Here is a 64,949-nt window from a genome sequence, read left to right as displayed (position 1 = left end):
GTCTTGTTGTGTTTGGCAGTCAGAGCGTGCAGTGAAACTGGGTCAGCAGGGCATGATCTGCCCACCCAGGCAATCATCGCATTGGCAACGGTGTCATCATCCCCATCCCTGCTCTCTCCAGGTCGCTGATGTGTGGCCAAAACCTGACACCTTGAGCTTCATTCAACCAAATAGTAATGCACCACTTCACATTCAGTAACGGTGTTGCAACGATGGGAAAAGTAATTCGATTACTCATTACTGGAAAAAAAAAAAAAAAAAAGCAAAGCCTAGTAACGCCATTATAGTCTAACGCCATTATTACCAACACTGAAAGAACCTCAGCAGATTTGCATTGGTTGAAACCAAGATCAAACAGCGTTGTGTTACATTCTGATCCAAAACAAAAATCCAGCCTTTTTTGGCTCATTTATTAAACACTTTTTCCAAACGGTCAAGACCACTGGCATCCTAGAGTCATTCCCCTAATGCTGGCCATCACTGCTCCTCACACCACAACAACAATCTTTTCTTCCACAACCACAAGCTACCCCAGCCTCTCACCAGTCATTGCGGGGTGGGGACACAAACCCTGGTTCGGGTAAACCCATAGATTAATGTTATAAGACTGCCAAGGTGAGTTAGATGGGGAAGTGACCCAAACAAACTAAAATATTCCTGAAAATATAGAGGGTGCCAGAAGTAGAGGCAGGACAAGACACACTAGCAGATAAACTCACCTAAAGAGTCCTAGAGTCACTAAAAATTGCCAGTAAATACAAGGCCATACAGGCCAACTCTGAAATGGCTGCCTGTGTCAACACGGGTTGGCGTGAAGGTAATTGGACCCAGATGTAGATATTTGTAAAGAAAAACTTGATTTATTTAAAAGGAACACAAGGCACAGCTGAGCCAGAAAACTAAACACATTAAACTGATTATAAAAAACTAACAAAACAAAACATGGTATGAAGCATGACTATAAACTAAACTATAGCAATGAACAAACCTGATGTGAGAACAATGCCGGTGAATCGCTGTGGCAAAGAACGGTGAGGATCTGGTAAAGTGCAAGGGGAGACCTGGAAACTAAATACTGAAGGGAGGTGATTGTTGATGGAGTGCAGCTGAGGGGGAAAGCAAAGGTGACTTGAGTGAACTGATGATCAAGAATGACTGACGGGAAACATGGCATAAAACTATTGACTAAATATAAACCTAAAACATGAAAACAAAAACTATAATCATGACAGAAAAAAATCAAGAAACAAAAACACAAGAAAACCCAAAGACGTGACAGCCTGGTTTCAAAAGGCTCACACGGGCCACACCCTCCACTTAAATACATCCTGGATTTCTTCCTTGCTTCTTCCAAGAGTCTGTTTACCCTAAGTACTCCCCCTGCTTGGCCTCCAGCTACTATTGCTTCTTCTAACCCGAATCCACTGACTGGACCTTACTGCCTCATCTGACACTTCCTTCACTATTTTCCTCACACTCTGTCCACTTACACCCAACTCCTTCAACAATGAGACAACAGACTTTGCAACAAATCCTCTACATCCTACTTCCACTGGAAAGATCCTAACTTTCCATCCTCGCTGCTCTGCTTCTGTCCCTAACTTCACATACCTAAGCTTTTTCCTTTCATAAGCTTCTGCCACTAATTCCTTCCAAGGGACAGTCAACTCTATGAAATTGACTATCATTCTACTCCTAGACCACAAGACTACAACAGGCCTTAGATTTTTAGAGGTTATTTCCTGGGGAACTACAAGCTTTCCTCCTAAATCTACCTGCATCTCCTAATCACAAGCATCCTCTGATCTGCCTTGCCTGCTTATTGTCTTATTAACTTTCTCCCCCTCTTGAATAAACGGAATTGCCACTCTCTTCACCTTAGACCTGCCTTCGTTTATCTTCAATACCTGCAACTAAGCTTCTTAATACTTGGTTATGTCGCCAGGCACTGTGACAGACTAAACTTACAACCTGACAAAATATGCCTTAGAGTTGCAGTACCTGAACATAACGAAGATAGTGGGTCTCAATTTACCCAGAGTTTTAGGTTCTGGGGAGCTGGCAATGCATCATATGTTGCCCCTATCAAAAATCTAATACTCCTTTCCTCCATACTCCACAGCTCTTTCAAACTAAGATTTTTCTTCTCTACACCTTCCCAATTCAACCACTGTCCCTGCTTAGCCTGAGCCACTGCCTTTGTACCCCTTAATATTTCCTCCTATCTACGAACCTGCTCAACAACTAGCTTTCTTTTCTCCTGCTCTACTCCACACCGGTTTGCCTGGGCCAAGCCTCAAGCTTCCCTGGCCTATTTGAACATTACCCACAATCTCTGTATGTCTAAGAGTTGCTTCTGCCTCCTGAGCTGCCATTCTTGGATTCCATTTCCTCCCCTTGGTTGGGTTTGGAACCACCTTACTAACTACCACAAAAAAGGACCACTAACCACTACCAAAAAGATAAGTGATCATCAAAAGCTTGACATGAGGAGAAGTTTGAGGCACAAACAAGTGGGTTCCTCATCGTTTCAGCCAAGGCTAATCATTTACTCCCAAACACCCAAGACATCACAAGAATACCCGAAACAACGGATCACTGCACTCCAGTTATCACAGCAACATCAATAACCCGTCACTGCAAATATTTCACACGTGAATGCGAACCAACCCATAGATTAATGTTATAAGACTACCAAGGCGAGTTAGATGGGGAAGTGACCCAAACAAACAAAAATATATAGAAAAAAAACACAAATAAAAAAATTAATTAGCCTTACAAACATGTTCCCAGATCTTTTATGCAGGATGTGCAAGTCGTGGCGGATTAACACAAACAAACAGCTGAACTAAACCAAAGAAGGACAGCACGGACAGTGCAAATGACTCTCAGCAACTGCTGCATCGACATTCCCCACATGCAGAAATTATATCATACAACACAGTAGCCCTTTTAAACACTTGTGTGGCTACACATCCTCACTCAAACACAACAAGGCTTTAGTCATAACCAGCCTCAGAGAAAACCAACTGGCACCACCCCAACTTCAGTCTTTTGTCCACTCTTCTCCCAATCAACCAACAACTATCAGGTGACACTATTTACATAGATTCCACTACTATCTTCTTCAATGATGTGTGCAAATGCTTGTTTTATGGTTGCCGTATTTCCGCCTGGCGCGCGCCATGAAAAGGTGGCGCGGCGCGTTGTCGCGCACCAGTCAAAATTTCTAACTTGGTTGTCACAGAGAATGACAAACCGGATGGACCAATTCGAAAACATTGGTTGCATATCAAGTCCACGCACTCTGTGCTACTATGACGCCCTGAAACCTGGGCGCTCACATCTCGTCACCTGCACACCAAAAGCAACTTGAGCAACCAAAGCGTCCAAAGCGACCGAAGGGGCGTACTTTCAAACAGCAGGCATATATGATAATCCATCTATACATGGTTCCCTCTTTCACCATGGATCGCACTCTGGTAGCCTTCTTTGTGTTGCATCTGCATATTTGCGATGGAAAAGCAGGGCCCGTCGGTCTGGGTCCATAACATCCTGTGAAAATGGTCTCTCCATGGAGAATTTCACCGGCTGATTCAGGAGCTCTGCTTTGATGATATTTTGTTCCAGCACTATTATCGACTGGATGAAAGCCAGTTCGATTATCTCCTCACCATGGTTGGTCCACGGATCAACAAGACACCAACTATAGATATTGTAGCAACGGACTGATCCGTAAAAGGGTCGGTGTGGCTGCAGGTTTCATTCAATACTGCTTCCGTGTGGTAGATGTCAGCAGTTATGGGAGGAGCAGTGATGGAGGGACACATCTTTGGTCAGGCACTCGTCGATCACACGCTCCAGCTCCCTGAAGATGCCCTGCTTCCAGGAGTGGAGTACTTGGGACCACAGCCCCATGTGTTTGTGGTGGATGAAGCCTTTCCCCTCCGCAGGGACCTCATTAGGCTTTTTCCGGGAGCCAACCTCCCTCTCAGAAACAGGGTTTTCAACTACAGGCTGTCGAGAGCGAGGATGATCGTTGAAAACACCTTCAGTATCAGTATCATAAGTCAGTGGCGCATGTACTGTCGGGTCATTGGTGTGAGCCCTGAAAATGTGAATGCATTTGTGAAGGCGACCTGTATCCTGCACAATTATATCAGGAGGAACACCAGGATCAGGAGGGAACCAGTGCCAGTGCCAGTGCCAGAGGGGAAGGTCTCGGTGCTGCAGGATCTGAGAAGAGTGGGGAGCAACAATGCTGCACAGGAGGCCATCCGTGTGAGAGAGATCTATGCTTCCTACTTCTCAGCTGAGGGTGCAGTGCCTTGGTAACCTAGGCTATAGTCACAAAACACATCAACAAAAAAGGTTATTTTAAGAACCATCCACATTAAATTAAAGAGCATGTTCTCCTCCTGTTGGTGATTTTTTGTCTTCATTGTCTCGTTCAGAAATAATAGTTTATCAGAATTATTACCAAACACAGAGTTACATTCCAAGCATCATTGTGATGATTTCAGTAACAAAAATTTAAAATGAAGTCATATTTTCAACCCTCTCTGCTTCTGGTAGTACGAGTACAACATTATTACCACCACACTTGGGTGCATATGCATGTATTACATTGTCTCATTCAATCATTCAGCATCTTCCACTACTAGGGTACTGTAGTGACTGAAGTCTCTCTTTCCAAAAAAAACAAAACATTTTGTCCAAATCTGACTAGTGATGATATGTTTAGCCGCATGTCCTCATTCAATCGCTGGTTGTGTAGATGGTGTCCAGCAAACAACGTGGGCTAGATAGATAATTGGCAATCTTTCTGGAGAAAACCTGGTCTGATGAGGAGAGACGGCATCCATCCCACTTTGGAAGGAGCCGCTCTCATTTCTAGAAATATGGATGAGTTTATTAGTCATCCAAAAACATGACAACCCAGGGTTGAGACCAGGATGCAGAGTTGTCGTCTTACACACTTCTCTGTGGCTTCCCACCTGATGCTGCCCCCCCCCTCAATCAAAAAACACAAAAGGAGCAAATCCTCTTGTGCAAAAAAAATTTAAAACAAAAACTTTAACTGAACAAAAACATCAAACCATTAAATGTGGTTTGCTGAATATTAGATCCCTCCTTTCGAAGTCTCTGTTATTGATATATTTATATATTTTGTCTTACAGAAACCTGTCTGCAGCAGGAGGATCATGTTAGCATTAATGAATCAACTCCCTCTGACTATTTAAATGTTCTCGTTCCTCGAACCACAGGCAGAGGAGGAGGAGTGCCAGCTATCCTCAGATCAGGGTTACTAATCAGTCCTAGACCCAAGATTAGTTTTTATCTCTTGTGAATCTCTGATTCTCAGTTTTTCCCAAAGTGGAAATCACAAAAACCTCTTGTGTTTGTTGTTGTGTATCGTCCACCTGGCCCTTATCTGAGTTTCTGTCTGAATTCTCAGAGTTTTTATCACAGTTAGTGCTGAGTACAGATAAAGTCATTGTAGTGGGTGACTTTAATATTCATGTAGATGTTGAAAATGACAGTAAATATTAACTTTAATTCTATATTAGACTCTATTGGATTTTCTCAAAGTGTTCACAGACCTACTCACTGCCTTAATCATACCCTTGACCTCGTGCTGACTTATGGCATTGAGAGTGAACAGTTAACAGTGTTCCCTCATAACCCTGTCTTGTCTGACCTGTCTTGTTCTAATAACATTTGAATTTACATTACTTGACTATACGCCTTCTGAGAAGAATTTTACATATAAAAGGTGTCTATCAGAGAATGCTGTAACCAGATTCAAAGAGTTGATTTCATCATCCTTTTCTTCACTGCCATGTGCAGATATGACAGAGGACGGCTACCTAAATTTTACACCAGTAGAACTTGACTCTCTTGTTGACAGCACTATAGCTTCAATGCGTACAACACTGGATGATGTTGCCCCTCTGAAAAGGAAGGTAATCAGTCAGAAGAGGTTGGCTCCTTGGTATAATTGCAGTATGCTTTAAAGCAGACTGCAAGAAAGCTGGAGAGACAGTGGTGTTCCTCTAATTTAGAAGAGTCTAAATTAGTCTGGAAAGATAGTTTAATAACGTATAAGAAAGCCCTTCGTAAAGCTAGAACTGCTTATTATTCATCATTGATAGAGAATAAGAATAATCCCAGGTTTCTTTTCAGCACTGTTGCCAGGCTGACAAAGAGTCCGAGCTCTGTTGAGCCATGTATTCCTTTAACTCTCAGCAGTGATGATTTCATGAGATTCTTTATCAATAAAATTATTTCTATCATAGAGAAGATTAATGGAATCCTTCCCACTATTATCACTGATGTATCATCAAGTAGAGCAGCTTTAGAAGTATCTTTAGAACCTGATTTCTATTTAGACGGCTTCTGCCCAGTTGATCTATCTGAGCTAACAACAGCAATAGTCTCTTCTAAACCATCAACTTGTATTTTAGACCCAATCCCAACCAGACTGTTCAAGGAGGTTTTCCCCTTAATTGACACTTCCATATTGGATTTGATCAATCGGTCTTTGTTGACAGGATATGTACCTCAGACTTTTAAGGTTGCTGTAATTAAACCTTTACTTAAAAAAAAACCTACTCTTGATTCAGATGTGTTGGCTAATTATCAACCTATATCCAATCTCCCTTTTTTGTCTAAAGTTCTTGAAAAAATAGTTGCAGTTCAACTTTGTGATCATTTACATAGAAATAATCTGTTTGAAGAGTTTCAGTCAGGATTCAGAGTGCATCATAGCACAGAAATAGCACTGGTGAAAGTTACCAATGATCTCCTGTTAGCTTCTGATAGCGGACTTGTTTCTGTGCTTGTCCTGTTGGATCTCAGTGCTGCATTTGATACGATCGATCCCAGCATTCTGTTACAGAGACTTGAACATGTTATTGGGATTAAAGAAACTGCATTAGGCTGGTTTAAGTCATATTTATCTGATAGATTCCAGTTTGTTCTTGTAAATGAAGAATCTTCCTCACACATTGGAGTAAGTCATGGAGTTCCTCAGGGTTCTATGCTTGGACCAATTATTTTTACTTTATCCATGCTTCCATTAGGTAACATTATCAGACAGCATGGCATACATTTCCATTGTTATGCTGATGATACTCAGCTGTACTTATATATGAAACCAGATTAAACCAATAGGTTGGTCAGACTACAAGCCTGTCTTAAAGACATAAAGACCTGGATGACTCAGAACTGTCTGCTTTTAAATTCAGACACAACTGAAGTTGTTCTCTTTGGACCTGAGCACTTTAGGGAGAAATTGTCAAGTTATATAATTACTCTATATGGTATTTCCTTGGCTTCTAGTTCTACAGTGAGGAACCTTGGAGTTATTTTTGACCAAAATTTATCATTTGAAGCACATATAAAACTGTTTTCAAGGACTGCCTTCTTTCAGCTTCGTAATATTGCTAAAATCAGGAACATCCTGTCTCAGGGTGATGCAGAGAAACTAGTTCATGCATTTGTTACTTCAAGATCGGACTACTGTAATTCCTTATTATTGGGCTGTCTCACATATTCTCTGAAAAGCCTCCAGCTGATCCAAAATGCTGCAGCCAGAGTTCTGATGAGAACTAACAGGAGTGATCATGTTTCTCCAGTTTTAGCTTCTCTTCATTGGCTCCCTGTTAAATTCAGAACTGAATTTAATATTCTTCTCCTCACATATAAAGCTCTTAATGACCGAGCTCCATCATATCTTAAAGATCTCAATATAAGATATTTTCCTAACAGAGCACTTCGCTCCCAAACTACAGGTTTACTTGTTGTTCCCAGAGTTTCTAAAAGTAGAATGGGAGGTACAGCCTTCAGTTATCAGGTCCCTCTCTTGTGGAATAAGCTGCCAGTAAATGTCCGGGAAGCAGACACCCTTTCCACTTTTAAGATTAGGCTTAAAACTTTCCTTTTTGATAAAGCTTATAGTTAGGGATGGCTCAGGTAATCCTGAAACATCCCATAGTTAAGCTGCTATAGGCTTAGACTGCTGGGGGACCTCATCTGTCACACCTTTCCTGCTGCATCTGCGAACTGACCTCAGATAAGAGAAAGGATGGATGGATGGATGGATGGATGGATGGATGGGGTACAGTGCATTACCAACGGACACTTCAACATGGGGTCCATAGAAGCCAGGGATCGAACCACCATTCTTCCAATTAGCAGACCAATCGTCCTCCCGAACCGAATGACCCATCATCTATTTGCTCCAGTGAGCCCACTTTCACCGAGATAAAACAGGACTGTAGCACTTTGTACATCATGTTTTTGATTACTCCAGTGTTTTTTTATACAATTCAGCCTGCACTGTTATACAAGAAGCTCCAGAAAATACAGGTAGATGCCTCCACAACCACCGGGATTGTTGATTACCTGACCACAGTTTGTGAGACTACAGGGTTGAGAAGGGGATCAGCAGCATAGGAGTACCAGAGTGAACTGAACTCACACCGTTTCACTTCACTCTGTACACCTCAACCTTCTAGTACCACTCAGAGTCCTGTCATTTTCAGAAATACTCAGATGATTCTGCAGTTGTTGGATATATCAGTGATGGACAAAAGGCTGAATACAGGGAACTGGTCAATCACTTTGTGGCATGGTGTGGGAACAATTGCATTTGTGGTTTTTAAGACACAGAAGAGATGGAGGTTAAGGACCACAGATTCATGGGTGTTCATCTGGACAACAGACTAGAGTGGAGATGCAATACTTACCAGGATTCAATTTTCTAGCAAAGCAATAGTTAAGTTTTCTTCTGAAAAGAATTAGGCTGTGTGTTGTGATATAGGCTACATTGCAGGTGGTTGTAACATGGTAGAAGAAGAATTTGTCCTTACCAGTTAAAAAGGTAATTATTAAGGTTTTTTTTGGTTAAAAAACTAAACCAACTTTGGTCAACATCCATAAGAGGAAAAAAAAAGAGCTCTTCTTCAGTAATTACTTTATTTCTTGGAATATCTATTGTATCATATTTAAATGGTAAATGGACTGTACTTGTATAGTGCTTTTCTATTCTAACTGACCACTCAAAGCGCTTCTAACACTATCTAGAAATGCCCATTAGTTAACTGCATGCTGGCTCATACCAGAATCAGATGGTAACTCATTGAAATGTAATTGAAACATTTTCCATGACGTTTTAAAAGATGTCTTGTTGAGAAAGAAGTTCTGATGAAAATACTTCATAATAGTGTCATCAGGAGAAATCAAAGAGTTAAGAGCTTGGCTCAGTGAGTAAGGGGCAGTCAGAGGGAAGCACAAGGTATCATGTAAATTTATCAGTTTCATTTAAGGTGACTCTAAAACATAAGAACCGTAGGGAAAAATTATCTAAAATAGTTATCTCTTGATACCACCTGCCTCGTTACATTGGGTGTTTCTCAACAAGCCATGGGCGTGCTTATACTGTTCAGGTATGTTTGATTCTATCTGCAAAGCAAACGCACGGGCGGGTTTAAAGTTTTTATCAGCAGGGTTATCATAAAAATATAGCTAATTAATCAATAAAGTACTGCTAGTGTATAATTTCACTTAATCTATTACTACATGATCTATATGCTTTTTTTTAAAAATGGCATAACAGTACAAACTCCGTCTTTCCGAACCACTTAAGTGTATACGCTCCTATGTGACGACACCTTGACGCAACAAAATCTATATCCACTAAATTCTCGAGCCTTTGTTTGAGCGATGGGATTGCAACCAATAGATTTGCGGTGATAGTTTGAGTGACAAACGTTGCAACTGTAGTGGGGGAAGGGGTCGTTGAAGTTGACGACACCGCCATCTTGGAAAGTGCCCTCCGATGATCTTCCTTTTCGCGCCTGTCACTATCAGTTTAAGACGTTTTATTTTCCTCAGTGGAGTTTGGTGTTATCTTTGTTTTCTTTTTGTCAAGGCATAGGGCTAATGGCGGGATAAGTTACATGCTCAAGACTCGCCTTTTACTGCTGTCAGTCGGTAGGTACACTTGCTAGCCGAAGCACTGCTGAAGAGACGACTAGCCAGGAGTGTACAGATAGCCGGCTAGCAAGGAACATAGTTAGCCATCTTATCGTTCTACGTTGTTAGACTGTATTAGCATACCTCTAGCTAATACACTGGTAACGCCACCATAACATGTTGATTTATGATAAGAATACATGGGGACATTAATGGCATTACTTTTTTATGTAATAATTCAGACAATGTAATTCTCATAGCTCACTTTTATAGTTTAACCGGACGTACGTACTAACATTAATTTACAGACCAGATTAGCTAACCGTTGTCAGTGTCGTTAGCATGCAAGTTAGCATGAACCGGTATGTTCCCCCTTACTGCTGTCTTCTTTATACCTGCAAAATGGACTGCTGTTACTGTTCCATGCTAGTTAGTCAGACCTTATGTAAGACCGGTATTGCATTTTAAAATGCTTGTCGTGTCCATCAACATATTGGAGAATAAATAGCTCAGTCCAACTTACTGCATCAAACGGTCTTTTTCTGAAATTTTGACTTGACGTGTGATTGATAGTTAACTAATGGTTTTAACTTGAGGCTGCTACTGTATTCATAGACCTAACAGCCTCTTCATGCCGCTGATTAGTCTGACTATTGATTGACAAGTGAAAGTTTGTTTTATAGTATAGGCAAATCACGTATTGCACATATCTAAGTGTAGTGCTGTTTTACAAGTCTTTTTCTGCTGTGATGTTCTACATTATAAATTGGGAAATTAGTCATAATCAGATTCACCCTAGTTTGTGTCTAGGGCGGCTTTTAATTGACCGTCCTGAACGTGGCTTTTTAATGTGGCATCCACTGGGCAACTGTCCTCTAACTTTTACCACTGTACTTCTTTTCGTTTGTTTATCTCACTAAATTTGGGGACAAGTTAAGTTGCATTTATGTACAATGGAAGGTTTTTGCTCTGTTGGTAGTCCACAGTTTGAATGCTCAACGTTATTTTAGTTAAAAGTTGTAGTTTCTAACATCTACAATGTTTTGTTCTCTCATTACCATCTGTCTCATGAATAGAAGTTTGTGATTATACAGCTTATCATGCATGTGAATGTGTTTCTAATGCTTTCTACAGTAAGTCAGGTAGTTATCAATTACATCAGAAAATAAGTTATTGACACATCTGTTTTGCTAGAACATGGCCAGGAAAGATTGTGTTTGAAACTTAATATGTGGCCAGGGCACACTAATATTCAGATGTAAACATATAGAAATGTGCTTGTTTTTACACCCATCAGTAAACTAAACTTCAGGGAGCTCTGATGCTAAAACCTTTTCAGTTCCAACCACAAACCAAAGCCATGCAGTTATTCAAGCACTACTGGTTGTATCCTTTGTTACAATGATTACAAGGTTAACAGTTGCACAGTTTTTATGTTGCAGTGTAATCCAGCTGGATCGCTTGCTGGTCATTGTGATGTTCTTACTTTGGTTGAGCTTTTTACTCAGTGATCCTGCATTGTTTTGCAAAGCCTCCCTGTCTTGGCACTAGTGCTGTGTTAATTGACTTTACATTACCATGAAATTTTGGACTTTGTTAAGCGCTTACATGGACATACATCTTTAGAGTTTTGAGGATTGTGTGTGCTGTGTTTGCAACATGGAAAGCTGTGCAACTTTTCTTTGAAATACGTGTTTCCAGTTGACTCTGTGTCTCTGATGCACAGGTGTGTTCTCTGAACTGCTGTATCTGTACTTTTTGTCAGTCTGTCCATCACCTGTCTGCCTGCCTGGCCATCTGGCTACCCTGGAATGGGCCACAACTCCCAAAGACTAGAGCACATCTTTTTTTAACCTGAGCTCCACTGTTTGGACTCCAGCATATTTACAGGTAAGCACAACAGTTGTACAGAGCAATCTGTTTGGTGAGTCTTTAGTTAATCATTACCACTTTAACAGAAACACTTACAGTCCCATTTCCAGAAAAGAAAACCAAAATACAATGTTCTGCAATTCATATGTTATTTAGAACCTCATCAGTCATTCCTATTCATGTTAAAGTACTGTTTTTGTATGAATATGAGCATGTGCATAGCAGTTTCCACACCTTGCACTTACATATATTATGCACTGTGGCCCTGAAATTTTGACAGAATTTATTTCTTGGCAAGGCAGATATACAGTTTGATTTTGATTACAAGAATCTCCCACTGTGAAGTGCACGAGAGAACAGTAACTGTAGAAAAGCAACTTGGACCAAAGTGTCCACATAAACAGTTTATGTATAATCTCATACATTCACAGGCTCTGTGTGTCTGTTCTTGTGATGTCAGAGCTTTAAATTCAGGTCAGGAATGTGAGTATTGTGCATAATTTCACAGAATCCTGCTAATTCCCACACATATGCGGCACATTCCCGTACAAATTTGAATCCACATCATTTAGTAATATGCAGCCAACGCAGGCAGCGCTACAGAACGCAGGGAGATGGCAAAGAGATGCCAGATGGAGTGACTCCATCCTGGAGAGCACTTGGTGAAGAGGTTATGATCTCTCACTACTGATGCTGCACCTAGATAAGGGAATAGAATATACTTGCTTGTAATTATGGATACTTGTTTTTATCATGGTTGCGTCGCATATGCCATGTTTGGAGCGTTGTTTGCACATCCTCAGAAATTAATGTTACACGTTCGCAAGCTGCAATGTGTAGGTGACCAGCAGGGGCAGTGTAGGGCCAGCTTTGACAAGATGTAGGGTCACAGCGCTTGCAGAAAGTTTAGAAGACAGCCTTAAAGAGAAAGTCCACAATGACCCTTATCTTTACAGTGTGTCTTTGCCACTGCACAGTGACACACATGACTGTAAAAAAAAATGGTGGAGACACTGAGTGGGGACAGCATCAATGGCATGTTTTTTCCAGTCTGACTCATCTAGTCTGCCCCCCAAGTGAATCCTTGTGTAACATACAGAGCAAGTTGCTTACGTGAATATGATAATCACATGAGCGAGTATGTTCCTGACCTGACACAGCAAGCTCTCTCTTTTTTTTTTTTGTCAGCTGATGCAACTTATAGAAAAAGGAGTAGGGTCTTATCAAAGCTGACATAACGTTGTTTTTAGTGTTCTGAGATGATGACTACTGATGGGAGGGTGAGGTGTGTCTGTGTGGCTTGGAAATGGGTCCCATGGCCTAAGCAGAGTTGTCACGGTAGTAACAACAAGTAACTACGATACTATACCAGACAAGGTATCACGGTTCTGGGTATTATCGCGATACTGCAGCATTATTTTATTATTATTATTTTTATGAACTGCCATGTATTTGTACAAGTTATAAATACTTATTAATTACTTATAATGTTGTTTGGTGCATGATAAACATAATAGTAATATAAATAATCAACTTAGGACAACAAAATCCACTCTTTTTAAAAAAAATCTATTTGACAATAATGCTTCTTCTCCAACATAATAAAACATAGAGGACAAAATACAGGAACTGATTCCCTGATTTCAAGAACTTATTCCCTGTGAAAACTGGCATTTTCTAGGTGCTTTATGCTTTAACATCTTCAGCCTGTACACGGAGCATATAGCCTAATATTAGCCAATGAGAAAATAAACAGGAAATACTAACCTGGTATTCCACATATAAATCTGGGTGACGATGCTGCAGGTGTTTTGAGGTTGTATGTGTTGGCTCCTATTGCTTGGTGGCAGCGCCTGCACAGTCTATTGCTTTATGTGTCTAGTTCCAAATGTGGCTTTTGGAGTTTTTTTTTTTTGTTTTTTTTTTATTAGTAGTGCCACTGATGAGCACGCTGTGGCAGACTTTCCTATTCATTTTAAAGTACTGTTTTTGTATGAATATGAGCGTCTATAGCCAATCGGCTAACAGACGGGCGGACTCAGCGTGCGGAAACGGCCTATCATATCCCGGAGGCCACCAGTAACAGGCAAACAGCAAATCAGTCAGCAGCTGTGTGGTTCAGTTGCAGTGGTTGCCGTGTGGGTTTATTTACAAGGGAATAGCAAGCGGTGAGAAGCCGGGAGGAGAGTAGAGACGACTGCTGTATTGCGAAAACTGGCACAGTTAGTGCAGTAATCCACAGTAGTACCGTTGTGTAGAATTTCTAGTATAGTAGGAACCGTAACGATTTGGCACCGCAGGGTACCATGGAACTCTAAGCCCAAGCATGGCCTTCACCATGTTAGGTATGGGCTGATTTCAGGGATTAGTATGGTTTTTAAAAGTCATCGTTTCAAAGCTATAAACATTCCTATCGCTGTGTCCTGCTCTATGAACTGACTCAACACAGAACGTGCAGGGGTCCAAGTTGTGTGCAGCGTACAGCAACACTCCCCCTATGACAGTGGATGCTGTCGGTCAGCTGTATACGACGGCTGTATTTTACCTCGATGGGGAAAAAAGATTAAGTCGGCTGTTTGGAAATTATTTCTTGGGAAATGCAGAAAGCTTTTGAGGAGAAGTTTTATCCAGTATGCACATGCTTGGGAAGAACACGGCTACCAAAGAAGGCAAAGCTTATGATTTATGTTTTATGCATTTAGCAGACGCTTTTATCCAAAGTGACTTACATTGGTAGGTAGTCAGGGTAAGGGGGTCTTGCCTGAGGACCCCTACTAGAGGTAGTACCTTTCATGCAGGGGATTTGAACCCACATGAAAGGTGGCAATCTTACCACTACACTATCCAGTCCCTGATAGTGATTTGACCGTTATGGCAGAACTTTGCATTACTCTTTATAAAATTGATCTCGTTAACTTTTTCTCTCAACAACACCCCCATTAGCACTTAGTACTTTCCTCTGTAGACTGTATGAAATTAACACGGCAAAAAATCGACAAATCAGAATTTTGGTCGACCCAGAACGTATCGACCAATAAGTCAACTCAGACTTTACAGCCCTAGTATTTAAACTGAACAACTTAAGTTTTAAAGACTATTCTGGTACATATTTTACTAATAATTTCTCATGTCTCAGGCAAACAAACAGACGAGCCACCTCACATGACGAGTATTTTTTTCTTTCCAGGTATTATACATTGAAAAGAAAACCGAAAGGCTGAGCTGCCAGTGTTTGCAGTAGTTAGTATTAGATGTTCTGTGAGCTGCTGTGCTCAGATGGTCTAATTAGACCCCTGAAGTGTACACCTTCTGTATACTACTTATTTTTTACCATGTGACAGAAATGTAAAGTGAAGGAGAAATTTCTGTTGCAGTTTTCTAACAACACTACAGACTGGCTGACTCACTATGCAGTGAACGAGTGGGTAATGTGAATAGAGCAGCTATCTTCAAATGAACACTAACCAGCTACTAGAATTAATGTTTCTAGAATTGGTGAAATTGAGAGCTGCTCATTGGCTAACTACTGAGGCAGATAACATTGCTAATTAACAAGCTAGCATCAGCTGCTTAAAGCAGCTAATGTTATCTCAGGGAGTGGAGAAGATGGTCATTTTCTGTGAAAGTGGTGCTTGTGTGTGTGAAATATGTCTAATTTCTGCTCAGCATTGAATACACAGACAGAGGCTTCTGTCTTAAAAAAAAAATAAAGAAATGAACAGACGAAGATGGCACTAAAGAAACTTTAGTGTCTAAGAGGAGTAGTTCTTCAGTTGTGCGGAATTATTTTGGTTTTAGAAAGGATGTTGCACAGCGCCAGGTATTGTGTAAAACATGTTTTGCTACCGTTGCTACCTCGCGAGGCAACATGAAAAACCTGTTTCAACATTTTTAAAAAACACCATAAAGCCTTATATGATATGTATTATATATGATAAGCCTTATATGGCTCAAATGTTGATTAGCAGTGTATGGCATCATCAACACAGCACCTGCCAGTATAGGTGCTGATTCCGTGGGTGCTTCGGGGCGGTTGATTTAGCCAACAAAAGGGACAAATCTGTCACACGGTCCAGTGAGAACTTTACTGTGTCAAAGACTGAGGACAGCAGCAGTGCAGATGTTAGGCAGAAAAAAGGTCGGACTTTTCAAACTAGCTGGAAAGGTAAATACCCATGGATAGTATTTTGTTTGGTTTGGATTGTGGATTTTGTTTTTCCTTTATCTTCATCGGAGCCTTTGTGTTAGGTTACATTGACATTAATTTTCCGTATGCATCACCAATGTGTAGACCGTGTGTGTTTGCGTGTGTGTTTGTGAAAGAGAGCGTGTGCGGTAGGGCTGGACGATTAATCGAAATTTGATCACGATTTCGATTTTGGCTTCCCACGATGTATGTAAATTACTGCGCTATAAAAGCACAGTGAATGCACCTGTGTCGCCTGCAGCTGCAGCAGTGAGTTTGTAGATCAGTTGTGGAAAGAGCAATTGACAACATGGCAGAAAAGCAGCCTGAGTCTTAAGTTGAAAAGAAAGGTAGGACAAGTTCGGTGATTTGGAGATATTTGGGCTTCAATCGGGTACACGTGTTTCAAAAATAGCAACGAGTCATGCCAGCACGGTGAGCAACAAACCAGCACAAACGGGACTTGTTAATCGAAATGTTTTAAAGCGTGACTCCATATTAAACTTCGTCAAAACGGCACAGCAATAACAGAGTTTTTGGCAAGGGGCATGATGCCCATCACCATGGTGACCAAGCCTGGGTTTACAGCCTTAATTAATACATTGGATAAGCGGTACAGTATGTCATCCTGAACATATTTTAGCCAGCTTGCTATATTGGAGCTGTATAAAAAAAATGCAAGCAAAGAGTGACTGCAGAGCTGAAAACAGCTGAGTTTGTCTACTACAACAGAAAGATCCCTATAATCCCTATATTTAATCCCTATATTTGTTGAAAAATACAAGGAACTTAAAAAATAATCTCTTATTAAATCGCATTATTTTAGAAAAAAATCACAATTAGATTGTTTTTCCATATCGTTCAGCCGTACTGCAAAGTAATTCATATTCATCTCCTTGGCAAGTACCAGGGCGTGGAGACTTAACTGCACTTTTGACAAGCCTCTCCCTGCAGTACGTTGTTCAAGCACCCACCTGTGGACTCTGGCCATCTCGCTTTCAGCCCGCGATTAGCTTCCTTTGTTTTCTTTATTGCAGTCAGATTAACCTCTGCTTTACGCCAGTCCCTCACAAGTTTCTCACTCACTCCAAACTTTCTTTCTGCTGCTCGATTACTGTTTTCGGCTGAATATTGTACCACCTACAGTTTGTAATCTGCAGAATAGGATTTTCTTCTTGGCAGCATTTTCTTTGTGTTCAGTCTTTCTCAGTTGTCTTCACGTTAATGTTTCAGTGGTACAGGAGCAGCATATAGTTGTCACAGGTCGAGAGTGTCTTCTCGGGGCTGTAGACAGAGGGTGGGGGTGACTTATAGTCCATAAAATGTGGTACGTGACATTAAAGCAAAGTGTGACTGATAGCTCTTGATTCATCAGTTGGTCTAAATCCCAGATGTTATGTGAATAAGAACTTTGGCTTGTGGTTGTAACTGAAAAGCGTGAGAAAAACAAGCAGCCAAAATACGTTTTCTCTGCAGGGAGGCTGGGTTTACTCTGAAATATGGTGAGAGGTTAAGAAATCCAAGGGAGGCTCAGTGTAGCTCTGCTGCTCCTCCACGTTAAGACAAGCCAGATGTGTTGGTTTAGTTACAAGAAGATCTCTTTAAAGGCTTAACTGCAGGGGCTGGATGATATTACAGAAATCTCCTTCTAGATAATGATATAGGTTATGTTTGTGTGTTCTGGCATGCTGTTTTTTTGTGTTGACAGTTGTATTCATGTTTAAATTACACACAGTCCCTTCACATTCCTGTTTTATATCCTTATCAGCTGCCTGGCTGCTGCACTCACTTAAAGCATTTCAATTACCGTATTTTGTGCACTATAAGGCTCACCTGATTATAAAGCGCACCCTCAATTATGGGGTCCATTTCTGTACTTAACCCATACATAAGGCGCACCTGATTATAAGGTGTACGTATTACGTAATGTTCTCTGATTGGTTTATCGCTGCCAGCACACGTAGTGTATGTATTACGTCCCTGTGTCAGCGGGAAATGGTCCGGTGGTCAAGGACAACATCATCGGTCGTTTTTACACTTATAAACTTATAAACTGCACATCGGTCTGCATCACCCATCTCAGACTGAAGAACAGGCCCTCAGTGGGACATGGGCAAAAGCATTAATGATGACACGATTCAGTCGCTAAGTACGAGCTCCATACAATCTTCGCCCCATTCAGAGTGAATGGTTGGGATCCACCTGACCCTGGATTCACACCGAACGCAAAGTGAGCGATGAAAGTGGCCAGTTGCCATTCATTTCCAATGTAGGAGAGCAAAGAACGGCAAAAGTGAACGTGGTGGTGAGCGGCTCAAAGGGAGAGCGGTGAGGGATGCAGAGGGGGTTAATGCCCCGATGAATGCTCCCCGCGGTAAATTCAAAATGGCCGTATCCGTGACAGATTTTGGAATCCGGTACATACATAAAGCGCACCGGATTACATGGCGCATGGCTGATTTTTGTGAAAATTTAAGGCTTTTAGGTGCGCCTTATGGTGCAGAAAATACGGTAAGTTTGTTGTGCTTGGTGGAATTATCTCCATATTTCTGATTTATTTATTTTTTTTATTAAAAAAAAAAAAAGATCATTACAGCAATGCACAAATATGCATCCCTCTCTGTATGCTCGACGCAGAAAGGAGCAGTGCTTGGGACTGAATACTTTCTGGTTATGACAAAGATTGCTCTAAAGGTTCCTTTGTATTTACTGTAAGAGGAAAAAGCTGGTTTACAGATCACTGCACACCATCTTCTGGGGGGGGGGGGCGTGGACTGCCCATGTGTTAATGGTGTATAGGATTTTGTTTTTTATTGATGCAACTCTTCTGATGGTTCCTAGCTGTTCTTAGTAGGTAAAGTGTTAATGTGTTTCATTTGTTTCTGGTAGAACCACCATGTTTTGGAAATTTGACCTCCACACCACATCCCACATTGACACGCTCCTAGAGAAGGAGGATGTGACACTCACAGAGGTAATGGATGAGGATGATGTCCTGCAGGAGTGCAAGGCTCAGAACCACAAGCTGGTTGACTTCCTGCTGAGACCACAGTGCATGGAGAGCCTGGTCACCTTCATCACACAGGAACCCAATGCAGATGTTGAGGAGAAGGTTAAATACAAGTAAGTGGAAAAATATGTTTGTTTTAATCCAGTGTTTCCCACAGGATTTTAGGAGACTTTTTATTGTGTGTGTACGTTTTTAAGCCTGATGTATCATTTTGAGACCATGGATGTAAATTGCTGTATATGAACATAAGCTGATAAATAAGAACTTACAAAGGCATATCAGAAGTATTTTAAATTTAATTCAGAATAAAACAATACCAAAAACTAACTCACTCACTCCCTCACTTGAACAAACAATCTTTTGAACAATGACCTAACACCATTTATGGACAGGCTGTTTACACACTTTGCACCCAGGTGCTGAACATTTTATTGTTCTGGGCTTTTCAAAGAACAGCACCAGAGCTCTGACATCATTAAAATCTCCAGGGCTGGGTCCATTAATGGAGATCCTCAAGCAGGCAGCGAGGTGTTCCCTCTGAAGTTGATTACGGAGGTTTGATTTCACCTAAAAATGAAGATAACTGCAATTAATCAAAAATTATGAAAGCAGGAGGTGCCTTTGGAACACACATTTTGTACCCTGGTCTGGTTATGTATACAGTTCCCTGTAAATGGATTAAATATTAGGCACACCACTCAGCAACTCGAGTCATTGTGGAGAAGTTTCTCTCACAGTTTACGCTGGAGATTTGTCCTCATTCATCACACTCACTTGCCAGGAGAGACAAAACTTTTGGTTCTTGTCCTAGAAAAAAATATTTTAGAGAGATGTTGATTATTTATATTGCACAAGTTTTGTCTTGATCTTGAATTCTATTTAAGTCTTTTAAAGTTGGAGTTGCATCAAAAAAGTGTTTATTTAAATCAGGAGAGGAGAATATAAATTAAAAAGCCACGTCAGCTCATTGGTACAGTAACAGGGCGCTCACAACCCGCCGCCTCTGCTGCCAAAGCGACCGAAGGGGCAGGGCTTTCAAATAGCAGGCATATTTGATAATCCATCTATACATCGGTTTCTGCAATAATAAGTTTCTCCTCCATGGTTTTTACTCTCACTCTGCCCTTTTCCGCCTTCGGAATCCAGATCGGCTGTGTCATGTCTCTGTTCATTTGCATAAAGTTGAGCCTCTCTCAACTTTCGAAGCTCACGCCGCTCATCGGCGCCGGCCACTCGTAAATGAATAGCAGCTGGCCACCTCGGCCGCTCAAGATGCTTTTGGTGTGAGCGCCCGGTTACAGGTGATTGTGCTGGTTGCCTCCCTGGACTCTGAATGAGCGGTGATAATGATGCAGCGTAGCCACCTACGTTACTGAAACTCTGAAACCGAGACGTGCGCGGTGCACCCGGTGGAAAGCAACCAACACCAGTGGCCGTGGAGTAGCCATTACGCAGCGTGGATGGATCCAGTAGAAATAGTCAGTCCCTGTGTTTTAATTCCCGACTCGGAAACTCTCAAACTGCTGAGTTGGTGTCTTTGACACACAAGCCACAGGAACCTCACGTCATAAGTTAGGAAATCAGTCAGTGGGTCTGGATCAAAAGTAGCTAACAGCACTGGCGTAGAGGGATGAGATAAATGGAGCGAGTGGCAGAGGGAGAAATAACGGGACATCAGCACCATGGAGGGCAGAAAGTTAGACTCGGTTTGGTATGTTAGAAGTTGACTGGTTTGATGTGATCAACAACATAGCCTCCTGCGCCATTATCCAACTTGATAGCGTTCTCTCTGCTATTGCCCAAAAAAGAAGTGGCGGCCCGCCACAGTCTCCTTCATTAATGGGAAACACTGGAATCACCATAAATGAAAACATTATACTGTGCAGTCTGATCTCATATGATAAAAGCCTGCCACTGAACTATGTTGCGTGTGTTTGGTTATCAAACATTTATTCCCAGCCCTGAAAAGTTGGTTTTCTTTGATCTCTTACGAATAAAACTGGAAAATGTAACTGCGCTACAGCCTCTACGTGGAAATTCAGCCATAGTGTTGACTGCATGTTTCACACCTGTCCTGTAGTTTGTAAAGGAAGTTTCACTGGAAGTGCTAAAAGAGAAAAAAGTTTACATTTTCAGAAGGATCAAGTCTAAAGTGAAGCTTACACTTCATGCAAGGAAAACCCACCAATATGTCAGAGTTGTGTCTGATGTGTACTGATGTGTACTGAGGAAAAGGCTACAGATCATCCAAGCTGATGTCCATGATTAATCAAAGTATTTACAGTTACTGATACCAAAAACAAAAGCTTTCACACCTTTTGCTGCGCTTTCATTTTCCTAATGACTAAGTTCTACTTTTTAAATTGAGTTCTCTTAATTCGTGTTTAGTATTTTTGAAAATCAGTCGTGGACAGAGCTCTGCCATTTCTGTTTTTGTCATCTTCTTGTTTGTTCCTTTCTCTGGTTGCACGTGAGCTATATTGTGCAACACTGCCCCTGTGATTTCCAGAGGTACTGCTCTGTTTGCTGCGTTTGAGTACGCATCCGCAAGGTGTCTGAAAACGTACCAAAGTATGAACAAAGTGAACACGGACAGAAGCCTCCGTCTGTGTATTCAATGCTGAGCAGAAATGAGACATTAGAGGTAGACTGATGTGAGGTTTTCAGTGGCCGACGCTGATCTTTAGAAATCAGGACAATGTGTAATGCAGATTATTTTGGGCCAATAAAATGTAAGTTTAGTAATGAGTCATTTTGATTATCATCTGTTAACTTCAGTAGAAATTTATTGAGCAGCATGGACATGCAAAACGCATGTGCCTGCTTGAAGTAGTGTTGGTCTACTTACTTATGGCATAAAAAGATTGTGGCGCTAATGCTAGGCTGGTTGCTAACTGCCAAGACAACCCAAAGGAAAGAAAAATAAAACCTACCAGCAGATTGAGGAAGGAAACTGAGCATAAACGTAGCAGAGTACGAGTGTAGAGGAAAAGAAAGCTATGAGCCTGAGAGATGAGATGAGATGAGCTGAGCTGAGCTGTCAAAGTAACTGACCAAAAAGGTCCCACTATGGCAGTGACATAGAGGGGGTTTGGGTTCAATGAAAAATAATGTGGAACAGATTAATGTTGGGGTGGCTGTAGCTCAGGAGGAAGAGCAGTCTTCTACCGATGCGTTCATCAGTGGTGAAGGTGAGTGGTCAGCTAGACCAGAAGAGCACTATACATGTACAGTCCATTTACCTCTGATACAAGGTGCATACTTTGTCGGTCGGTGAACGGCAAAAACCTGGAAAGGTATCACTCCTGTCAAACAGAAAAGCCTCAACTCACTTAACTTTGATTAATAAAGTTGTTTCATGTTGTGGGCAGCATTAACAAACTCTATGTTGGGGTGGAGGTTGATCAATATAAAATAATATTGCCATATCGCCCAGCCCTCGTTTAATGTTGTTGTGGGATTTTCTTATTTTGTGCAAATATGATCTTGTTTTCTGACTTGACTGTGTTGTCAGTTAAACCCTTTTTCCACATAAGTGTGAATGAATGGATGTTTGCGATATTTTAATGTTTAAGCCTAAAAGACAGCATCTTTTTTTTTTTCTTGCAGGTATCCCAACATATCATGTGAGCTGCTTACGTCAGATGTGAGCCAGATCAATGATAGACTGGGAGAAGATGAAAAGCTGCTGATGAAACTGTATAGTTTCCTCAAGAATGAGCCACCTCTCAACCCGCTCCTAGCCAGCTTCTTTTCCAAAGTTCTGTCTATTCTTATAGGACGCAAACCAGAACAGGTAAATCTGTAAGAAGAACTGAAGGATCTGATTATTCCAGATGCAACACAAACATCGAACCATCACTGTTAAGCGTAGTTTATGCTTCTCCATCATTTCGACGACGTAGCCTGACGTGCACCTCCAAAAAAAAAATTCTAACGAAATTTCCGACTGAACTGCAGAGCAACACGTTCCCTCGAGCAGAACTTTGAATGCTCAATGACAAAGTCACGTCGACACTATGTAGGAGTATAAACTAAGCGTTAGTCAGGTCAAATTCTCTGAGTGTTTGTCTTTCTCTGTTTAAACTGAATGTTAAATCTGTTGTACTGATTTTTAAGGTGTGTATTGTTTCTCTGTGTTAATAGATAGTACATTTTCTGAGGAAGAGAGATGACTTTGTAGATTTGATGATCAGACACATCGGAACATCTGCCATCATGGACCTGCTTCTGAGAATGCTCACATGCATCGAACCACAGCAGCTACGGCAAGACGTTCTCAATGTGGGTACAGCGCAGTGCGCTCTCAGCTTAGCTTTAAATGATGATCTCTGAGTTAACCCCATTATTACACTCTTAAACTTTAGCATTTGAATAAAGGCTTTTCAGAATGACTCTAAAACTAATCATTTGGCTTATATTGTATTTTATTGACTTCTCTATCACATCCATCACTCTGTGGAGATGGTGGTTTGTGTGTCTTGAAAATGAAAACCTGATGCATGTCACTTTACATTTAAAAGCAGACACATGTTGCATCAGGTCTGAAGAGGACACGTAACCATATGACTCAGATCTGAAATAGTGAAACTATGTAGAGTTTGTTGTCCAATAGATCGGCTGTTGTTAATTCACTGACACGCTTCAGTTTAGTTCTTCTATGTGGACATGAGAAGTCTGAAGAAACCTTAGCAACTACTTGGAAAATGTTGAAGGTATTTTTCAACTATTATCCACTTTAAATAAACCAACCACTGACATCTGTGAGGATGAATGAATGAATGAAAGAACTTTTTCTCCTCTAAGATTAATCTGATAATATCTCATACCTCTTTCAAATCCCCTCTAGTTCTCTTGCTTGGCTATTTTTCAGGATTTTAAGTTTGTTTCCATCTATTATATCCACCATCTATTACTCTTAATAATTAATAAAATAGCAGTTGTGTTCATGGAGCTGTTTCGTCCTGTTTTAAATATGCAACAATCCAACCTCTCATTAAAAAGCCTGATTTGGATAAATTTGATATGAATAGCTACAGACCAGTTTCAAAGCTTCCATTTCTGTCCAGCATTTTAGATTCCGTCTTTTTTATTTTTTTTAGAAAACATGTTTGATCTGTTTGAGTCAGGCTTCGGAGCTCCTCGCAGCACAAAATCTGCCCTGCTCAACATCTCCAACCCCTTGTCTTTAGACGGTGCTAAACCATCATATTCTTCTAAATCATGACACCTTGGATTCCACAACTTCTAGTGAACATGTTTGTAAAAAAAAAACGAAACAAATTGAAAGGCAAAGTGGAGTAACGGTTATAGAAACTGCTCTCAGAGTTAGAATAGCAAAATTAGTCGGATAATGTTTTCAGTAAGAAAAATAATGAAATAGAAATTTCTAGTAACATAGTTATGCAAAGTTAGTATAAACATGGATCATCAGACATGTCTCCTCATGCCATATATTAAAATGTCTTTCAAGGTAGCTCAGTGCTCTCTTTTAGGAGCACATCTGGATTTAAATCTGTAATTGCTTCTTATGTCCTAACAATATTAATTTGTTTTCTGCTGATCGTTCAGATATTTAAATGTCATGTCCTCTTTTAGTGGCTGAATGAGGAGAAGGTGATTCAGAGGCTGGTGGACATGGTACAGTCCTCTCAAGATGAAGATGTGAGTTTAAAATATGCTGACTCTCCAAGAATTGATGGTTATATTTTACTAAACCTCTGAAGACAGTAGCATCTATAAAAAGTAACTGTTAGTAGTTTATGGTTGGTTTCTTGTTCCAGTTTACCTGATTTATTTATGAAAACACTATTTTGAAACACTTTAATCTACATAAAGAAGTACAGTTTGTTCAAGGCTGAAAGTATGAATGTGCAGGATTTAAAGAGAGTCAGATTTAATAGCCCAAAGTTATGGATTGTTGTACTCTCTCTGACTGTTTGTGACACAGAGACACTCCAATGCCTCGCAGTCCCTGTGTGAAATCATCAGGCTGAGCAGAGACCAGATGTTTCAGGTGCAGGGATGCTCAGAGCCTGACCCACTTCTGGCCACACTTGAAAAGTATGCATTTGTGTATTTATAAGAACTTCTGTTGTTTGCTTTGCTTAAGCAGACCTAAACTTTCTTTTTAAAAGGTTGTACGATTCAAAAGCTTAATCACAAAAGACCACCAACTGGCCTTCACTCTGCAGTCTGGGTACAGACTCAGCTTTGTGTCCAACACTTCTGCAGTGCCACCAGTTGGGTTTCATGCTACTGAGTTGGTTGACATGGTGTGGGCACTTTAAGCTGTCAGGTGAGGTGGCCCCTTTGTGCATGTGTCAAAACAATGTTAATTAAAATAATATATAAAAATGGAAGAACCCAGCAAATAGTGGTACCGACAGTCTTACAGACACTATAGATTGTCAGGGTACTGTCTGCTGTGAAAAAGGAAGTAGAGAAGACCTTCTGACTCATCTACCTCCACATGAAGAAAATGTTATTGGTTTTGCCCTCCAGATGGAAATGATGGCCTAAAGATGGAAGACCATACGATTCATAAACTTTGGTAATGCAGAGATAGTTCTGTGCTGCCCAGTGGGTTCAGTACTCTGTCAAGCCTGATAGGTGGTGCATTGTTTGGATAAGCTTATGAAGTGTACAGCCTCAGCTCAGGGCCTTTATTCACATAACATCTTTCTCTGGCCTGGGAAGTGCTGCCTGCTGGTGTTTATTCAAGAAATCATTGTAGCCCCCCCATTTCTATGATAGCAATATCTCAACAGCACACAGTTATTTATGATAAACCAGGTTTACGTCTGTTAGTTTAACATTTGTTTATCATCATTTTTCTACCGTGTGCACCAAAAGGAGGAAGATAAGGGTTAATTTTAACTGCTGTGTAGCCTGTTGCTTGTCAATCTGACGGCTAGTGCAGGGAGTGTGATACAAACGGTGTCTGAATAAACACGCACAAGAAATATGTTTAAGGTTAAAGATGGGACAATTTTTTTTAAGAGTGTTCAGGGAGATGAGCAGAGCTCCTCTGTAATCTGTGTCTTGTTTTTGGACTTTTGTGCTAGTCATGGATTATTTTAATTACAGACACTATGTGTGTGCATAAGGTGATTTATAGGAGTACTTGGTACCAGGGCTAAAGGTCGATGATCATCTTTGTAGTTGTATGGTCAGATCTGTAGCTTAAACACTCTTGTAAAGACTCCTGGTCGCCTCCCTTTGGAGGTTATTCAGGCACATCCAACTGGGAGGAGACTCTGAGGCAGACTTAGGACCGGGAGGGATTACATATCACAATTGGCCTGGGAACGCCTCGGGATCCCCCAGGAGGAGCTGGAGACGGTTGCTGGGGAGAGAGATGTCTGGGTTTACCTCCTGAACCTGTTTCCTCTGCAACCTGACTTGTGATAAGCAGATGACATTAGTGATATTATTACAACCAACATTTAGTGTTCGTCAGATTGCCTCAACAGGTGCACTTTTCTGATCGCTTCTGTCCGGCAGGTCATCAGGATTGACAAATACAGTGAGTGAATAAGTTTTTGCCATTTTCCTGGTTACTAGGGTGACATTTTCTTCCCATATAATCTTTTTCCTGAGAGAAAAAAAAGCTGCCAACATGACAACACCCTTGCACAACAGAAGTGGAGTGCTCTGATGGAGATAAAGGGTGCCGTGTAATCTCTTACATACGCTTCCTATGCATTGTTAACACTTTTAAAAGGTATGAAAAAGCTAAAAAAGTGGACATCAGCACTAAGGTGTTGAGGGTTATTAAGAAATTATCGGGTTCTTAATATGTTAACCCGATTTTGATGTTGATCTGCTCACTAATTGATCTATTCTTTAGTTTATCCTGATGTATCAGACACTTTTACCATGTTGAAACTTTCCTTTTCATCTTCATTTCCTTCTTGCTCTTCCTCAGGCAGGAGACAGTTGAGCAGCTACTATCTAATATCTTTGAGAAGGAGAAGAATGAGTCTGCCATTGTCAGCGTGATCCAGATCCTGCTCACCTTGTTTGAGACCAGGAGACCTGCGTATGTGATGTTCTGTCCTGTTCTTGATATGTTCAAGTTGACATTGATATCCAGTAAGATGACATTATTTAGGAGAGAAGGTCTGTTATCAATACCTTTTTATTTTTTGTGTTACAATAGTTATTTGAAGTTTTCATTTAAAATGGCTTAAATTATGACCCAACTCCTTGTAAATATGTCACATGAAGGGTACCACCAGCAACTTGTGATGTTTTTTTTCACAGTTTGTGGCTGAAGACATTTGGTGCTTTCACACCAGGCTAGTTCCTCACCTTTATTTGGTTTGGTTTATTTTCACATTGCACTTTTAAAAGCGGACCAAACCACCTGGACAACGTCATGCAGTTAAAACAGCTGCTCGTTGGAAGTGGTACCTCGCACTGACCAAGTAGGAAAAAAGCACGAGGGTGAAGAAAACCCGGCTCATCGAAAGGCCAGGACAGAAAACAGAAATCCATCCCCTTCAGCCGGCTTGTTCACAACAAAAACAAAGTGGAGCAACACCAAATTTATGCAGTCTTGGGGTTTCTGTATTTACTTTGGTGTTCAAACCTAGTTTCTTTTTCATAAGAAGCTGCCCACATTGAGCAGCAGGCGAGACGGCTGTAAACTATCCCATTTCCTCTCTTTGGTTCGCTGGGTAGTCCATTTGCATTTCCCACTGCAAGCGAACTGAGACCCACGTTTTCAGGCAGATCAGAGGTCGCTTACTTGGTTCACACCAGATTTCAGATGAGCTTTCACACCTGTCCAGATGACGTGGGCTATCCAGGGAAACGACCTCTGGTCCATTTAAAGCGGAACAAACAGCTCTGGTGTGAAAGCACCCTTAGTCTAAAATGCCTAACACTTCTACGTAATGTTTGGTTCTCTAATCCATCAACTTTGTATATTTTAGATTTGAAGGTCATATGGAGTGCCCTCCTGGGATGTCCCACCCTTCATTCTCAGTCAACCACAGCATCCTGGAGGCTGTGAGACCTCGACTCAAAGACTTTCACCAGCTGCTCCTTGAACCCCCAAAGGTAAAATCTTCAGCTGTGAACTTTTACTAAAAATGACTTTGTCCCTATTTAGAGCCGAGTCTGAAGGTTTGAGTGAATTGTATTGTACGGTAAGTTTTGTATATGCTAAGCAGTATTTATTCTCCATCATCAGAAAAATGTGATGAAGACAACTTGGGGGGTGCTGGATCCACCAGTTGGCAACACTCGGCTCAATGTGGTCAGACTGGTTGCTAGTCTGTTGCAGTGCAACACTCACAGCATCAACACAGAGCTCATAAACCTCGACACACTGGGAGTCATACTAGTGAGTACTATCCCTTACTTTTTGCTTTCTAAATTTTATTTTTTTCAGTTTCGTGTGTGTGATTATTAAAATACACGGGTGTAAGAATTGGGCTCAATGTTTAATTTTAACTCGGTGCCATATGCGCGATGAGGTGAAAAGGAAAAATAAACATGACATCACCACTCTTACAGGAGTTTAATTCAGCTTTGTGTAGTAAGAAATACACACATCTGAGCATTCTGGCTTTGTAAATGTCTGCAAGCGTGGTCAGGTTGAAAAAATGTGTGAATCCCCTTGTAATTGAGATTTCTAAAACAAATACCATACAAGTTCTAGTGTGCTAATGAGTGTGCAGTTAAAAGAGAGAACTGCCTTTAAGGCAGGGAATGTGCCTTCAACTAGTGAGCTGTCACTCAGTGGGTCTACATGATGAGATTAACTCAATTATAGCTATAGTTGGGTTATGCTCCTTATCTGAGGGTAATTATCCTTTGTTACATGGCGGTGAATGTATCGATTCACTGGCACAAAGCATGCAATACCACAGTAGATAAGTGGCGCTGTACCCATTTCAACTATCGCTAAAAGAGCCACTTCCTGTTGACGTCTTCACCACCAACAACAACAAAACTAAGGCATTCGAGAAAGATGGCGAACGAAGAGCAAGATGAAGCTACGTCCCTCTACATTTGTGATGAGCTGGTTATGGCACAAACACGATGCACAACGGCACATTCTCCATCGCGTTGTTTGAACAAAGTGGGAAGGTTGTAAAAGGGAAACATACAGGTCGACCAAGGAGGACGTCAATGAGCCAGGAGAGAAAACACAAAGCAAGATGCCCAACAAAAGAAATGTAAAACAAATGGACAGAAACACGAGTCGATGTTTGGGAGAGAACTGTAAGAAAGCAGCCGAATGAAATGGGATTTCCATCCGGAGAAGCCAAAGTAAAGCATCAGTGACACCTAAAGAGAATAAAAGCAGCTCACAGTGGCTGAAGAGAAGCAGCCATGGAATGTGGATGGTTGGATGGATGGAAGTGAGACTCAGAGATGAATCACCAAGGAGACGATGCTGGCACTTTAGTTTGGTCCAGTGAAACATAGAAAGATGACACAGCACGTTTCCACCATCACTGATGATATGGGCTGATGTCAGCTAAAGGACCAGAAGAGATGGCAGCCATTACCTCTGCAGGAGATGTTCAGGTGGACACATTCATTCGTTTTCAGGATGATGATGCATCTCTCCACAGAGCAAAGAGGGTTCAAACTTTTCTTCAGGTCAGTTAGGGCTGAAGCTTTCATTCATTGGGTCTACATGATGAGATTAATTAGATTTTGGCTATAGTTGGGTTATGCTCCTTATTTGAGCAAGGATAAGTATCCAGTTATAAATGGATAAATTCCATAAATAAATGGAATCCTTGGCCTAAAGAATGTCATACCCGGTACGATATGTGGTGCTGTACCCATTTCAACTATCACTAAAAGAGCCACTTCCTGTTGACGTCTTCACCACCAACAACAACAAACTCAGGTATTCGAGAAAGATGGTGAACAAAAAGCAAGATGAAGCTACGTCCCGCTACATTTGTAAGGAGCTGGTTATGGCACAAACGTGATGCACAACGGCGCTCTTGGTTGCCATGATTATGGAGGAAAGACGCCGCCGCTGATCGCCTTCTTTGACTTCTGGATCACGACCCCGGGAAAAAAATCTGGAGCATGCACAGAATGCAAAGCCCCGTATACAAGCACGTTCAGTGCGACTATCAACTGAGTTATCTCAGGTTATCTCTCTTATTAAACATCCTCAATGCGACTGATTTGTTTTTATGCCGCATTGTGTCAGTGGTGACAATGTCTCATTCAGACGGTTACGATTGTTAACAGCACGCTTACACTATTGTAGTAGGCTTGATTTAATGGGGAGTGCAGGCCCAGCAAGCTTTCCCCCTCTGTTGCCAGCAACAAAGTGATCCTCACTGCTTCTCCTCAATTTCCCCAACTCATTAATTTATTTAAAAAGATCAATTAACATCTAATATGTTGGATAAACTTTGGCTAAATTCTACTGAAGTGTCATTAGAACAGCTCCATGAGTGTTTCTAAATGGTATTGCAAGCTTTCTCACCACCATTTTTTTCTCTAGCACTGCTGAAGGGCGAACAACACAGTGCTGTGGGTTGCCATGGAAATACAGCAGACTTCTGATTAGTCGGTGTCATTACCTGTTGGTGTAGGAAAGAAAAGAAGCATGCATACTGTGTGCATGACTTATGATTATTAAACGCCAATATAGATTTACAGATCAATCTTCTTTCACAGCACATGCTACATACAAACATGAACACATCTGTGATCAGTGTTGAATATGAAGCCTCAATAGCTCAGAATGAATAGCAGCTACTTGACTGTGCTAAAGTTATTGAGTACTTGCTTCTGTCAGGGAAGTTGCAGAAACTATCAGCGCCCGTTTAACAAACCAAAAGAAAAACTAAACACAAACCAAAACTGCCTTACCGAGATCCCAGCAGGGACAAGAAGTAGCTCCTGGAATCATTTGAGCACGTAAACCCCTCCAGCACAATGTGAAACAGAATGCACACATGTGCAGAGATATATAAAGAGAGAGACAGTGCTTGGGATTTTGGGAAATATGAATCTCACATGTTCATTTACAATGTTAAAGCTGTTGCTGGTGTTCCAGAAACATGGTGAATCTGTCATTTTGATTTTACAGTAAGTGTTGAGTTTGATGAGTACATTTGTGTACTGTTGTAAAGCTGCTTGTCTGATGATCTTTGTTTTACTCAACAGGATATGTATTTTAAATACATCTGGAACAACTTCCTCCATATTCAGGTGGAAATCTGCACAGCAATGATTCTGGCTATGCCCCCTGCTCCAACCGACATCCAGCCAGAGGCAGAGCAGGGACATGTCAGAGAGAGTGTCCTCATCAAACATGTGAGCTTAAAGTATTTAAAAGAAAAAATGATGATGATTAGATGATGTCATGGTTCTGTCTAAAGAGATTCATATTTTGTCTTTGGGTAGAACTAGCAGAACTTAAGTTGTTGTATAGGATGGAAGTAATACATGGATAATACAGTTCAGTACAGACGCTGTAAGGGATTTCCCTACAGCAATGAATCAAATGTTCAGCCACAGAAATATTGTACATCAGCAGTGAGTAAGGCCTCTGAATCGTGCAGCGTAGGATCTTATGTGTCGTGTTTTATGGCAGGCTATGTGAATATTTTGTGTTTCTCCACTAGCTCTTTCAAAAGTGCCAGTTTATACAGAAAATCGTTGATGCCTGGAGCTCCAATGAAAAAGAACAGTAAGTATTCATGTTTAAGTGCCTGATTGTAGCGCTTACTCTGATACCTTGAACCTCATCATTGTGTTGATCCTTGTTCGTTACAGGGTGGAAGGTGGCCGACGACGAGGCTACATGGGTCACCTCACTAGAATAGCCAACTCTATAGTTCATAACAGTGACAAAGGCCCCAATGGGCCGCAGATCCAGCAGCTCATCTCTGGTAAGGACTCATCTCTAAGTGCTCAGCTCACTCATTGTCATGTCCTTTTTTGAGCTTTAGCTTTATTGTCTTCTTTATATTTCAGACAGCTAAATAAGTATAAAATGTCTTTAGTGGTGATAGTTGTGTAGTAACATACTGCTATTCAGGATGACTTGTTGATGTGGTTATTTTACCAAAAAACACGATAAGCAAAGCTGTAGATATCACATTAAGTAGTAAAAATCTGATTTCTCGTGGCATCGTCATCTTAGATAAGGTAAGATAAATGTGTGTGTGTGTGTGTGTGTGTGTGTGACAGAGTTACCCACAGAGGACCAGGAGAAGTGGGAGGCATTTATTTCTGGGCAGCTTGCTGACACAAACAAAAGAAACACTGTCGACTTGGTGAGTAACTACATAATCAGAATGAATTCTATAATTATTTCTCTTACTGTTTGGTATCCGGTGCACTGAGACCATGAGACCTTTTTTTCTTGCATTGCTCCTGTTGTGGATTTGAACTAAAACAATGAATGAAATTCTTTTTTTCTTGCATTTTAAGTAGAAAGTTTGCAGCGGTTTTTGATATTTTGTCTGTATTTTGTGTTCTAGCTACAGGGGACTCACAATTTCATTGAAGTGTTGTGCGAAGACGATAATTAAATTGATTATGAATATTTCCTCAGGTGAATACTCATCACATCCATTCTTCCAGTGACGATGAGGTGGACTTTAAAGACAGTGGTTTTCACCAGGACTCCTCACTTCAACAGGTAAGGCCTAAACACACACAAATACGCTCACAGAGCAGACCCAAATACACAAATCTGCTTTTAATGATGGCGTTAAGCAGATGCTGTAAAGCAAGCTTATTGTTATCAGAGCATTCATTGGAACACAGATGTAGTCATTGTTTGCTTTAAGATGGCACATGTGGTACATCTCTTCCATAGTTAAGTCCCCCCGACGAAGTATGAAGTCACAGTTAGTTTTGTTTTGTTTCTTCCTAATTCCCCAGTATTGTATGTCAGTTCAATTTATTTAAACCAAGGCTGTGCTACAAAACTTTAAAAAGTTGTGGGCTCATTTGTGCTTTTAGCACAAACTATATTAAAATCTTTTCACCCACAAAAGAACATGCCCCAGCAGTGCACATGTAGACGGGCCTTGGATGCACGGGTCCTGCACAGTAACAATCCACCACCAAAACATCTTTCCACCATTGTTTCAAATGATGTACAGAACTGCTAATTATATTTAAGAAACTACAGCTATGGTTAATGGGATAGCCTCAGCTTCTCCTTAGAAGAATTAACAAATGAAATGCATGTTAGTTTTTTATTGAACATTGCTAATATACAGCCATGTTTTCTGAAAAGGTTGAGTCAGGGTTGGACGATGTCTGCCTCACTGGCAGCGACACAGCTTCCACACCAGCTGTCTGCTAAACAGATGCTCGTTTTTAACTGTGTGTATTCACTTCAAATCTAACTTACCATTAACTTCCGGCAGCTACAATGATCCCCTTTTCTTTCTATCCTCTGCTGTAGCTCTCATTTAAAGACTGTCACCATTGATGATGTATAATCGCATCATCTCTCGTCCACCCCTGGTTGGTGCACTGTGTGAAATTGAAATGAAAATAGAATGTGGTTATTTGCAAAGCTTTAAACACAGCACAGACGCAACATGGCTCAGTGATTAGTTAAATCTGACCTTTTTCTCTCCTTCTGTCCTTTTTTTTTTTTTTTATGAAAAATGTGTGTACATTTTGACTTCCAACAAGGTAATAAAAAGCTAAAGGGTCATGGGGGCTTCCAGGAAGAAAAGGTTGGGACAAGAGCCCTGAGCGGGATTGTTTTCTTCATCCTGCTCCCGCTAAATTTCTGCCCATTACCGCCCGCTCCCGCAATGTGTATGTCCACTCCCGCCCGCATCCACGAAACTTTGAGAATTTATGCCTGCACAAAAATAGAAATGCATTGATTTTGTCTTCTCCCGCAGGAGAAAACACGTCATTTTATAGGCTATTAATGAAGAGATTCTCGGACAATTGAGAAACTTCTGCAAATGTCAGACTTGCCTTGCTTTGTGCTGTAAAGACCTTCTTTGAACTTCCTTTCCACATCATTTATTGACATCCTGTCGCTAGGATACATCCCGACAGTGTTGCCAGCTGGGAAATGTAGTATTATTGTACCAGAGACATAAAATGATCGTATTTTGAGGGAAATGATGCGCTCTAGTGTCGAATAGCATCTAACAGGCACTCACAGCTTTGCATCAGCTGTTGCGTTAGGCTAAATGTCCCCGTAAACTATGACGAGTGGGAACTAATGAGCCAAATATTGAGGCCTGGAGGCCACCTACTGTTAGGAACTTCTGAGGCAAACGCATGCACGTCACTCGTAGCTCACATAGAAAAGCACGATTGGCTTGAAACTTGTCACATGGAAATGCCTTCAGGGTTCACAAAAAAATCGGACAGACAGTTGCGACAGGCTGATTACAACCACACATTCACAAAATGGTCAAATGATCATAATGATCAAATTTTGGAATTATTGATCGTACATCGTACACAGGGCAAAATTATCCTACAAATACGATGATTATCGATGACCTGGCAACACTGCATCCCGATCCTGCAGTGTTTTATTTATTTATTTTTTTTATCCGCCCGTGCCCACGAGATTTGAGCAGTCCTCAAGTTGGGCCACTGTTTCAGCAGGTTCTTTTAGGCCTGATGATGTTACTGACCAGTCATTCGAATGAGCTGCGAGATGTCCATCAAGTTTATTATTTTTTTTATCCATTTTCTTTTAGCTGTTACACATCATCAGTCTTTTGGTGGAGCTGTATGTTTCAGTTCAAAATTGGATTGAAATGCAAATCACTGCATATTATTTTTAAAATACATTTCACACAGTGTCCCGCCTTTTTGGAAATTAGTTTATTATACACTCTTTGTAGTGACAACAGTATATATGTATATATGCATTTGCTGCTTTTTGTACTGCAAGTAATGACCAGCTTTTTGTAGAGCCAAGACTATATCATTATCGTTGGCCCTGGGTCTTGCCAGGCCTTTTCTGATTATCAGATGCAACAAATGACGTCCAATTTTATTGAGCAGTTCGGCTTCAATGACGAAGAGTTTGCTGATCAGGACGATGTTGTGGAGTGAGTACTCATCCTGCATGACTGTTCCTGTATTACTGTGTAACACTGAGGAGACATGACACTTAAGACATTGCAAAGTTGGTGGGTAAGGTGTATTCATTTGTTGACTGAATAATGATTTGTTTGCATATTACTTTATCTTTAATGAAACCTTTTTATGTGGCTTGATTTTGGGGGAAAAAACCTTTACCATTCCTCCATACACTTTATTTCTGTTTTGCTAGAGGAAAATATCAGTTACGGTGATAATAGAATGGTTATTACCTGCTTTAATATCTGATGTGGCTACAGTATTTAAGATTAATCTTGAGCAAAGGAAACCTTATCCACAGTTTGTGCTGTCTTCCGCTGTCTGTTTCTGCCTTGATCAGGGTGAGCTGGTTTGGGTCGTATTTAATCCTCTGCAGCTGTGGGCTGTTGGTGATAGCTGGCAGCTGATCAGTGTTTCAGGTCGGGGGCCTCACTTCAAAATTCTAAAGCCTGTTCCTTTCCACCTTTTCCCTTAAATTTTGGATTTGGGTCCAACATAGACTAGTTAAAGAAAAAAGTAATCTGTGTGAAATAAGCAGTAAAGAAGAACAAATGTCAAAATCAGAATTTATTTGTCTTTGTTGTAAAAAGTTGAGCCTCAGGCAGCAGATCTCCTACATATTAAAATTGTATTTCTGCTTTTAAGGTGGGAATTTCTATTGCCTGTCTGAAATGTGAACTATTGTTCAACATACTTTTGAGTGATTAAAGGATATGGGTTATTATTCCATCAGTTCCCAAGGCTGATTACCAAGAGCCATGGTAACCCACCTCCAGCTGGAAGGTTGTTACTGTGGTGCAACAGTCTAATGAACTAACTGGTTCATAGGACTGGGTAAGGCTACTAAAATGAAATCTCACCCAGACACCAAGAAGCCTCCTGCTTTGTCTCTTCACATCAGCTGCACATCTGGGCTGAAATATCAAATTTTACTCGCACAAGGAGGCATGAATCAGGCTGCTATTGTAGAATTCAAGTATTTAGTTGTGATGATTTCTCTGTGCTTAACAAGACTGAATGTGTAAATGGGTAAGCTGCTCAAAGCTTTGCATCACAGATTACTGGATATGAACCCAAAGCTTGTCTGAAAATGGTGAAGGTTTGAATTATTGTGTGAAACACTAAGATGCCAGGAAAGGATTTGAGATGTTAGTCTTCCCTGTAATTTCCAATAATCTGCCAAAAGTCTTTATCAGTAACTACTTTGATTATGAATTCATTGCATTTTCCACCATTAGTTATTTCCTCTCATTTCTATACAGCCTTAGTGTGTATGACAGCCATTACGTTTCACCTTTGACAGAAGCTGGCAAAAAAGCTAATTCCCTGTTTGTTATTCTGAGCTGCCAAAGAACAAGTTGAGAAAGTGTTGTTGTGCTCTGCTCTGCTCTGTACTGTGTTGTGTATGTGGATGCCTAACGACCCTAACTGAACTAAACTCTGTTCTTTTTAACCTTGCAGTATTCCCTTTGATAGAATATCAGAGATCAATTTTTCACTGAATACAAATGAAAGTGTAAGTACTCTAAATGTTGATCTTAAATTTGTATGTAGGCCAGGAGTGAGAGGGGAAAGCAAACTTCTCATGGAAAACATAGAAATGTCTTTTTTATTTCTATGTCCTGATGTCACAGTTTAAGTCACTGTAATTCACATTTGTACAACATGCTAAAGCCTTCCTCACTCCTCAATAGTTTACAGCCTTAATTTGTAATTGTAAGTGCTCCAACAGGACAGTGTTTTTGTGACTATGTGGTGTATGTTTTCTCAGGCAAATATAGCTTTGTTTGAGGCTCGCTGTAAGGAGAAAATCCAGCAGTTTGAAGATGCTGGTTCAGATGAGGAGGATATCTGGGATGAAAAAGATGTCACCTTCGCTCCAGAGGCGCAGAGACGGCCAAGGTCAGCTGAGCAAACGCATTTAGACATATGGCTACAGTATTACTTTTTCAGCCAGCAGCACTGGTGCCTCTGACTGAGGACCACCACTTAAACACTGTTTGCTGATTATATCACATGTTTGTAATCATGGTCTGCTCTACCAGAACATTAAAGCTACATTTTTTTATTTTTTTTTATTTTACCCTTGTCCTGTTCAGCATTATGGCAGCAGAATTGTAGTCCGAATACCTTTGATGCCAAACAGATTTGCTTTGCCAAGGGAAGTTTTATAAATGTAAAGCTCCCCTTGATGCCCATTTTATTTATTTCTGTTGACAATATATGACATGTAATAGAACTGAACCGGACCGGGGGACAAGGAAAGAAGAGGAAACAGAACAAAAATAGAAACAAAAACCAGACAACCAGCTGCTACACCTGTAAAAAAACAAAACAGACAACAATCCATGGCCTCTGAGGGGAATCCAGCCTTAGCGCCACCAGGAGCACCTGAAAGCAGACAAGCAGAGAAAAAACAAACAAACAAAAACAAGCACAAGAAGCGGCAATCGCATACAACACAGCTGTGGATATAGATGACCTGAGACGACATGATAATACATCAACTGCTTAGCGAGCATGCTACTGGGCTAATAAATGTGTGTGTGTGCATGAACATGCAACACCCATGGCACAGGACCTACATGATAACCGTGCTTAGTTATGAGTGTATAAGTGTACAGAGCCACAATCCACAGCTCCCCCAAGCAACCAGAAGCAGGCAGAGAGGGCCACAAGACCCAGGCCACCAGCAGCCCCCACAGAACCCAGGAAGCCCACCACAGGGACAACCACGCATCCACCCAGAAGACTGCAGAGGAAGCCCCCGGACAGAGCCCCCCGAGAGCCAGGGGCAACAGCCCACCAACCCCGCCAGGCCCCAGCCGCCCAGACACGGGCCGTGCACTGGACCCGGGCCCCAGGAGCCCGAGTGCCCCCAAACCCCCCGGCAGAGGCCCCACTCAATACCCAGGAGGGCCAAGCGCCCCAGACAGCCACACAGTGGGTCAGCGCATGCCCCAGTGCCCCTGGCCAAGTGCCCTGGGAGTCAAGACGTGCCCACAGGTGGGTGAAGTCGCGAGCAGCGGGGAGAGGCAACGCCGCCCCCCCCCCCCATCGGGAGAAGCACAGGCAGGCCAGGCGACAGCAAGTCCCAGATCCAGGCCCAATCATTACCACACACACTTTCACGTCCCATACATCCACACGTCCTCCCTCCCTCGACTCCGCTGGGGTGTAGTGCAGCGGGCACACCAGGGGGCCAGCAGCCCCCCAGCCACCACAGACCCCGAACCAGCAGAACAATTCATTAATCCTCTCGGCCCCTCCCGCCCCGAGCAGCAACCAGGAAGCAGGGGTGTAGGAAGAAGACCCCTCCCCTCACCCTTCTGGCTCTTCAATATTTTCTAATAGTGAGCGATTAAAATTGAGGGGCAGCCAAACTTGTAGAACTGGGAGCGCGGCCCTCTGGGCAGCCTACATACCCAAAGAGCCCCGCCCACCAGATGCCACTCAGTGTAACCACCCCCCAAGACCTAATGTGTGTGTGTGTGTGTGAGTGTGTTTGATAAGTAGTAATGTCTAAGGTGTAATTAAAACAGGGGCGGGGAACTGCAGAGTGCAATCAAAGGGGACCACCTACATGGCCCCATCCACTACACCCCACCGAACACACACGCCCCCAAAACCCTTCATGTGTGAGTGTGTACTGTGTACAGGAGCCAGAAGGGAGAGGGGTATGGGGATATACACCGGGGAGCTACTCTCCCCCGGAGAGGGCAGCCAGGGACTGGCTGCAATAGGCATCCCCGCTACCTGGGAGCCAACCCAGGGCAGGATGGGCTGATGTCCACCAGGCTCGGGGCCTGCAGCGACCATATTCCGGGAGCTACTGTACCCCCAGAAGGTACCCATCCCGCCCCACCCCACCCCGGAGGACCTCTACAAAAAACAAACAAACAACAACAAAAAACAAACGAACAAACCACCCGGTCACACCAGTCGCAGCAGCCCGGGCCTGAGACCCACCATCACCCAGGCCCCCCCAACAGGGGAAAAGCACCCCCCCTCTCCCTCCACCGCACGCCCCAACACCCTGAAAAAAAAAAAAACCATCTGTGGACACCTTGGAGATCCCAGAGCAACAAGCCCGGCACCAGGACCTGCACCAACCCACCCATACTGTGGCGCGTCCAGGGCAACCCAGCCCAAGCTACATTTTTAATATTTGTATCTCATCAAAAAGATGGACAAGTGATAGATTATGCCGGCTTTAACTGACAGCTTGCAGACACACAGCAGTTCATCTGTCCTTGTGTCTTCACACAATTATTTTATCATGTTTATTCCACTTTTATGGGTTTTTCGTCTTTAGAGTTCCACTCCAGCACTTGCCGATCCCCTAAAACCTGGTCTGTGTTCTTGAAAGTTGTATATTTTGACGTTTTGGCAACAAATAAAGTTGAGAACCATGGCTGACTTTCATCCTGGCTGCTTCACACTTGGCTGCAGGTTTGATTTGATCGGAGGCTTCTTTCCAACACCCTGGAGTAAACTTTCCCATGGAGGCTGAATAGTGTCAGCCAAGACTATACAACAATGTCCAGATCCTTTAGCATCATGGGGCAAATTGTGTTCATTCCCTGCACCTTTTAACTGTTTAGTCAACCTTTGCTGTTCCTCCAGGTCCTCAGACTGCCTCCTCAATGCTAGCTAGATTAAGGTTGGAAATATACTTGCTTTCAACTATGCATGTGTTTATCATGGCTGTCAAGAGTATCCTGCGTTTGTTTGGTGTGTCAGTTGTGCACGTCCTCAGAAATTAACATTCCACATGTCCAACCTATGAATATGCTAATATGGCCCCACCCGAATCTCCGCCTGACAGGTTAGCAGTTCTACAAAGTCTCCTCCGACTAATAAAAACTCCCTCTGCTGCGCTTATGTTATGAAGACCCAAACGGCAATGAAATTAACTTACTCTCACCCACTCAGTGCAAGGATCGTGGGCTTTTCACAGCAGCACCTGCTTGTTCTCACCAGCAGAGGGGCAGATTCAGTGTGAGCGGGGAGTCTATGGGCGTCCTCAGGACTCGGGCCTTCCACACTCTGCTGGCCTCTCACTCTTTGCAGATTGCGGGGCGCGGCTGGTTGGTGGCAAGGCTGCTTGTGGGGCTCCACGGCTTGAGTTCAGGAATTGCTGATGAGAACGGGACAGCATTTCAGTTTATCACCTCCTCACAGTGCATGAAAATTAGCTCCACCCAACAAGTAGTCAGGATTGGTTCCTCCACATCATCTACATGGAATGTGAAGTCTGTCTGACCTTTCTGAGACTGTAGGTGGTGCTCCACAGATTCAAAGCAGGTTACATGTCTGTAACCCATAAAAAGATCTTAAGGACATTTTAATAAAGGGACACACTTATCTTTATAGTATGGGGGGGCTTTAAAGCAAACTAGTTTTCCAACCAATGTTGGCACACCAAACTGGGTACATTAGAAAATACCAGACTTCGGCAGATTTTACCGATCAAAGTCTGGTAATTACCGGACAACAGAAACCCAGCTTTAACCTTTAGTGTCTTTTCCTCTTTTAAACTAACATCGAACTAAGATTTCACTTCTAATCTTCATCAGATATTTGGGATTGTCATGTTACGGAATAGTCTGGATGGTCCGAGCAAAGAGAGTGTCACTCGGCTGCGTGCTGACCAACACGTGGAAATAATGATGTTGTTCCAAACCTGCGTTAATACTGCGATCGTGTTAGATACGATAAAGAAACGCCATCTCTTTTACAACCAAGCGCACCAGTTGCATCACATTGGTGCAGCTGGTTATAAAATGTGACTCTAAAAGGTTGGACAAAGGCACACTATGAAGCTTTTATTTATTTATTTCAATGTGCTGATGGAGGTTAATGATTGTCATTATATGTTTAACTAAATGCATTAATCACTGTTTTGTTTCCCTTTAAAATTTCCTTTTTTGTGATGGCGTTAAAAACCACCCTTTGATCTGTTAATCAGTTAGCATGAGATACTTCCACAGCTATAGATGCTCATTGTAAGCCATTAAAAAATTTAAAAAGTATTAATAAACTCGAAGGCAGAGCCTACAATTTACAGTAAAAGCTAAAGGTTTAACCCCTCGGATAGTTTTTATGTAACTTCAGAGGCTGAGAAATGAAGTTTCCAGAAAATCCTCAGGTTTTTTAAGGCTCCTGTAAATGAAACCTTTGGTCTTAATGCATTGATAATTAAGCCGTGTGGCTACACATTGTTATTGCACTCCACATCTTGAGCAGGATGACCTCCCTAATTTGAAGTAACACTTACTTTGTGTGTCCATCCCAGGAGTTCAGGCAGCACAGACAGCGAAGAGAGCACAGACTCAGAAGAAGAGGACAGTAAGAGAGATCCTTTTGAAGTGTCCAACCCCAGCACAGATGACAGAATGGAAGTTGACACAGGTTGGTGAAATGGGAGAATACTTTATTTTAATTTTTCCCTGCAGTGGGAATTATGACTGTTTTTTCTTGAAGTTGGTCTTGAGTGAGAACTATCAGTCAATTTTCATTTTTGAAACATAGATATAAGTATATTAGTTTTCTGGAGTAGCAAGTAACATTGAAAATGATACCTACATGAGCAGATGTGAGTCAGTGGCTGATCAATGCTTTGTTAATGCCCGAAGGACCCGTGTGGACAGCCAGTTTTGATGACGTCCCCATGGACACGGGTACATCCACAGCTTCAGCCTCCAGCCCCAGCAACCCTGCTGCAGCGTCTCCTTTGTCCTCCTCAGCAAAAGTCCTTCCTGAGGTGGCATGGAGCTCCTCCCCTCCTGCTACATCCAACACTGAAACTGGCTGGGCTGATTTCTCTAACTTCTCACCTGTCAGGTAGGTACCCTGACAGTTTGCTCTATTGAGGCTGCAACACAAAAGTAAAACTACAGTGTCCACTTTTTACTGATTGTCTTAAGATTTAAAGAATCTGATCTCTTTCAGTCCCAAAGACCCTTTGAGGTGCAACTCTCCCGTTGCTATGGAAACCAGCATAGAGACAATTGACCCTCTGGGGGTCAATGCACCAATGGCACCTGAGGGTTAGTTTTGTACACATTCATGTCCATGTTGACGGAGGCTTTATGTACACTCATGTGATCTCATGAGTAAGACACATTCCAACGTTTAAATTCCTGCGGGTGTCCCAGTTGCCGGGTTTCTGTTCACTAGTGAAACAAAATACAGTAAAAAGTTGTAATAAGCTGGTACTGTTTGTTTTTTAGTAGAGGAAGTTGCTGTCCTGATCCAAAATGGGCATCCCCTAGAAGACCACGGAGAGAGCTCTTTTCAGGAATTGCTTTCATCTCTGTGATATTATCTCATGATGATCAGGGAAGATGCTAGCTTACATTATTTAAATGTTTGCGGGTCAGATGAGATTCACAAAGTTGTTTCTGCTCCGCCCTAACGTGCATCAAGGTGTCAGAACTGGAGGGAAAAAAAAATTTCAAATAAAGTTTTGCTGTCATGCACTTTGTGGGGGCTTTTTTTCCCCTTTCACATCTTCCAAATGAAAATCAAAAACATCAAAGGAAACCCGACAACCGTGACAGCCTTGATTTACTTGGATAAGAAATTTGACACTTGCCAATGTGCACGACTTCTTTTGATATCTTTCCTCAAACCTTCAGAGGGCGATGGCTGGTTGGGCGCCAGTGTGGTTTCTCCCTCATCCATCTCACCTAAAGACTGCGGGATATCAAACGCAGAGGAGGAAACGGTCTGTTCTGAGCAGCGAAGCATCACTGAGACGGTCATCAACGGCTCCATGAAAGAAACTGTCAGTCTCACTGTCGACGCCAAGACAGAGACTGCTGTTTTCAAAAGGTTCGCCAAGCACATCCACACAAAAATACCATTATCCACCTGTGATAACTGACTGAATGTCATGAACAGCATTTTCAAAACCCACCACAGAACACTGGAATACTTTATTTGACTCTGGTGTATTAACCAGTCAGTCCTAATGTGTCATTAGTGTTCTCTTTTGGTTTGGTTTGTTTAGGGTTCGGTCTTTTTCTTCTCAATCGATTGCTTGCTGTAAATCTGTCCAAACCACTAACGTGTGACATGCTGTGCTGAACAGCCAATCGGAGTAAGCTCTATCACCAACAGCCACAGTGCTATAAACTACAGGTTGAATTAGTAGTGATGGATCGCAGAGACGTTCACAAACACTCTAGATGCCCCCGACAGCTAGTTGTCTTTAGCCTGTGCAGGTCATTGCACTGCTGGAAAAGGTTCATCTTTGGACAGGCAGATATAGCTTCCCAAGGAGCAGTCACTTATTGTGTAATTACATTTGAAGACCCGATCATCACAGTCCTCAAAAATCTGAACCAATGTGTACAGCACAGACCCCTCACACACTTACTAATAACCAAAAAGGTGGTTGTGGTGCAGGTGTACTTTGAAAAGTATTTTTTCTCCCTGGCAACCTGTAGTAACTGAAGTAAATGACATTGAAAGAAGAAGAACTTCTCTAAACCACAAACATCAGTTCATCACCCTTCAGTCCTACAGTTCAGTAGCCAAACATCCTGGCAGAAACAAAGCCTCTGCCTGGCAGTGGCCATCTTTTTGAAGTTGCTTGTCCTCCGTTCCACCGTCCTCTTGTTGATGCTGCATTATGTCTTTTTGTGTGTGTGTGTGTGTAAGTGTGTGTGTAAATAACAGTGTATTGAAATGAACGACACTCACAGTCTGAGCTTCCCCTCTCTCTCTTGCTGTGCGTTTTGGGTGTGGTCTTCTTCAGAGTGTTGAAATCTTATCGGTATGTACAGCCAATCAGAGATGAGCCTGCAGCCGTGATGTAGTCTTGTTGTCACGTCAACCACCAACTTTTCTTTCCCAATTTATATCTTTGGTTTCAGCTCTTGTCTGTTTATTTCATTTTATTCCATTCTGCATGTGTTTCTACCAAAGCTATTGTTCAAGTGCACTTTTTGTTTCTTCAGTTTTGACTCAACTTTATTCAGTCGACTTTTCTGTAACAGGAGCAAACCATAATTATGTGACAATGGCCACCAGTGGCACGTTTCCAAAGGGCTTTCAACCTCTCAACAACTGGATTTTTAATGCTTCCTTACGACTTAATGAATGATTGAATTGATATGTTATCATACATGCCTTCTTTTGGGTTTAGCACTTTGGCTTTTAAAGGTGAAAATGCACATTAAAGGATGTAGTGTATAACAGTCTAATGTTCAGACATATGTGAGTGTACAAAGATATAATGTGTATACCGGTACATATATATGTATCTTTTTAGATAAGTTATTTTTGTCAGTATTCACAGAGACTCTCTGAGCCAAGCATGATGACCTGTTTTTAAATGTGTTTTTCAAAGAAAACTACAACCATAAGTTCCAGTCCTTCCAGAATCAACTCTGTAATTGTTCAGATCATCAGCTCAGACGTTACACTATATTCTGATGTGTGAAGGTGTTTTGCTTTGATTGAGTCCTCATCAAGATTATTGGTGGTTCTCTGAGACAAAGCAAGACTGACGGCTGGTACAATCAATTTTGGTCTAATCCGAATCAGTTTCCAGTTTAAAAAGTGACATAGCTAAACATTCAAAACAGTTGACTTTCTCCATTTGCTGTACATTTAGATGATTTTTCCTACATAGTTCCCAGACTCCTTCCATTTACACACAACCATCCTTTGTTTTACCGTGTTCTGTCGACACAGCATGCATCCACTGTCACCTCTCACTGTGTTGTGTGTTTCTGTGGTGAGAGTGTGCACCTCTTATTAATGTGTGTGTGTGTATACCTGTCTGTTCCAGTGATGAAGACAAGCTTGCCTCCTCAGAGAAATACTTAGTGTTGGAGTGTGTGGATTCAGACGTCAACAGCTCGGCTGCTGCCTGCTGTCCCAAAACAGGGTCAGACACAAGTCCTCTCACATGGTCACATGCACACACACACACACACTCACACACACACACACACACCACTTGCGTTTGCTGTAAAGAGAGCAAGTGTGCCTGTCCAGGCTCTCTGTGATATAGCAGTGATCAACTAAAAATGGGTTATTTTGTTACTATCAAATACCGTTTATACCGTCAGCCCAAATTCTTTTTGCATCAGAATGGCTATGCCTCCTTTGCATTTAATTTCGTTACAATTGCTTTTGTTGTCTCATTAAATACATTAGAGGTACACTCAGAATCTCCTTCAGGCAGAATGAAGGCTTGTAATGAAAGCCTGAGGAAGTTAAAGGGACATCTGTTACTGAAGCTCAGACCGCTCACTTATCTGGCCACATGAGTGCTGACCAGTCACAGCTTAGATGCTTGTTCTGTTGGCCTGAGTTGATTTTACTGTACGGTTGCATTCTGTGTGTGTGCTGCTGGCAGTAATGGAGAGGACCTAATCTGCATGTTTTAGTGAGAGTACTTCATGTTAAAAGAAAACCTGTTCAAAGGCATTCAAACTCTGCAAGCCTGTCAGCTGTCAGTCACTTTAAACCTGTTGCCATGAGCTTCCACTGTTTGGCTCTAACATGGTACTGATGTCTCTCTTGTCCTGGTAAACAGTGAGAAGTGTCGGCCCACGGAAGAGCTTCCTAATGGACCGCTAAAGGAAACGTCCACTATAGAGGAGGCCAAGTAAGTCTTCTTGATTCTGTGAACGGTGCCATTTTGATCTTATTTGAATTTATTTTGAGACCTCCCTGCAACGAAAACTCCTCAAAATGTATAACTTGTAACTAGGTAATGCACTTTAAAAGAAATCTACTTCTGTGTCTCCTGTCTCTTCTAGGCTGGACAGGAGTTCTGTTTCCTCAGAGCAAGCAATAAACGGGCCGGCATGAGGGTCTCATATTGCCCACCAGCGGCCAGCTTGTTCTGCCATGCAGGGCTCTGTTCCTGGCCACCCAGCAGAGGCCCCATGCTCAAAGCTGTACCAATACCATGCCCCTCCAGGACCAGCAATACTTCCATTGGCTCATCACAGACAGACAAGGTGTACAGACACAGGATGAACTGGGACACAAAATAAGAGACAGTCTCACTCAAATGCATACAGAATCAGTTTTTTCTGCATTTGTTTATATACTGTTGTTCCTATGAGGTGATGTGCGACGGATATCTTGACATTCAAAATTAAATAGTAATGTTGCTATAGTAAAAGAAATGATTGTATGAATAAAATATTTTGTAAAAAGACGCATGTATACAGGAGAATAAGATGAATTAGCAGAGAAACGGGGAGATGTGAGTGACCCAAGCAGGCGTGGAGCTGTTTGTCCTGAGCAACATGCTGACCCTTCATAGCAGAGTCACAGCTGTCAGTGTTGGCCTGAGTCTGAGCCGTGCTGCTCCCACATGAAACATATTTTAAAAACCACACTTGGTTTTATTTTTCTGCAAATTTTTGTAAATGTTCTTTCTCTTGTATTCTCCTGCGCTGAGTAAGATTTGGCGAGCTTTTTGACTTTCTTTTTTTTAATTTATTATAAAGCTAAGATGATGCTGATGTGTTGTTACTAAAGAATCGTACCGACACAGCTTTTTCAGGCTGGCTGCATTCACGCTAACAGGGTTTCTGTCTAGCAGCTATTGAGCTAAAGAGTAGGGATGCCTTTTCTTATCTTGCGTTTTTAGGGCCAACGAAACTGATTTTGACCCATAGTTCTCTTGTTTGTTTTTTTTTTTACCCAGATCTTAAGTGCTTTACAGACCAGTTCTCAGACTTTCCCTTTGATTTGAGTTCACATTCAACTAATTTGAGACTACAACTTCACTTTGTGCAGTTGTTTTCTTTTTCTTTCTTTTTTTTTAAGAAATTAAAGACGTATTGGGACAAAAATACATGCAGGAACCTGAAGTAGATGTTCCCCTCCAATGACCCAGATCTCACCCGTTCTCACCCAGCTCGCTACTTTGATAAAGTTCAATTTGTAGGAAATTGGTGAGGATCGCTACGGCTGCGTTCCTGCAGGGAATTCGGCCAAAATGCTTTGCAGAGTTCAACAGTGCGCTACATTGCTCAATCAAGTCACTAAGAGCAAAGGTTCCTGAGATTTTTCTGTTCATCTGCAAATTTGAACTTGGTTAGTATAAGAATTTACTCATCAGGTTTTTGTCTGATTTGACTGTATTTTCGCCGTGTTTCCCAGTGTTGTATCTGAATTCTCTGCTGTAACCAAAATGCCACCACCAGACAGCGCAGACTTACAAGCTCAATGAGAGTAACACACTTGATCGTACAGCAGTTCTGCTGCTTTTTGTTTTTTCCTCCCTTTCCTTTAAAAAACAAGTTTTAACTTTGTTCACTTCCTCATGGTGTTTGATTTCTATATCTGAGGACATGAGTGAAAAAAGCACTCAGGGCCATGGCTGAGCATTTCCACATTTATTATCTTTAATGCATGATGGTTGGAAATGTTGTCTGATCATACAATTTTTTTATGTCAGATCACATTAAACTCTTGCAGGAGTGAGGTGGCTGCCCTGCTCTCCACATGGGAACAACAAAGACAGCATGTTCTAAATTTTTGTCCACAGATCAGTTGTCTTCTGTGGTTCTCTACCGAAAAGAGAACGATATATCCAGTTTCTGTTTTTCACAGCTCAGTTTCAGCATATAGACACCAAACAGTGCAGTTACAGATCTCCAGCAGGAAAGCTTTCAACAGTTCCTCTGCTGTTACCGGAGAACAACGAATGACTTTGAGGGTCTGATCGTTATCCTTTGGACTGACTTTTCATTCACCCTCCTGGAGATGTGCTTTGATTGTAATCCGAAGAAAATTTGAAGTGATGATCTTGCCATTGATCCCACCAGATCAGTTGCTGCTGTGAACTTTCTCTCATTAGTAAACTGTGGCCAACTTGAGTGTTTCCTTTATACTTACACCACTTAAATCAGCAGCTTTCATTAACCATAAAGTTGCATTCACTTAGTGGCAGTCTCAATCATGGTTTAAGTCGGTCAGACATTCATACATTATAAACCTTAGTAACCAATCCCAGTAATGTGTGGGGTGGGACTGGTGAAAAGCTGTCACCTCAAATCAGAAAAGACTGGGATCGTAAGGAAACTGAAGTTTTAAAAAAAAAGGGGGGGGGGGGGGGGGGTTGCTTTGCCTGTTAATTCATTGCAGATGGCATAAACGCAAGAAATTTCCTGGTTCGTGATCTCGCAGATCTGAAGAATTCAGCTGCATTGAAAGGTAAGGATCTTCTGAATAGACTTTTATGCAGCTTGTGATCTTTTGTGGTTGGGAAGTCGAGCTTCTGAGTAGAGGTTTTTGGGTATCTATACAGGAGTAATTATTTTTCAGCTGACTTTTTATTTCTACTCCTTACATCTTCAAAACAACCTCATTATTTCACTTCGGTCTGGGTTTTTTCATCGTTCAAAAGCATAGTGAATTTAATGGCGATTGGATGAGAAATATAAACATAAACCATTCCGACAGACTATTGGTCTGTACGCGATGCATCGCCCCTGCACGTCTGAAGCACGTATTGAAGCTTCAGTGTTGCACTCCGCTGCCATCACTGCTGCTTCATCCTCTGACAGGCTCACCTGCTCCATTTCGGATATGTCCCAACCAATCGTGTAGTGCGCTATATAACATTTGATGGCTTTTTTTTTTCTTTACATTACTTTTACTTTTATACTTTAAGTAGTTTTGAAGCCAGTACTTTTATACTTCTACTTGAGTAAAAAGCTTAAGTTGATACTTCCAACTTCTACATATGTTTTTTTTTTAAACTCTAGTATCTATACTTCTACTTGGGTAATGAATGTGAATACTTTTGACGCTTCTGCTTCTGAGTAAAACTATGTTTTACACGTCAAATTACCTTCTGTGTTGCTTTGACTCAAGTGAACATGCAGTTTCTCCAGTGGAGAATGTGATTTTCTCATATTTAAATGCATCGAAATGATAGAAATAAGGCTTTGGTGTCCTCTCATCTCATTTCAGAGCTGCAGTCAGTTAGATACAGTGCGTGCTGTTGACAGCTGGCTCCATCAGTGGCTCAGTGCTCACATTTGATTATCAACAAAAACAAAGTGTTAATTGTGAATCCTGTGGGATTTTTTAACATTTTGAATGTTCCTCTGAAACCCTCTAACCGATTGCACCAAACCTGGTTTGTACATGCAGCTCTAACACAAACGGCAGATGTGAAAGTATCTTGAATCCATTTTTGATCTGCAACAATCTTTTTTGAAAAATCATAAACATCAAGGCTTTTACACTTCTTCCCTTGAGGAACACACCTGTGCCAAATGTATGTATTGTTTTCCAGGTTTAGAGCATGATTAATGTGTCTACATCTAGTTGTAAGGTGCGAGAGTTTGGCATTTAGCTCACATTAGAACATATATACCACAGTTTGGTTATCAGAGAACTGCCACTGAAGTAACAATTTGATGTTAATACTACTACTACTAATAATAATAATGATGATGATGACGACTAAATACATGAATAGATAAATTTGAGAAACATGTCAGCAGTTAAAAAGCCTTCTGGCTGTGGGGACAAAGGACCTCCTGAATCTCTCAGTCCTGCAGCTGCTCCTCTGTCCTGCCAGGATGCTGTGGAGAGGATGTTTCTTGTTCTCCAAAACAGAATATGATTTCCTCCTCATCCGTTGCTCCACCACAACACTGAGAGGGTCCAGTCTTCTGCCTACTACAGAACTGGCCTTTTTTTACCAGTTCGTCCAGGCGCCTACAGTTTTTGTCTGTAGTGCAACTCCCCCAGCAGACAACCGAATAGAACAGTGCACTCTCAATGATAGTGTGATAAAACATGCATATCATGTCACTGCAGACATTGAAGGACCTGAGCCGTCTCAGGGAGAAGAGACGTCTCTGGCCCCTCCTGTACTCTGCTTCTATGTTGGCAGACCACTCCAGTTTATTATCCAGCACCACACACAGTTATTTGCAGGTCTGAACAGTCTCTATCTCCCCTCCATCAATGCAGACTGACTGGTATGGAGTTTTAGATCTCCTGAAGTGCACCACCAGCTCTTTGGTCTTGGTGGTGTTCAGGAGCAAAAAGTTATTTGCTCTGTTATTTGCTGTGCTGGCCTCGGTGGAATGTGAACAACGATGACGACTGTATATGGGAACTCTCTGGGGGCATAGAACGCACAGAAACCAACTGACAGCAGTTCAATGTCTGGACAACATATCCTCTCCTTAACGGTCACATTGTGGGGGTTAACCCATCTTTCATTTAAAAAAACGATAATGCCCCCGCCTTTCTGCTTACCGCTCGTACTCCAGTCACAATCCGCTCGTAATTTCATTTGAGAAATTAAACGGGGGAAAAAGTGAGCAAAGTGAGGAAAGGTGTGACAGATGAGGTCCCCCAGCAGTCTAAGCCTATAGCAGCTTAACTATGGGATGTTTCAGGATTACCTGAGCCATCCCTAACTATAAGCTTTATCAAAAAGGAAAGTTTTAAGCCTAATCTTAAAAGTGGAAAGGGTGTCTGCTTCCCGAACATTTACTGGCAGCTTATTCCACAAGAGAGGGGCCTGATAACTGGAGGCTCAGCCTCCCATTCTACTTTTAGAAACTCTGGGAACAACAAGTAAACCTGTAGTTTGGAGCGAAGTGCTCTGTTAGGAAAATATCTTACAATGAGATCTTTAAGATATGATGGAGCTCGGTCATTAAGAGCTTTATATGTGAGGAGAAGAATCTTAAATTCTATTCTGAATTTAAAAGGGAGCCAATGAAGAGAAGCTAAAACTGGAGAAACATGATCTCTCCTGTTAGTTCTCATCAGAACTTCAGAGAATATGTGGGACAGCCCAATAATAAAGAACTACAGTAGTCCAGTCTTGAAGTAACAAATGCATGGAGTAGTTTCCTCCTGAGACAGGATGTTCCTGATTTTGACAATATTATGAAGGTGAAAGAAGGCAGTCCTAGAAACCTGTTTTATATGTGCGTCAAATGATAAATTTTTGGACAAAAATAACTCCAAGGTTCCTCACTGTAGAACTAGAAGCCAAGGAAATACCATATAGAGTAACTATAAGTAACTAGAGTAACAAGACAATTTCTCCCTGAAGCGCTCAGGTCCAAAGAGAACAACTTCAGTTGTGTCTGAATTTAGAAGCAGACAGTTCTGAGTCATCCAGGTCTTTATGTTTAAGACAGGCTTGTAGTCTGACCAACCTAAAAATGGAAATGTATGCCATGCTGTCTAATAATGTTACCTAATGGAAGCATGTACAAAGTAAAAAGAATTGGTCCAAGCACAGAACCCTGAGGAACTCCATGACTTACTCCAATATGTGAGGAAAATTCTTCATTTACAAGAACAAACTGGAATCTATCAGATAAATATGACTTAAACCAGCCTAATGCAGTTCCTTTAATCCCAATAACATGTTCAAGTGTCTGTAACAGAATGCTGTGATCGACAGCGGTAAGCTGTTTCTGTGCTATGATGCACTCTGAATCCTAACTGAAACTCTTCAAACAGATTATTTCTATGTAAATGATCACAAAGTTGAGCTGCAACCATTTTTTCAAGAACTTTAGACAAAAAAGGGAGATTGAATATAGGTCAATAATTAGCCAACATGTCTGAATCAAGAGTAGGTTTTTTAAGTAAATGTTTAATTGCAGCAACCTTAAAAGTCTGAGGTACATATCCTGTCAACAAAGACAGATTGATCAAATCCAATATGGAAGTGTCAATTAAGGGGAAAACCTTGAACAGTCTGGTTGGGATTGTGTCTAAAATACAAGTTGATGGTTAAGAAGAGACTATTGCTGTTGTTAGCTCAGAGAGATCAACTGGGCAGAAGCCGACTGAATACAAATCAGGTTCTAAAGATACTTCTAAAGCTGCTCTAGTTGATGATACATCAGTGATAATAGTGGGAATGATTCCATTAATCTTCTCTCTGATAGAAACAATTTTATTGATAAAGAAGCTCATGAAATCATCACTGCTGAGAGTTAAAGGAATACATGGCTCAACAGAGCTCGGACTCTTTGTCAGCCTGGCAACAGTGCTGAAAAGAAACCTGGGATTATTCTTATTCTCTATCAATGATGAATAATAAGCAGTTCTAGCTTTACAAAGGGCTTTCTTATACGTTATTAAACTATCTTTCCAGACTAATTTAGACTCTTCTAAATGAGAAATTTAGAAGATTTAGACTCTTCTAAATTAGAGGAACACCACTGTCTCTCCAGCTTTCTTGCAGTCTGCTTTAACGCACGCAGCTGTGAATTATACCAAGGAGCCAACCTCTTCTGACTGATTACCTTCCTTTTCAGAAGGGCAACATTGTCCAGCATTGAAGCTATAGTGCTGTCAACAAGAGAGTCAAGTTCTACTGGAGTTAAATGTAGGTAGCCGTCCTCTGTCATATCAGCACATGGCAGTGAAGAAAAGGATGATGAAATCAACTCTTTAAATCTGGTTACAGCATTCTCTGATAGACACCTTCTATAATTAAAATTCTTCTCCGTATAGTCAAGTAATGTAAATTTAAAAGTTATTAAAAAATGGTCAGACAAGACAGGGTTATGAGGGAACACTGTTAACTGTTCACTCTCTGCCATAAGTCAGCACGAGGTCAAGGGTGTGATTAAGGCAGTGAGTAGGTCTGTGAACACTTTGAGAAAATCCAATAGAGTCTAACATAGAATTTAAAGTACGAACAAAATTGAGAGCTACACAGACTTGCTGCCGAAAATATATAAATATATTTATAAATAATCAAATAAAAAATATATTTTTTTACATTCTCCATTGTATAATTATTATACTAGTCCCTGATATTTTACTCTATTATATTGATTTATATATTTTTTTATTTTGTAGAAAAAAAATTGAACGGGTCCGGTGAAATTGTGCTGGGATGTGATAAAAGTACGTCAGCCTGTCATCCAATCAGAATTTTCACGGCTTTGTGTTGCTAGGATAACTATGGTATGTTTTCAGCTCTCTGATTGTTCATCGCAAATTTGAAATGACACTGAAACTGACTAATCATATATTTTCTCTGTGAATGGGTTGATTGTTAAATCACAAAACATAAGAGAGAGACAGATCCGCCTGGGGAGTCACTGTAAAACATGTCCCGTTACACCTTTACATATTCTTTAAAAATTGTATTAATTAATTATTGTGAAATTGAAGGAATGTGAATTAAGTTTAACCGGATGTTTGCCTTTATTTTGACGTCAGCTTTCACGGCGGTGGCGATGGGGCGTTTCCATGTCAGTTACGCCAACGTCGATCCTGAGAAAGGTCTACATGGACTCTTAAGGTTAAATACGTCTGTTGATCAGTTTCTAATATCTGTGTGAAACATGCAAAACAAGTACAACGAGATAGGTTTTGTCCAGCAAATCCTCGGTTTGAATTTAGTGCCGAGAAAAAATGCGACCATGCGAGGAAACGACACGTCTCTCAGCGACTTCTCAGGTAGGCTTATGTGTGGTAGCTGGTTAGCTTTGCTCACGAATAAGTGTTATAATATTTGACTTGGGTGCCATTCGGGTCACAGGACAAACAGGTGAAGTGTCTGAATTATAACCAGCGAGGTAAACGTTAAAATTCGCGCCTGTCGTTGCATGCTATCAGTAGGACGTTAGCATTGTTTTGGTAGCCTACTTTAATCAAGCTAGCTGACTTTTTGTTTCTTCTAGATGGCTTTTATGTGGTTTGATGTTTAACAGTTGTGGTGGTGGAATCATATGATTGAAGATCCTAACAGTATGTTGTTGTGGGCTATTGAGGTGTTACTTCTGTGGTGTGGGACTGCTTAAGTGTAGTGGGCTCATTTCGGTTCTTATAAAGTTGATCACCGCCTTGAGTTGTAGTCGGAGTGCTCCGAGGACGCACATTTCGCTGTATGTGAGAGTCTGACGGGCCACAGACTGCTTTCCTCTGGCCGGAGAGCTTGCATTCTGTTTTTCATCTGTCTTCTGGGACAGCTGTGTGTGGCCGTTTCCAGCTGTTGCACCACCTGCCTCTGCATTCTCCAAGTGTGTATACCTCAGTTGTTCCTGATGGTAGGGCTGGAGAGCACCGTCTTAACATCACTCCCTCTGTTTCCACAAGGATCAGCTGGGTTGAGATCTGTAGAAATGAAACCAAGGCATATGCTCACTCCACTTCACACTTGTACATGGAAGCCTTGCCACATGTGTGGAAACAAATTATTCTTTTTTTACATACACTATGTTGTTAATCGATTTTATTTTTTTAAGCTTCTCATTTAACAATCATTGTAGCTGAAAACATCTTCTCTGCTAAGAAGAGCTGCAGGGAGACGGTACAACCCCATTAATCACTTCCTGTGACTGAGTCTCTGCAGTGGACTGATGAGCTGTATGTGGGTGGAACTGGGACATTATGAGAAGTGTAACTGCGTATTGTGTGTTTTCCAGAGATGTGGTATGGGGTGTTTCTGTGGGCAGCGGTCTCCTCTCTGATCTTCCACCTCCCTGCAGCCTTGCTCTCCCTCGCCACACTGCGCCAGCACAAGATGGCCCGGTTCATGCCCATAGCCATCATCCTCATGGGCATCGTGGGACCAATTTGTGGGGGAGTCCTCACCAGTAAGGATACATTTTTTGTATTATGAGTGTCACAGTCCAGTGTTTCGTCTCACATCCTGATCTCAGCCTGGCCAGAACAGAGTTATTCTTCCCACCTGTCACCACATGCTTCTCCCTGAGGGGAATCCTGGGCGTTGTATTTGTATCACTGTGAGGTCTTATCATTATGTCTTTGATATAGGTCAGGATTTGGCACCAGCCAAAAGTTTGGACTCACTTACTCATTCATTTTCTGTGAGTAGGTGTGTCCAGACTTTGGACTGTTTCAATAAATCAGTTTAAAACAATCAAGGTCATAAATTGCTATGAATTCTAAATGTGCATCTCCACAGCCATAACATTAAAACCACTGACAACACTTCTCATCTTGATCCAGTGCAGTGTTCTGTTCTGTTCTGCATCCTGGGACTCACTTTGACGCCTACTTGAACGTTTCTGCAGACACTGAGCCCATTTACAAATGTTCAGAGGTGAAACAGAACCTTCTCCCTGTGAAAAGAACAGGACAGCCCAATAATAAAGAATTACAGTAGTCCAATCCTGAAGTAACAAATGCATGGAGCAGTTTTATCGTATCAGAATTAGCAGAAAGCAATAAAATGTCATGTTTTCCTTGTTCTACTGTGAATTAATAATGGGCTTCAAAACATTTGAAAGGGGACTGTTTAGATTGAAGTGGTGAAAGTAACTTCCATCAAGCAGACTAATGAAAGCTGTGAAATGTTTGTGTTGTTTCTCATTGCAGGTGCAGCCATAGCAGGAGTGTACAAGGCAGCAGGGAAGACGATGATCTCTCTGGAAGCTCTTGTTTTTGGTGTTGGACAGTCGTTTTGTGTCCTCATCATCTCCTTCCTCAGGATACTTGCCACCCTTTAGCAGTGCTGAGGCCATCTTTGCTGGACCTGATGATGCTGTGTCGGTCTCTGGACAGAACCTGAGTTTAACATGCTATCCCTGGTGAATCAAAGGACCAAAACCAGTCCAGTCCAACACATGATGTCATTTTGTAGTGATACACTAGATCAGATTTTACTCAACTCTGGAGTTGTGTGCTTGGCTATGGAGCCATACGTTTGTATTATTTGGGACAGCTTCATGCACATCCCAGGGTGAGCTGTGTGCTCCTGCAGTGTATTCCCAGCTTATTCCACAGGGGAGGGGACGCTATGAAGGATCATTTACGACATTTGTGGTTAGCTGTGCAGGATATGGAGGCAGCAGGGTGCTGCTCTGTTGCCAGGGGTTACAGCTTAGCAGCAGCATGACACTAACCTCTCTCAGGGTGTGTGTATGGGTGGGTGTGTGTGTGTGTGTGTGTGGGTGTGAGAGAGAGCTTGATAGAGTCAGTGTGAAGATGCAGAAAAACAGACAGACTGACGGGCTGCAGTACTGTTAAATAGAAGATGAGCGTTATATGCAAGACTTGTGCTTTATCTCCTGAGGCCTTAATTTCTATTTTCCAACTTCCAAAGCTGCGTTTACCTTCAGGGACGTGTTTGTGTGCAGAGTGTAGCATCCAGGGGGTCAGTAAGCACACTGCAGTGTCACTTAGCAACAAGAACCCATGTGTTTTCATTCCGTGTTTGGACAGACAGCGTGGGGCCTCCCCCCCGACGTTTCAACAGTCGCTCAGACAGGACAAATCCAACACTGGTTCTGGAGAGATGATCCCAGTCTCAGCTCTCCAGCTCGATGTGACTGTCCTACACACGGCTCCTTGTCTTCCTCATGCTTTTCATTCCCGTTACTGTAAGTGTGACTGCCCGTCAGTCTCTGTTGGTTACAGCAGCTGGAGGTTCCAACTTGTTCCTGGTCATTTTTGACTGGAGCAGGGTCCTGATGACGGCTCTAAGAATGATTCTCTGCTTTTAATGCAGACGTTTTTGAGATTTAATTTATTTGAATAATAGTATATTTAACAGGTTTTGGGAAATGACACTGATTTGTATATATTCAGAATTATTTTTGAAGCTTTGTAGAATTCTGACCAAATATGAATTGCTGTTTTATGTGATTTTCCTGTGGGTCTACTGCAGCACACTGTGTTATATGGATCTTCAGTGACTGCTTTTACTTTGCTTTTGGTAGCTGTTTATTGTTCAATAAATGTATTTTATGAACAAACATAAACATGTTTCAGGGTTTTCAGAACTACTGTTTGTTTTGTCAGAGATAAAAGACATTTTGGATTTAATTAAATGTGTGTGATAATCTGTAAACATCATCTCAGGCTGATTTAACAAGCAGGAGGCCCCAAACACGGCAGTGACTGTGGCTCCTACAGCTCACTTCAATAAGTTTGTGTAGTTGGTTTGTCTGAATCAAAGGATCATTCTACAGCGGCCCTTTAAACAAGGTTCCTGTCAGGTGGCCATTTTGGGCCTCTTGGGTCTTTATTGTAGCACCACAAAGCTGAAAACTCTGCAGACCACTGTGAGGCTCACCTAACGGCTCTATGGGAGCACGGAACACATGGATATCTCATCTGTGTGCACAAATCACACGTGGTCTTGGTTCATGAATCAATGGGCATGTTAGTGATCCTATTTGTGTCACCGCAGCTTCACTATAGGCCATGATGATTACCTCTGTGGAGTCCAGTCGGGCTGTACCAGGAAAAGAAACAAGTGATCACACAGCGGGAGGACCTGGCATACAGTGCCGCTGTTCATCGTCTTGTCACCGGTTGTTTTCACAGAAGTTGTGGTGTCCTGCTGCACCCAAGTCGAACTTCAGCACTCTGGGATGTGGGATTTTCTGCTGCTCTTAGTGGAGCACACCACCCAGTACTTGATGGCTCAGTTCCCTGTCCCACTCCTCCAATTCACATTTCACAAGCACAGGTTTGGTGTCCCTTTACTTAAGTCATCAAGTCACCAGGAAGAGACTTATCAGAACCAGCTTTTCTGTCCCGCTATGTGCCCATATACAAGGGGGGCTTAGCTCCCTGTACATGCATGAAAGATAGACTTTACATATGTACAATAATGAAGAAAAAATAAGTACAAATATCTACATGCAGCAGTAGTGTAATATGTGAAAAATAATGAAAATGGTAACAGATTAACAGTATTTATGGCTTTATAACGGAAGAGTGGATGATATGTAAAGAATTGCAGTGAGAATATCTCCAAAAGAAAAGGGATACCTTATTGACATTCTAGTGTGCAAAATGTGAGAGTAGAACCAAAGAAAGCACATGGCAGAAAGTCCACCAGTTTGAGAAGCGGGGGTCTGTTTGGTCATTTCTAAAACCAGTTGGACCTCTCAAGGACTTTCCTCTTTGTGCAGGTTAATGACTTGATAAATCAGGAAATGTTCTCGGTTTCCTTCTTCATGCCACAATGATCACACACAGTGCAGCCTCCTTCATCACATCCTTGTAAGCAAGGCTCAGAATAGACTATCAGAAGCTTTTAATTGATGTTGCAGTAAAGTGAGACCAAAGAGATTTTCACTGGAAACCCTCTGTAGCGACTTCAAGGAACAACAGGTTGGGCCTGATTGTCTGACACGTTTAACAAAAGAGTTCACTGGGATAAATAAGTTTAACTTTTTATTACAAATATATATAGATGATCAACTCATGATAGCGTGCACAAACTCAAAGTAATCGCAGTGATCAAAGAAAATTGCAGTAAACAAAAAAAAATACAGTGACCTAGCTCACCCCCTCTCCCCTGCCTCCCCATGAGAAATGAACAGGTGAATAAATGAGCTAACAGACACAGTCGTCTGTCAAAAGGTTAGCGGTTCAGTTCCCTCCGCAACACACTGCAGTGTGTTAAGCCACAACTCTGAAACAGGATTACATAACACAGATGAAAACAGCTACATAAAACTCTTGTTGGTGCGTTTTACTAATCCAGTCATGAGACCTTGCACTCATTGTAATGGTTGAGTGGTGACTGGGCTCAAAAATTACTGACAGAACAGGGAGAGTTAAGGTTTATTGATGCTCGGGGAAAAACACTGGAAGAAATACTAGGACTGACTGCTGACCCGGTCAATCCTCTCCATTGAGACACAGGAGCAGGATGGATGCAGGTAGGTGGCAGGCAAGGGGGTCCAAGTTCTGGCAGCCAAAGTTCCTTCTCCAAACAGATGATTCAGAAAGCCTGGCAGGGAACACAGGAGTCCATATCCACACTGCAGAGAAAACTGTTCAAAAACAAGTTGAGGGAGTAGGCAAGATCAAATCCAGGTCCGGTCCAAAGGTTAATATTAATATTAATCCAACGGCAAAAATCAGGGGCTGGGCAGCGATCAGGGTCAAAAACAGGTCCAGGGAAAACAAGAAAACAGAGGCCAGGGCTGGACCGTGAATTTTCATGAAGTTGGCACAATCTGGCAAGAGACACTAGCGTCAGGCCTGCATAAGAAGGGGAGAGGACAGGTGATAATGATTATCATTGATTACCAGAAGGGAGACGAGGGAAGCTCAGACAGAGAGGAGAGGAAGCAAGCTGAAGACACTCATGCCATAATACATATTGCAATGTTCTCTCAGACAAACAGCGCTTGACTTCCTATGTGCATTACAGAGGAAGTAAGTCACTGTTGAATTGGTTTGGAAGATGAAGCTACCATTCATAGCAAATCTGTCTCCAAAATGTCAACTATCTGCTACTTTTCAACGAACTTTCAAAAAGAAATGGTTTTTCCAAGCCTCGGTGGTGCAGTGCAGTGCAGTGCAGGCTGCTATTTTTCTCTTTTTTTTTTTTTTAATTCACATTTCCAGATATTAGTTCATGGAAAATGGAACTGCACAGTGGTGGCTGGCACCGTCACCTCACAGCAGAGGGTTACCGGTTCAAATCCCAGGCGGGTTATTACTCTGCAGTTTGCATATTCTCCCTGTGTATCCGGCAGTGGCGGGCCGTGCTTTGGGTCACTGGGCCGTCAGTGCAGGTTTACTGTCCATTCAGAGTAGCTATTTAAATGCGTCTTGAGTGACCACATGGATCCGGATCTCACTAACCATGCTGTATGCAAATAAACACAGAGAGACAACTGTTAGAAGACTTTCTTCTGCAGGATTCCTTCTGATTTTTTTTTTCTAAACACATTTAGCGGCAGGATGTTTGTTCATCAATTAGCCTACTAATAATTAATTATGAGAGGCATTTCACATACTGAGAGCGACTACCATTGTTATTGTTATTATTATCATGTATCTGCACCTCTTTTCTTGAAAAGTCCCCCTTGAAAAAGGAATTTTGATAAGTTTTGATACCAAATCAGTTTCTCCTTCTCCGTCATCCATTGTGGGCGAAAAAAAATTAAAAATCCAATGTATTAATGTCACTCAGATCCTTAGGAGGTGTTTTGCTAGCAAAACTTGCCAATGATAGCTTTGCTCTGACCATCCAATCAGAGGACGGAAAACTTCTGACATCATTGTGGGCCAGCTAGCTAAAAACAGTTCTATTGCTATATCGCTTAATTAAGGTAGGCCAACACTACTGATTCTGAAGGCCCTGGGTAGATTAGATTAACCCAGGCAACATTTACAGACTGAAATCTGATTGGATGAAAAATCGATAATCCAGACATGTGCGGGAAACAGCCCAGCCAAGAGAAACGTTACAACGTTATTTGAAGCTAATTAATACAATTTCACTGAACAAATATAATTTAGGTTGTAGATATGAGTTAGTGATTCTGATAGTGTTTAGGCCAGCAGAGAAGGCCTTGCTGGCCCTGACGGGCCGCCACTGGTATCCGGGTACTCCAGCTTCCTCCGATCACCCAAAAACATGCATGTTGGGTTAACTGGTGACTCTAAATTATCCCGAGGAGTGAGCGTGGATGGTTGTGTGTCTCTGTGTGGTCGTGTGATGGACTGGCGACCTGTCCACATGTACCCCGCCTCTCGCCCAATGACAGCTGGGATAGGCTTCAACCCCCCGATGACCCCAGGTATAGAAAATGGATGGACGGATAGTTCGTTCATACTGTTACTCAGTGTATTCTGCGTAAATAAGCTGTTACAACATTTAATATATCAGGTATTTATGATAATCGATTGAAGTAGCAGTACACTGAAAAGTATGTCCATGTACTTGGTTGAGGCTCCTTTTGCATAAATTACTGCATCAATGCAGCGTAGCATGGAGGCAATCAGCCTGATGAGGTGTAATGGAAGTCCAGCTTGCTTCAGCTCACCTGCATTGTTGGGTCTAGTGTCTCTCATCTTCCTCTTGACAATACCCCACAGGTTATCTTTGAGGTTCAGGTCAGGTGAGTTTGCTGGCCAATCAAGCAGTGATACCATGGTCATTGAACCATGTATTGGTACCTTTGTCAGTGTAGGCGGGTACCAAGTCCTGCTGGAAAATCAAATCAGCATCTCCATAAAACTTGTCAGCAGAGGGAAGCATGAAGTGCTCCAAATATTCCTGGTAAATGGCTGCACTGACGTTGGACTGGACTAACACACAGTCGATCAACACCAGCAGATTGCTTGGTTCCCCAAATCACTGTGAAACCTTCCCACTGGACCTCAGCGACGTGGATTCTGTGCCTCTCCACTCTTTCTCCAGACTCTAGGACCTTGATTTACAAATGACATGCAAAATTTACTTTCATCTGAAAAGAGGACTTTGGACCACTGAGCAACAGTCCAGGGGCCTCATGTATACAGGATGCATAACTTCAAAAAATGGCGTACGCTCTTTTTCTTGTCAACGATCAGATGTATCAAGAGCGAAATGACCTTGTGTGGTGCCTCACGCCAAATTCATGGCTGGCGTACGCACTTTTCTACAGCTGTTCTTTGGTAACACTTAGAGGTGATGTTGGGAAATAAATAAATGTGAACACAATTTGTCCCCAGACTGAGTGATGTGCACATCTGAGATACATGAACAATTAACACTGATGAACAATTAACACACCCATGTGTCTGCAATTACACGAGTGGATATAAAAGCAGGCGCAAAGTGCTGCAATGCAGACTATTAAAAACAATGGCTGCTGTAGCAGTATTGGAAGACATTGCAAATGGTGCAATTGGAAGAGAGTGTGTGTTCAGAGACAGAGAGGATTTGCTGGCACATGATGGCAACTGGCTCATCAGCCGCTTTTGAGGGCAATCCTCCTGGAACTGTGTGCAGAGCTGCGGCCGGCGGTGGAGCGCAACACAGCGAGGAGCCACTGCTTGTGCCACAGGTGATGACCACACTGGGGTTCCGAGGCATTCCAGAGGGAAGTGGCCAACCGATTAGGACCGTGCCAGTCGACCCTGAGAAGTGGCTCCTAATGTAATCGGAGCTATCGACTGCACACACATTGCTATAAAAGCGCCATCACATGATGAATTTGTATATGTCAACAGGAAACATTTTCATTCGATCAATGTACAGATCATATGTGATGAGTAAATGCAATTAAGGAAAGACACGGCAGGCAAAAACAGTGATTTTTCATGCAGTGGTCAATTTTGAGATTTTGGGCTAGTTTACTCCTTCAATATGTGTTCTTTCAACCTGCTATAAAGAAAATGTTGAAAACATACATTAAAATGTTTATTCTATAACACTTTGTTTACTCGCGGCAGTACGTTTCTCCCGAATTCCCCAAGAAGTTAGCATTGCAACCCGACATACTGAGCTTTGTCTATTTATTGAAGTCTGTCATGGCCAATATCGTTGTAAAGCTCCGACTCCCCTGCACAATGATATGTAACCCAAATATTTGCACTTCCTTTCTATCAATAACTAATCATGGATGTCTAAAGGCGGATTTATAGCTAATGGCAAAATCTCATTGGCTACTGTTCGTTTCTGCTAACGTGATTCGCTCAGACGCATCATATGGTGGACTCTGACACTTCCGTGTTTAGCTTTTCGCAGTATCTCCGAAAATACCCCTTTCAAAGAAAATAAAGCAACAATTGCGCTTTGCAAGGTGCAATTCAAGGAAATCCATTCAAGTAGCTGATAAACCATCAGATAGCAGCACATCTGACCGTAAACTGTCGTTAGAAATCCAAGGGGGAGTTAATGACAGTGCCACTGACTGTGCGACACAACAGTGGCTTATCATACACGTCGCACGTCTCAATGAGTTGATACGTGATCTCTTGTGTGCCTAATTGTGCTGCATCGGATCTATTTATTACCATTAATCCAGTTAACCATGGCTTTTGTAGCAGTCTGCTTTTAGAGTGCAGTAATTGCAAAGTAGAGAGTCTGTATAGACGAAGCGTTTATACATCCACACGGTTGCAAAGCGAGACGAGAGGAGATGTCGCATTTGACGTTAATGTCCGCATGGTGCTTTTGGCCCATGAATTTGGGATGGGATATGCTGCACTGAGGAAGGTCAGCAAGGTGTTGGGGATCCCTTCCCTTCACCTGAAAACATACCAGAGAGTGACTGGTAGGCTATGGAAACAGGGATGTTGATTTTGGAGGTCCTTTCCAAAAGAAACTTTTTGTCACTCAAGTGTAATCATATGTACTGTATCAATAAACTAAAGAAAAGGAACAGTTATTGACATAATATACAAAACATTTTTATATTTTCATTTAATTTATGCTTTTTTTTAGTGGCAGAAATTGAGAGAGGATTGGAGTCATTCCACAAGGCCAGGAGCAGGAGGCAGCAAAAAGGATGTGGGCCATATCAGTCAGTCGCCACCAGCTGCGGTACACAGAGATGCTCTCAGATTGGGATAGCTCTGCTTTTAAGGAAGTGCTGACACTGAATCCATACCCTGGGCATGACATTGTACAGCTGGAATGTAAAAATCATGCTCACAAGTGAATGGGCACAGCGCTCAGGAAATTTAGTGCGGAACACAAATTGGGTGGGAAGGGTTTGGGGAAACTGCCCGCAAACAAATGTAAAGCACTGCAAAATTTTTACAGGGGGGCAATTTTAAACCAAGGGTCACTGGATTCAATGAAAGCAGAGATATGGGCAGGCCTTAGCCAAAGCATTTCAACAGATGAAACATCATTGCATACTAGGTGCAATCCATCTTGGTGTTGGTATCAGAGGGCAGAAGACAACGGTGAGACCCCCGAAAGCCACACAGGACTTGCTGCAAATTACCTATCTCGCAAGGTGGGCCAGAAACTTCTCCCAATTTATCACATGTCAAGCAACAGTATGGTGGCACACAAAATGCAAACGAGTGCCTCAATTCTGTAATATGGGCCTGCTGCCCCAAAACTGTTTTTGTGGGCAAGAACAGGGTTGAGGCAGCAGCAAGCATGGCTATCTCCTCTTTTAATGAGGGTGCCTCAGCTATGCTCAATGTGATGGCAAACTTATGGCTTGAGAGCACACTTATTACAGTTAATACTATCAAGCAGGCAGACCTGCTCAGGGTGGCAAAAGCAAACGCCATTCAGTCCACAAGTGCAAAAAGAAAAAGGCACCAAAAAGAGATGTCAGAGGGAACTACATATGGTGCTGGAATGGAGAAATAGAAAGATGTGACATCTACTGTGTTTATACTGTTTATCAACTTTTGTTGGCATGATACGCCAATGTTAGTTATTTGAGTTATAGCAGTTGTAGGCCTTACTTGCCTGCCATGTTATTAAATAATCAATTTATATGAGCTTGTATTCTATATATATATTGCTGTATTATTCTACATCATTATTACTAATGGCCTGAGCATTTATTCTGTTTTTGAGCAATTGTTATAAATTCCCCTGTTTAAATCTTTAAATGCCGTTTTCTCAAAATCAGTTTATTGTATTTTTCCAGAATCAATATCTCAGCCTATGTAGCACCTATTCACACCAAACTTTCCAGTTCTACACTTAGCAGTATTCTGAAGATATTTACAGAAAATGGCGAAAATCTACTTTTTTAAGGCTATAAACAGTATATTTAGATTTTCTAGGTAATGAAAGCAGATATCCTAAAATCCTGCAGTAATTTTCTTTTCATCTGATGTGTAAACAAAATGAAAAAATAATTTTGCACCAGATTATATAATTTTGATCTTACTCTCTTACCTGTACCTGGGGCTTACTTTTAAATAAAAGCTTGTGTGTCCTTCTATGGAAAAAAAAAACATTAGGAAAGAATGAGGGTTTGGTTCAAAACTTTCTTTTTCAATTCAATGAGTTGTACAAATCTGAGGCCATGGTTCTGAAACAGATTTGCGTGAAGTCAGGGATGAGTCTCTGCCTCAGCTGGAGGAGTTTCAGTGTAATCTTTTTCTCAGTGATGGTGAGTTGGAGTTAGAGAT

General features: G+C 41.7%; 2 protein-coding genes across 7 annotated transcripts; both read left to right on the top strand.

Moving 5' to 3' along the window:
• Positions 1-9,778: 9,778 nt before the first annotated feature.
• ppp6r3 (protein phosphatase 6, regulatory subunit 3) lies at positions 9,779-47,996 on the top strand. Of its 6 annotated transcripts, none has more exons than XM_072386556.1 (25): positions 9,780-9,999; positions 11,747-11,871; positions 18,929-19,162; positions 22,659-22,845; positions 23,196-23,333; positions 24,648-24,713; positions 25,000-25,112; positions 26,980-27,093; positions 27,992-28,118; positions 28,252-28,404; positions 31,212-31,361; positions 31,673-31,737; positions 31,824-31,939; positions 32,241-32,326; positions 32,608-32,694; positions 35,058-35,104; positions 36,597-36,651; positions 36,907-37,037; positions 41,434-41,549; positions 41,774-41,981; positions 42,090-42,187; positions 42,779-42,974; positions 44,941-45,039; positions 45,694-45,765; positions 45,920-47,996. In XM_072386556.1, exons 3-25 carry the CDS (start codon positions 18,936-18,938, stop codon positions 45,969-45,971), a joined length of 2,703 nt encoding a protein of 900 aa, XP_072242657.1. In that variant the 5' UTR covers positions 9,780-9,999; positions 11,747-11,871; positions 18,929-18,935; the 3' UTR covers positions 45,972-47,996. The 6 variants fall into 6 exon arrangements, with proteins under 6 accessions (XP_072242658.1, XP_072242657.1, XP_072242656.1 ...); XM_072386555.1 differs by having other exon boundaries at positions 35,025-35,104; XM_072386554.1 differs by having other exon boundaries at positions 35,007-35,104.
• A 5,357-nt stretch (positions 47,997-53,353) lies between these two features.
• On the top strand, positions 53,354-56,877 carry tmem170a (transmembrane protein 170A). Its single transcript, XM_072386539.1, has 3 exons — positions 53,354-53,591; positions 54,560-54,730; positions 55,476-56,877. The coding sequence occupies exons 1-3, from the start codon at positions 53,477-53,479 to the stop codon at positions 55,604-55,606; spliced, it is 417 nt and encodes a 138-aa protein (XP_072242640.1). The 5' UTR covers positions 53,354-53,476; the 3' UTR covers positions 55,607-56,877.
• Positions 56,878-64,949: the final 8,072 nt, after the last annotated feature.

Source organism: Leuresthes tenuis, unplaced genomic scaffold, assembly GCF_036924035.1.
Source record: "Leuresthes tenuis unplaced genomic scaffold, fLeuTen1.0.hap1 SCAF_5, whole genome shotgun sequence".
In the NCBI taxonomy this organism is placed as follows: Eukaryota; Metazoa; Chordata; class Actinopteri; order Atheriniformes; family Atherinopsidae; genus Leuresthes; species Leuresthes tenuis.
Note: the sequence above shows the minus strand (reverse complement) of the source record. Positions and strands in the feature narration are given on the sequence as shown.

What these genes read in the sequence shown, in the direction of transcription:
- ppp6r3 (XM_072386553.1), top strand. Translation starts at nt 18,936, where the DNA reads ATGTTTTGGAAATTTGACCTCCACACCACATCCCACATTGACACGCTC. An exon ending in AAAGAAACACTGTCGACTTG is followed by an intron (nt 32,327 to 32,607) that starts GTGAGTAACTAC and finishes ATATTTCCTCAG; the next exon opens with GTGAATACTCATCACATCCA. An exon ending in TCCACTATAGAGGAGGCCAA is followed by an intron (nt 45,766 to 45,919) that starts GTAAGTCTTCTT and finishes TGTCTCTTCTAG; the next exon opens with GCTGGACAGGAGTTCTGTTT.
- tmem170a (XM_072386539.1), top strand. Translation starts at nt 53,477, where the DNA reads ATGCAAAACAAGTACAACGAGATAGGTTTTGTCCAGCAAATCCTCGGT. An exon ending in GTCTCTCAGCGACTTCTCAG is followed by an intron (nt 53,592 to 54,559) that starts GTAGGCTTATGT and finishes TGTGTTTTCCAG; the next exon opens with AGATGTGGTATGGGGTGTTT. An exon ending in TTGTGGGGGAGTCCTCACCA is followed by an intron (nt 54,731 to 55,475) that starts GTAAGGATACAT and finishes TTCTCATTGCAG; the next exon opens with GTGCAGCCATAGCAGGAGTG.